Here is a 71,349-nt window from a genome sequence, read left to right on the forward strand (position 1 = left end):
GGGTCCAGACAGGAGCAGGTAGGGAAGGCGGCGGCCTGGGGTCCCAGGTCAGGAGCTCACGCACCTCGCAGTTTGGCCCCGAGGGGGAAGGAGAGGCTTGTAAGAAAAGGCAGTTTTGCAGTCGTTGTACTTTTGTTTTTCTTATGTGAGACTCTGTCTCTTAAATGCATGATACTGAGGGAAAGTCAGGTGGGGAGGGAAAGGCTGAAGTCGTCGAGGGTCTCAGAGGGTCAGTTCCCTCCTTTGCACAGTCGGGGCAACAGGATCTACCCCTCATCTCACAGGCCGGCGGGGAGTTCCAGGAGACCAGGGTTGAGACGGTTCTTTAACTGCCATTAGGAAGAAACTGAGCTCAAAAGACTTCGAGTGACTTGTTCCTTCAGCCATTTCGTGATCGACCAGCTCTATGGGGAAAGTCCTGTAAGAACTCTGTGAAGGACGTTTTTGTGAAAGTTCCTAAAAACAGCCCTGAACATCAGGATTTGCGTATATCAATATACCTGTTCCCCCCCCCCACACACACACAAATACCATTAGTAAAACCAATGGTAGCATGTATATTTATATTTATATGTGTAAATATCTTCAATGTGTTTTGAGAGACTTGGGCAACGCGCCACATTGGCTAGAACATGCAATATTTAGTCAGACAGACTTGCATTTCATTCTAGACTGATGATTATTTGCTGTGAGACAAATAGATTAACCTCACTGAGCTTCAGTGTTTTGTTTTTTTCCAAGTATAAAAATGGAACAAATTATAGCTGACTTACAGATGTTTTGTGAGGATTAGGTACTGTGTCATATTCAAGTGTTTGGCAGAGATTTGACTATATCTGCATTTACTTTTAAACTATGAAATGTCAACTGGGGGCGGGGAAAGAAAAGTAATAACCTATTATAAAATTAAGAGAGTAATTTAAGTCTCTTTAGGAAGTCCTAGTTCAAGCCTGGGTCTAAGGCAGCATCCCTCAGAGTGGGGTCCTTGGTGTGTGGGGGTGGGGGTTTCATGACACCCTTTTATCAGGGAGGTCTGCAAGGCCAGAGCGAGTATCCTGTTAATTCTGAGATGGTCACTTGCCTTTCTCACGGTGTTGACATTTGCGCTGCTAGTACAAAGGGAATAGTGGGTAAAATGCTGGCACCTTAGCACAAATCACGACAGTGGCCCCAGCTCTCCCGGTCACTATGGAACCTCCACAGCCACAGATGTCAGGGTCACTTAGGATTATCTTTGATGGAGCAGTAAAACCTATTCATTTTATTAAATTCCAACCCTCAATTCTGTCCTTTTGATATTCTGTGTGGCAGAATGGGCGGCACACATATAACTTTTCTGCTGTGTCCCCAAGTACAGCGTTTGTCCTGAACTCAAGCCCCGGTGGAACTGAGCTGTGGGCTGAACTGGCCACTTTTTTCATGAAACATAGTTTTATTGAAAGAGCCACTGACAGACAAGCTGGTTATTCACACTTGGTCACTGGACAGATGCTGTTTTCCAAAACAAATGAAGGGAGCCCATCACTTCAAGGTCAACAACTGGAAGGATTTATCGTCAATAAAACATTTCATTGAGAGCTTTCGGGTATAAGATATATTGTTTAGAAAACTTGTATCTGCACCGTGAGCTTGACAGCTTCCCCATAAAAAAGTCTTTTCTATTAAGATGGCAGCCTTTTTAATTAAGGTGGTTTTCTGATATTGTGGGATGAAAAGTATTGGAATTTGGAGGCTCTGTGTAACTCGATGAACCTTTATTTTCCAAATGACCAACAATGTAGGATGTGAAAAAAATCATGCCAGGGTTAAAAGATCCCTTCCAAGTACAAGTTAGACCAATGGATTGTAATGCAACAAAGCATGAAAGTTAACGTGTGATTTCCCAGTTCACATTGCAGCAAGGTTTAAGAAAGTCACATTGGGTGAGTTTTGGTGTAGCATAAAAGGGGACTATCCAGAAGTATTTGAAAGGGTTGTTAGAATGCTGCTTCGTTCTCCAGCTACAAATCTGTGTGAAATCAGACATTCCTCATTGACTTCAAACAAAACAACATGCGGCAGATTGAAAACAGGTACGAGAATCCAGCTGTCATCTACCCAGCAGACGTCGGAGACTTGCAAAAAGGTGAAACAAGGCCACTCTGCTCACTAAATTGTTTTCTTTTGAAAATATCATCAAGTGGTGTTTCAGGAAAATGCTGTTAGTTATGGTAATATGTAGTAGACAGACTCTAGTTCTTGGGCTTTTTTTTAATCTTCACCTGAGGATAGTTTTTCCATTGCTTTCCAGAGAGAGTGGAAGGGTGAGGGAGAGAGAGAGAAACATCGATGTGAGAGAGACACACCAGGGCCGGGGATCAAGCCTGCAGCCAAGGTATGTGCCCTTGGCTGGAATCGAACCCGGGACCCTTCAGTCTGTGGACCAACACTCTAACCACTGAGCCAAACGGTCTAGGGCTACTCTAGTTTTTAACTGAATGAATAATTTTTAAATTTCTGTTTTAATCCCTAGTAGAATGAATACTGATAGAAGTAACCCACATAAACAAAAGCTTCTCGGGGCCCTCGAGGATTTTAAGATCGTCGTGTGGAATAGGCCCAAACATGAAAACAGGCTGAGAGATCCGCAGAGGCCTAGCGAGGATTCGGCCCCTCAGACTGGCCGCCACCTCAATTGCATTGTACAATCCGGTTCTCATTTTGAACCAATGTAAACAGACACTTCTCCACAGGTACCAAACCCAGATGTGTTCTTACCACATCTCTGCTCTGGGGACCAGACAAAGGAGCTGGTGGGAGCCAGCACACAAATCCTGAAGCTTGTGTTCTGCGGAGCCAGGAGCACCGGGCCTTCTTTTGTTTGTTAGCTCAGTTTCAGTCCCTCCCCTACCCCACCCCTCCCCAGCAGAGGCTGTCACATAATTCCTGAAGTAGCTCTCTCAAGTCCCTTAGAAATTAATGATTACCTCTAATGCGATGACTCCTGCCTACTGAACCTGCGTTAGCCGTGGGCCTTTGTCAACTTTCATCCTTCTGAGGGTGTGGATTCACTTCGTAAACATTTGTTGAGCACCTGCTATATGCCAGGCACTACGCTAGCTGCTGGGATAAAAGGTCAACAGGGCCCTTGCTCTCGGGAATCTGTATTCTGGTGGCAAATTAGGTAACTGCCACTTGACTTAACAAGGAAACAATGGGGTACTGCCCAAGCCCGTGAGAAGGGTGGGAGTGGGGCACCAAGGAGGATTCGTGGGGAAAGGAACATCTAAACGGAGACCCAGAGGCTGGTCCGTCGTCTTGGATTGAAGGCTGGGGCTGTGGAGTCAACAAGCATCTGAAGGAACACGAACAGCATGGACTATGAAATATTCAGGGTATGTTACCAAAAAGCACATTACTATAGGAATTTGCCTTCATTTAAAAGGTGTAGATAAGACCAACATAATTTTCTGTAGTTTTAGTTTGTTTAAGAAGTAGAATGGGATATTTTAAAATCACTACCATACATTGAAATATATTTAATGTAAATCAGAACTACCATGACCTTACAAAAGTATTGTCGGATTTTTAAAAATATTTAACATTTTACTTGAAACCTCAAACAATTCTGCATGGCTTCCCAAAGGTTAATTTAGTGCACTGGAAAAAAAACAAGTTTTATTCTTTCTTTGTCCAAGGCACTGAGCTCAGTGCTAAAGACATAAAAACAGTCGACAGCTTAGTGTCTGCAGGAAACGCCTGAGAGGTGAGTTCACACGTGGATTCTTCCCTGCGCTTAGACGCTCGGTGCATAGTTGCTAAGTGCTGTCACCTGCCCGAGCCTTAGGATGTGGTACTAAAAAGACAAGATGTTCCCCCTGCCCTCGGAGCGTGTAGCACAACAGTGACAAGCTAGCTGGCTTGCAAAGAGCCACCCCAACATCACACACCACCGGACGATCGCCCAGGGAGAGTGAAAGTGAGGGGACAGGACTTCCCCACACGGGGGAAGTTTGGGTGGGTGAGAGCAAGAGCACCCAGCCCGCAGGAGCGTCCCTGGGAAAGGCTGAGAGGACACCGCCGGGCACTGAGGGGCAGAGACGAGACTAGTTTGGCTGGGATGGGCTCCCCGAGTGTAACCAACGCGGAAAGAGAAATCGGGTGCGTAGGCTGGGCAGATTGGGGTGACCGTGTTAGAAGAGGGCTTGGGCTTCGCCCTGCTGGCAACGGAAGAAACCGAAGTGGGTAAGACACGAAGCAGGCGCCGAGGGAGGGCTTGTGAAAGAGGCATTCTTTTGATTATAATCAATGGTTCCCCTTACACGAAATCCCCTATTTGTTTCCCTGCAAAGTACATGTCTGCTCACTCACTGCATTTCCTGTGAACGTTTTTACTGATCGATATATTACACTTTGTCAGTTATGATGGGGAAACTAACGTATTTTTTTAACACGTCCATGCGACGTTTTCTGTGAGCCTCCCGCGTCCCGTGGGGGCCTCAGCCTGTGCTGGCGCCCCCCGGTCCTCTGGCCGCAGCGTGGGCTGCGGGGGTCAGCACCCGGGCGCGAGGCCCTGTGCGCACGAAACCCCAGACGCGGGGAGCTCGGGCCAGCCTGGAGCGAGAATAAAGGGCCCAAAGGAACAGGACAGAATGTGCCCCTAGAGAAAGCAGGGAGTCTGCGATGAGGTGATTAATATGTTCCTATGACTTGGGATCATTTAAGAGTCGCGCCCTTTTCCACATCCCGTGGCTGGTTTGGGCACGACTGAGAAGAAAACCCTTTCATGCGGGCATTTGGCCGGAGGGCCTGGTGGTAGAGCCTGTGATATCATCCGCCTCGGGCAGCACACACACAGAGCCTGGTTCTTTTCAATGTTGTGCAGCTGATGGGTCGGATGGAGTGGAAGGAACCCAGCTTCTGAGTCAGAGGCCCGGGCACAGTCTCCTTCGTTGCCTAATAACGCTGGGGCTGTGTGAACTTGGAAAGTGACCTATTGCCCCGAGGTTCTGTTTTCTCATCTGTAAAATGGGGATAATAAATTTTCCCCCTATAGGGTCATTGTCAGAATTAAACTGTTCTGAGTATGTAAAGTGCCCAATTCATAAAACGTGTGTCCCTGCCAACCAGAAAACCATCGGCAAGTGAAAAAAATAAAATGAATGGAGCCATTGGGAACCTGCTCGTGAGGATGACCAAAACGAGTGAGTTCGTGTTTGATAAAATGTACTATATCTTATACTCTTCCTTTTACAAATTTTGTCTAGTTTATTCCTTAAATATCCAGAGAAAAAGACGTAATTTTTCACGTTTCACAGATGAGGAAACTGAGGCCTGAGACCCGAGAGGCCGGGCCGGGGGCTGAGCCTCCCGAGGCCTGTGCTCTTAGCCAGCTCCGCAGGCGGCCCTGAGCCTTACTCAGAACATCTCCGCGAAGCATCTGCATGGATCCCCTTTCCCCCTTTTCAGTGATGTCATATTCATGGGCACTTTTAAAAGGAGGGTGTCACCACAGGATTTAATTTGGTGGCTCTTTGTTGGCACTTTACAAGAGCAAATGTAACCATACATACTGTTTTCTCAAAAGTGTGCGAATTCATCCACTGGAGCCAGGACCGCTCAGGTCCCACGTCTGGAAGACTGAACTGGAGGGAGGGAGGGTGGTCCAAACGGATTTAGCTGCCCCAGGCCTTTACCTGAAAGCATTTAACTCCATCCTGTTGACGTAGTGTGTGTCCTTTCCCGAAGATACTGAATTAGCTTATCTATAAAAAAAATAGTGTGGAGAGGAGGGCTAGCATAATTTTAAAAATCTTCCCGAGTGCAGCTCAGAAAAAGTAGACAGGATTACGTGTATCTTAGCTTCAGCCAGTTTCCATTACAAGGAACTTGTTCGCCCTAGAGCTCAATTACTTAAAAAAAAAGATCCCCTATTAACCTTTTGACTGTTTAATCCCTGTTACCAACTGAGCGATTTCTACGCATCTGCCACTGTTACTGCTCACAAGTCCCCCCCAAGAGCCATCTTCAGTAGCTGTTGTCATGAATCCCATTTTAGAGATGAGGCCACTGAGGTGTTGGCACTGGTCGCATTTCTTGCCCAGAAGAAGTCTGAACCCAGGCGATGGTTTTGCCCTGACGCTGTCTCCTCCCCTTTGGAATGGATTCGTAGGAGTCCCTCACAGATGTGCAGAACGAACTGAAGAATTCAGGAGTGAGCCAAACCCAGCCATATCAACATCTATTTTTAACTATTCCCTACTACTTTGGCGTATAAAAAATTTCCCTCTGAGAAAATAAACTTTTCCTGAGTAGAAGAACAACATTATTTTAAAATTCTGTTGAGCTCAGTGTGTGTTATCAGACTCAGATCTATTAAGTTCCTTATGGGATTGGACCAGTTAACACTGGGTTTTGTCACATTTCTGCCTTTAAGCACTACGTCTACAGGAGAAATGGACCAATACTTACTTCATTGTGCCACATCAGATTCTATTATAAAACGAGATCAAATATGAGTCACTACCCTATAAAATGCAACATCTGTACGTGTAAGGTAATGGGAAACAGAGGCTGTTCTCATTTCCGAGCCTAGCATCTCAAACCTCATTATGCTCTGTTGTAGAAAAAATTGCTTTAGTTCGGGTCATTTAAAAGGAGTAAAGCCACTTTTTCTGGGTAATAGATCTTAATTGAATCATTGAAACTATTTTAGGAAAACAGCTTCCATTCCAAAGGAGTCTGGTGCGACCGAATACTCTTGGTGTCATAAAGGGAAAATTTGATTTTCGCTGATATCAGATTAATCCTTATGACATTTGCTCTCCGTAAAATATAACCAATATGGAGCCTTGAAATTTTCTCTTTGGTCTTCTTAACATTTTCTTAGGAGCTCTGTCTCTAGTTAAGTCATAAAGTTCTATTAATGTGATCGCCACAGCGGTGCTCTGTCACCCCCCCCACACACCTTGCGCCCCTCCGTCGAGGCGGAGGCAATGCCTGCGGTGAACAAGCTGCGGGTCTTCGGGCTGGAAGTTTTCTGCAGAGAGAGGAGAAGACCATCGTGATGACTCAGAGAGGTGGGTGCGCCGAGGTCACTGAAAACACCAGCCCCCCGAAAACTCATTCCTGTGCCTGTCAAAACAGGAAGATGGTTTTGATCTTGAAGTTCTTCAGAGGCCTCTCTGTGTGGGGAACCGCACGCTGACCTATGTGGAACATGTCACTTGTGTTAATCACAGAGTCTCCGTCAAGAACTCGAAGTACAGACCAAAATACAGTTAATTCCAGACCAGAATTTTTATAATTTATTTTGAGTGAGAATGTTTCTAAGGGAGTAAGTGCTACAAACCAAGCAGGATCCAGGGGCAGGAAGCCTCCAAGGCGCTGAGATGGACCCTCCATCTTCACAGGAGCAAAACACTCCAAGCCCCCGGGCTCCCCTCTCGTGCATGGGGGCCAGGCCAGGCCAGGCCAGCAGGACACAGGCCGGGAAGGAGGCAGCGGCCGTGGGGTGTCAGGAGGGAAAGGGGGAGAGAGAGGCTGGGGAAGGACTTGCAGTGGAGGGTGGCGGGGAAGTCGAGGCAGTGAGACAGAGTTAAGGATGGATGGTCAGCCCGGGCTGGGAGCCTGAGGGATGGAGAAGCGACGAGGTAGGGAAATGAAGAGATGCGAGCACAGCAGAGTCGAGGGTCCCAGCCTCGGCACCAGCTCTAGAGGTGTCAGCCCAGAGCCAGTGTTTACGTGGCCAGGAAACAAAACGCAGTAGGGGCGGTGACATTTACCGGGGGCAGGGTGGCCCATGTCAAGGGGTTCCACGTCACTACCAGTTAGGAAAGCGCCAAAGTTGCTTGATTTCCATGGCAGTTTGAGTGAAAGGAAAGGTGATAGAAAACTGAACGGGAAGGATGCCGAGTTAGGGGGTCCTCTCGGGGGAAGGAGGGGGAGTTCGTTGGGTTGGGTATTGGCACCGCGTGGGATTTGAGCCAAAGCCTTAAAGCAGAATTTCCCCAGTTTTCCAAATTTAAACACAGCCTCTACGATTGCTTACTTGATTTGTTTAAACTGTAGACCTTCTGTTTTAAAATAGCTTATTTTAAAAGGAAATTAACAACCTAAACAGTAATATCTGTTTCATGTGCTGGTTATGTTTTTTCTTCCTCCTACACATTAAAATAAATAAAATATTTGCTGTGGGCCCGCCTCCTGCCATTGGGGCTGAGGAAGGCGGGATCCTCCTGATCTCTCTGATCCAGGTGGGGGAAGCTCCCCCCGGACCCTAAGGGGGCAGGAAGCACAGGACCCAGTGGGCAGTGAACCCGAGGCCTGGAAGGAAGGGGGCCGGGAGGAGGCGGTGGGGCCTGGAGGTCTTCAGGGAGGCTGCACTCTCGCTTCTGCCTCCCCTGGGGATGAACTCCCCAAAAGAGCCCAGATTCAAGGGGTGCGGAGTGGGCTCCCCTTCTGGATGGATGAACTGTAAAGAACTTGTGGCCATTTCTTTTCCATCTCAGCTCATATACTCACAGACTGAAAAATTCAACCGAGAGTCACCAACGCAGCCCAGGAGAGGGGATGTTAATTTGGAATGTCATTTCCATGTTCTTCGGACGACGCAGTAAGCGTGGGGTTGACTTTTACAGAATGAGGTCGGGTGGAAGGGCAGTGCCGGGAGGGTCTTCTTGGAGCTCCCAGCTGCCTCGGGAGCCGAGTCGTCAGGCACACACGTGCATGCGCACCTCCAGGCCTGTTACAGGAAAGTCATTTTATACGAGGCATGGGAAACACCAAATTCAAGGCCCACCGATTTACTTTAACCTAAAGCAAACCCAGAATGCCTTGGTTTCATACGGGATCTCTGCACCCCAGGTAAGCCTGCAGAGCCAGCCCCAGGGGGACAGCGGCCTCCTGTCCTCAGGGGTGTGGGCTGCCAGAGGGCAGCGGGGCCCCTCGCAGCTCGGACACAGCCGCGTGAGCCCCGTCCCGTCCTCGGAGGCGGAGGCCCGGCTGCCCCGAGCTCCTCGCGCTTCCGAGCCTGGGATCCTCAGCTGGACACTGTCACCTCCCCGCTGTGCCCAGGGGAGCCCGCTGCCTTCTCAGTGCTGCTCCGAGGCCTCGCTCCTCCCCCTCGCCCTTAGTGTGCCTTTTACCCCCTCCGTGCCTGGTTATATTCAATTCTTGTTTAAAGAACAGATAAGGTTTCTGTCTCCTGGTTGGACCCTGACCGATGCATGCTGCTTCCTGTTTGAAAAGAAATTCAAAATTTTACATGGGCTCCATTCTTCCTGAAGAAATTCTGTTAATAAAGCGACTAAAGAGAAACCTAGATGATGAAGTAACGTGATCATTTAAGTGTGACCCTTGCGGTTCAGGATGCACCTACCAGAGGACTTTAGAGAAATTCCGTCCTGAAGAAGTTCTGAGGCTCACACACCCATTTGATGTGGTTGAAGGTTAGAGAGACTCTAACATTAAAACCACACACTTCCTGTAGTCAGACTGTCACCTACAGGTGAAAGAAGCTTGGCGACGTTGACACTTTTAGTCACTGCGCCCAGTACTCTCGGGACTATGATATGACGTAGTATCACGCCTGTAAGTTTGCCAAAGGAGGGCTGTCCGAGTGCACTTGCTCCAGGCAAATACGGGGGAAAGCCCACATCATTTGTATGCATCTAAATTGAGCAAAGGCACGTCGGAAATAAAAGGAAACCCGCCGATTTCCAATGGATAGAGCTTTGGTTGGGATGTGTGAGAACAGGGACCATCTATTTCTACGGTTCTGAGCAGAAGATGGGACAGCTTGGGCCTTCCCCGGGCCCTGTGCTCCCTGAGGACTCGGGTGCCGAGAACGAGGACTTGTCGGACTCGTGACAGAGTCTTTCGCAGTGACTGGGGTGTCTCAGTAGTAAATGCGGTTAACAGGGCAGGTGGGCCAACTGTAGCATCCTGTTGGCCTGGGACGCTGCTGGCCTTCAAGGGGTTAAGTGGGACCTTAAGCAGGAGGAAGGTGTGGGGACCGGTGGAGAGTTTTATAAAAAGCTACATAATAGATTGTGTTTAAATATCTAAATACCCATGAAGGACATAAACAAGAGATGATGACATTTGCTGCCCCTCGTGGGGATCTGAATGACCGGGGTCAGGAGCGGAGAGAGCCTGCCTTTCGATGCCTACCAATCTGTGTTTTCTGAATTCTGTACAAAGTTAATATAGCTCCTGCTCAAAATAAAAATGAAACAACTGCACGCTTAGTTCATATTTGTGTTTCCCTCACAGCTTCCAGTGGCTCTCACTTCCTTCACTCGCTCCGTGAGGCCCAGGAGGCCGGCTCTGCCGTTTGTCCATGAGTAGCTGAGGCTGCGAATGTCCGCCTCCCTCAGTGTCTGATCCGCTGGAGCGCAGGCTGAAAACAAGGCTTTCCTCCCCTAAATTATCCCGTCCGTCCCACCGCACCGCCTGACGTGTGCTCAGACTGCAGACGGACTACGGGGACGAAAAGTCTGCCTGTATAAGATGGAGCTGACGGGCAGAGCTCTGAGCTGTAGGTCCACCTGCAGGCTCTGCCCCCGGTGGGCGGACTTTCGACGGTCCCGTGCAGAGCAAGGCTCCGAGCCGTCCGCATTGAGCACCGCGCACTAAACAGCGCCGTCCCTCCTGCGCCAGGCCGGGGCTCAGAGACGGTAAAGCAGCGGGAAGGCGTGGCCGGTGGGTCCCACTGGGATCCCACCAACGATGGGCGAGCTGCTCTGTACGGGGGTGACCTGGGCCATGAAGCCAGCCTCTCAGGGTGCTGGCTCCTCATCTTGGTGATGAAGGAAGGGAAAAAGGGGACCCCTACAGAGCGCTTTCTAGGATTGAGGCCCACAGCTATTTATTTATTTTATGTAGTTAGCCATACGGACAGGTAAACACGGTACCTTCTATGTGAATCTGTGAACTTAGCTGAAGGATTCACCTCGATCTGTCAATGACCAGGACTGTCCGGCACGAAGTAAAGCGGTTCCCCAGGAGCTCGGTGTGGTCGACGGGAATGACGCTCCGATATCAGTGTCAGCTGAGCTTGAACTCAGTGTTGCCTGGCCATGCGGAGTAAGAGATTGGGGCAGTCCGGGGAGGAAACTCCGGTTTCTGACTTGGGAAACCTGATCAACAGGCAGCAGTCGGAGTGAAGGGAGAGAAAGTGACGCCGGTCTTGGGACATCCTGTAGTTTGAGCGCCTGTGCACTGTCCAAACCGAGAAGAACAGCGCGTGGCATTATGTGGGCGTAAAGCCAGGAGGGAAATCGAGGCTGCAGATAAGACAGGTAGATAGAAGGGTCCCACTCTAAGGGCACTGTGGCTGTGGGTTAGGTGACATTCAGGGAAGGGGTGCAGACTTACAGTGGAAGGAAGCCAAGGACAGGATGCCGACCAGAGCCCGCATTTTAGGAGATGGGCAGAAATCCAGGAACAGAGTCACAGAAGGTCAAGGGAAGAGCCCTTGAAAGGGGAAAGAGTGGTCAACAGTGTGAGGTGGGGCCTAGTGGCCAATAGGCAAGGCTCAGGAAGTCTGCTTGGACTCAGCTACCAGGAGGCCGTTGGTGCCCCTTGTGGGAACAGTTCCACCCGAGTGACGGAGATGGAAGCCAGGCCACAGGGTCCAGGAGGGAGCGGGAGCAGTGGATGTGGCAACCGCGTGTGTGGGAAACGCCCCCAAGAAGTTCGGCTGTTAGGGAGAGAGAGTGAGAGTGGAAAGGGTCTACCAGGTTGAAAGAAGGCTTTAGGGGAGACGTCGGCATGTCGATATGCTGATGGGGAAAGCCAATGAAAAAGGAGAGGCGAGGAGCCGGAGGCAGGAGACCCACAGGAGGTGGGAGGAGGAGAGTGTGGGATACGGGGGCTCAGGCTTCGCCAGGGACAGGCACTCCCTCCGGGTCACAGGCGGCCAGGTGGACACGGTTGGGCACCGGGACACAGTGTAATAAGAGCTTCCAAGATGCCAAGATGAAGATGCAGGGTCCCAGTCCCCTCTCCGTGGAAGAGGGGATAAAACGAATGCAGGTGATTCTCTTTTTAAGTAGAAAGTGATCCATGATGTCAGCCACTTAGGAGTAAAAGGCACTGGATGGTCCCTCAGAGAACGGTGGTTTCCGGTCCCCTGGAGGACAGTCTCCTACGGAGGTAAGAGCTGAGGTGTGGTTTGAGTGTGTGAGGAGCTCAGGGGTAGGGCCGCTGTGTAGCAGGAGAACGGTGGAAGCAAAGGGAGAGCGCCCATGAAGCGAGGGGGTGTTAGGGGATGGTGAGTAGAGAAGATTTGGATGAAATCTGAGATACGTGGAATAACAGCGATAAATCTCGAAATGTAAGCGGGAGGAAAGCCACGCGTGTCTGACCTCGGAGCTTGCAGTTGGACCTGTTTTCCATAGGCAGTCCGAAGGGGTAGATTTTTATTTTTAATGTTTAAAAAGTAGAACATCTGGGAATCAAATTAGAAAGGTATGATAGCATGCTAAAAAAGACGTGGAAAACACTGAATGCTGCTGTGGCTGTGTTTAGAGATCCAGCCCCCACACTGAAGGGCCTTGGGTTCCAATCCGGGTCAAGAGCACGTACCTGGGTGGCAGGTTTGACACCTGGCCCGGGTCGGGGCTCATACGGGAGGCCGACACCATGTGTCTCTCTCTCACATGGATGTTTCTCTCTCTCCCCCCTTCCCTTCCACTCTCTCTACAAAGCAATGGAAAAAATATCCTCCAGTAAGGATTAACAACACCAAAAAACTGAATGCTAAAAAAGGAATATTAGGAGTTTGATAAATATCGACGAATGGTTCCCCGGGTAGTTGGATGGATGGGCAAACAAAGGAAGACACATTCGTTCCAATGCTGGGGTCGTTTACTCCTGAAGTCACGAGAGGGGCCTGACTTCGCTCCCACCGCCATCCTTTGGGCCAAACGCCAGCAGCGCGCGGTCATTTCCGTAGCGAACTGGCCGGCAACCCTGCGGTAGGCTAATTCAGCCGTCCAGCTTCGGGACTGGAAAATAAGCCTCAAGATGTTTCAGGGTACAAAGGTTTACAGGCTGTGGGCTGCTTTTGTGTTTGTACCTACAATATGATATTAAATCAAAACCCAAGGTTTGAGAATCCATTTTGACAAGTGATTTAAAGGAAGAATATGAAATCACTAGTTCAAGTTCTTGAGAAACTAAATTTGTTTGCTAAATTTTACTACGTAAGGAAGACTATTTACTCTCAAAGCTTTAAAAGTATTTTTCAATTGTGAAGGCTTTGAAATAATATAAATTTAATTATTAAAAAAATTCCCCTCTGCTTTTATAGAGGGGGAAAAAAAAGACCACAATATTTTTTATGACATCTTGGTGACTCAGACTCGCTTTATGACATACATACCTATGATGTTTCCAATATATATTCATTACCTCAAAGGGTTTGCCAAGGGCTGGTTGATTTCTCTTTATCAGCTGCTGAAAGTACACACTTGTGGGGAAGACTCCTGGAGCAAGCTTGTCAGTACGTTGGAGGTTTGAAGCCTCCAGTCCGTATTGTGTCTTAGCTTTGCCTTTTCAGAATTGTACTTGTAAACATAAGTTAACAATTACTTCCAAAGCCTGTTTAGCTATAACATGTAATATGCTATAAGGCATTAAGTTAATACTTTAAAAGTATTAGTAATAAACATAGTGACAACAACGAAATTGCTTTAGACGCTGCCTTAGGTATACTAAGGGCAAATCTGACGAATTTTACTTAATAAGGAGAATTTTTTTACCCATGTCAGCAACTCAACAGGCCTGGAATGGAATTTGCAGCTTTACTGTGCTATTTGCATGAGCGAATAGGTAAAATATTCACTCTAGACACAGTTGTGTGCACTGGGCGAGGGTGTGAACACACACAGTCACGGTTTCTTTGAGACCGAGACCGACACGACTAACAGGCGTTCACATCGAATCTTTGTGTGTGTTTCCACACTCGAGGTTTTATCTTTTTGTGAAGCGCTGTAGCTTTAGGGACTTTTATTTAACCCCTGTGAATTGTGGATTTTCAGGCACATTTTATAATTAAGGTGTTTTCATTTGTTGCCATTAAGCCTGTCAAGTGCATAGAGGGGGAAAAGTTTTAAAGAGAGAACTCAGCTTGAGCAGCTTAACTAAATAAAGTCTTAGAGATGCAAAGGTTTTCAGAAGATAAGCTGTCCGGTGACATGCATTTTAAATGCTAATGTCATTTATATAAAAAGGAAAGACTTAGCTTTAAAAAAGGAAAGGAAAGGCGTGATCGATCAGCTTTTAATGATGTAAATTAAAGTTTTAGAAACGGGACCTTTGGAAGGTCTCACCTCTTTTGAAACAATAGCTCCATCTAGTGGACATTTTACCAAGACACAAATCTTTGATTCCAAAGATTAACTTTTTTTTTTTTTTCTTTTAAAGAATCAGCATGGAAGGAAAATAACGATAACAGCTTGTTTCCATGTGGACCTAGAAGTGGAAACAAAGGCTGCCCTTGGCCAATCACAAGTGACCTAAATTTTAATAAACAAACATGGTTATTAACCTCTGAGCAAGAGAAACAACCCACCGAGAGGAATGGCCCTGCCAGGTGGCCCCTCTGGTTGGACTGGCGTCCTGTGCACCAAAAGGTTGCAGGTTCCACTCCCGGTCAGGGCACGTACCTAGGGGGAGGGTTTGATCCCCAGTCAGGAGCTTGGGCTTTTAAATTGATCGGAATTTTACACAAAGAAAACTTGTAACCTGGGCACTTCCTGGCGGCAGCAGCTCCCAGCCTGGTGACTGTCCGCTAGTTTGCACACCCCTCCTTTGTTTCCTTCCCTGTGAGCTGAGTCCCTGCTGCGGACCTGGCACTGTGCCGAGGAGGCGAAAATGAAGCCCAGTAAGCTCAGGTCCTGCCCTCGAGGCCCCCAGTGCCAGTCACGAGGGCGCCGAGGGGGTCCTTACCCTCGGGGCACTGAAGGCCGGCTCAAGGTGGTGCAGCCTTGTGAGGACTCCGGGGCACAGCCAGGTCTGATGCAGGCTGGGGAGGCCGCTCTCCAGGGCAAACATTGACCAAGTACCTATTCTGGATCCTGCACCCTCGGGTTTGCAAACTGTAGAGTGCATGCGAACCGTCAGAGGGCTTGTTTAAACGCAGCTTGTCGCTTGCAGAGGCGAGTCTGCAGTGGGCTTCGAGATTGCGTTTCTCCTGTGTTCCTAGGAGCTGCTGCGACTGGTCCAAGAACTGTATTTAGCGTTAGAAAGAGCAGTAAGGAACCGGGAAAGACAGGCGGGCCGCAGGCTGGGTCGTGCAGTTTTCTCGAGAAATGGAGGCACCAGCAGGCGCTGTGGTGTGGACGTGGGCGAGGGCCTTGAGGTCCAGCCCCTACTGCTCTTGGGGAGCCCTGAGGGCCACCACAGCCTACGAGAAGGCCATCTGTCTGTGTTTTGTTCTCCCAGAGGGACCCTTTGTAAGATATATGCTCTGTGGGTGTGACTTTTTGTCATTGGTCTGCTACAGGGACCACTTTTTTGAAAGTTGCACACACCTGGGGTATGCCAGAGGCTGGAGATTTGCAAAGCAGGGCGGGTGCGAGGGATTGGAGATGGCTCAGAGAGCCCAGAGCACCCGGTGATGGGGACCTGGCTGCACCCAGCCACCTCGGCCCTCTCTGTGCTCTGAAGCTCAGCAGCTCTGATCTCCCTGCACAGGCGGATTCTGTGTTAAACGGTCCGCCCACCGGGCACTGTCCTCTCCTCATCCTGTCCTGGGTCCATCCTGTCACTGGACAGCTCCTCAGCTTACCTACCAGGTGACGCTGTCAGATATTTAAAAGAAGTGCCAGGAAAAGGCAGAGATAAGGGACCGAAGGACCGGTTGATAAAACAAGGATTGAGTGGAAGACACTGAATGATTAGGGAGAGCACACAGGAGCAGGAAGCCTGGCGAAGACGACCCGAGGGCAGAGCGCTCAGGACCCGGCCTCGCGGGCTGACGTGGGAAGGGCCCGCGTGGCTGACGGGGGTCACCGGCCCGTGGGCTGTGGAAGCCGCGGAGACGATGCTGGGAGCGGCTGTATTAGAGGGAGCTGAGGGGATCAGTCACCTGCTTGAGGAGAAGGCCTACTAGGGGAAGGCTGGAGACCTTGCGCAAAATAACTTTCTGATGGAGAGATTGAGCTCCAATAATGAAGAAATGGAGAATTTGCAGAGGAAGAGCCTCATTTTAAAAAACTTAAAAGACGCAGCAACCTGTGGGTTATTTCACGGGGACCGCGCGCTCTGCACGCCCGTGGTGGTTCCGCTGCCTGGATTTGCCCGCCCCGTCCCTTCCAGAGGCCTCTGTATGTCAGGGAATATGATCAGTGTATTAAAGTGGATTTGGCAGAACAAGAAAATATCGAAATTTCAGTATTTCAGGAGCAAAGGCAGAAGGCTCAAGAAAAGGCGATGGAAGGTGTTCTGTGCAGGGCTGTGCTGAGACCTCAGCAGCGGGAGGGAGTCTGCTCTGTGGTACAGTTAATGGGAAGGCAAAGCCACTGCCTGTGGCTCCAGGGAAAGCTCAGCAGGGGTCCAGGCTGCGGGAGGGGTCCCTGGGCTGCTCCTCCTGGCTTCTCTGGGGCAGCTTACTGGATGTGCCCTGAGAATCTGCGTTTCCAGCACACACCCAGCTGGTGCTGATGCAGCGGGGCGGGACTCACTCTGAGGACCACCATTTGTAAACAATAATGTCATTTCTTACAATGAAGACATCATTGTGCAAATGGCAGAAGTCACAGCTTTGGGACAGTTCACAGAGTGTTGGGTAAAGAGTCGCCGAGCTCAGGCAACACCTGAGTAAACATGTGCACCTCACGTTTGCACCTCTGCTGCTGAGCAATGATGCCTAATGTGACATGCCGCTTTCCAGAGATTATACACAAACCCACAGGGGCAATACACAAACCCACAGGGGCAATACACAAACCCACAGGGGCAATACACAAACCCACAGGGGCAATACACAAACCCACAGGGGCAGTACACAAACCCACAGGCACAGAACACAAATCCCAGGTGCAGTGCACCGCACTTCACAGTTTTCCTTTGGGGCAGAGACTTGATCATGACCTCAGGCAGGGCAGATTGGTGAGGCCAAGTGAAGGGAAGAATGTGAAAAAGAAAGACAAGTTTGGTTTGAATTTTCTCTTAAATGATGAAAAGATTCCCTAAAGGTACATTTGAGGGCATACATTTGCCCCGGTCATGAATCCGAGCAAAGTGTGTGCTGCGGCCTCTTTGAACACGCCGCTCGGTATGTAAAGAGCACTGTCCGCTGGAGCCCAGCACAGGGAATAGCATAGGACAGACCTCCTGGGGATGTCCACAGACAGGCCTGGGCCCGTACGGATCTTAAATCAAAAGAACCACCGCCGAGATCCAGCGAGCGAGCGCTCACCATGCGCCATTTAGGCCCTCCTAGATTAAGTGGCTTATTTGGCCACAGATAAATCACTGAAATAATTGGAAACAGAAATAGCTTCCGCACACTGTCCTCCTTTCTCCGACTGCTGAGCACGTCCCTTCGGTAAACGGTTCCACCCAGTGGTTCAGAGCTCCTGTGGAAGAAGCTCAGGTCCGTGAAGAGGTTTCCAGTATTTATCCGAGAGGGACCGAGCTTTGCATGAATATGTATCACTGATATAAATTGGCCTGTTAATATGTAACCATCAATCCACAGGCTAATTTGGGGAAACAGCAGGTGATGGGGTCCCCTTTCAAATGGGATGAGCTGAATATACCCTGTTGCTCTGAGAACCAGCACTGTCGGTCCTGAAAGTGAGAACGTGCGGGCGCTCAATAAGCATCGCAGGAAGCGCTGCTGTGGGATTAGGGATGCTGCCGGGAGCGGCGGTGGGAGGTGGGGCCCAGCGCCTGTAAGGGGCGGGTTGGGACTATTGAGTCGAGCCGGCTCCTCTCATTAAAAGGGACTTAAAGTAGAGTCCTGACTGTGAAGGAGAGGCCAGGCTGCCTGGGCCAAGGAGGGGGCTCCTGCTAACAAGCTGGTGTGGGGCCTCGCACAGAAAATCCACACAATTGACCCCCTTTGTTGCTTTTACATGGACTGCTGTCTGGGAGAGAAGGCCCTGGTGGGTTAGTCGGGGATACCCCATTCCAGGGAGCCCTAGAATGGGGGCCAGATGGTGAAATAAAGACTGGCTGAGGTCAGTGTGACACAGCTCTGCAGCACCCCATGGTGGTGGCTCTGTCACATGGGAAAGAAACATGCTGTTCCCTCTAGTTAAGTGCTATGCTTGCGGGTGTGGCTGCCTTGAATGTGCCCATGTAAATGCAAAATGCCAAGACCAGCACGGAGTGTTGAACAGGGCTCTCAATTAGCCCTCTCCCCATGACGTAAGCATTTTGTGGTCGGCATTCTGCACACTGCACACGGGGTAGAGTCAGGTGACCATAAATCCCAGATGGACTGACCACGAAAGACTCACTGAGCCCACTTCGGTCAAGCAGCTCAGTTTCATTTCCACATTTACGATGTTCTCAGCACCCTTCTGTTTTCTCAGGAGCAGGGAGCTTCACCTGCCTGGGGGTGACCTGGCCTCTGCACTTTACTCCCAGCTGCTTGGCCGTCAGAAAGAGTGCTCGTCGTGAGTGTCCAAGGAAAAGGTCAGATTCAACTGGATAGTTGTTATTGCAGGACTGTCTTCACGAGGAACATCTGAGGAAAATCATGCATAAATCGGTTTCTCCCCTTGAGACCAAACACTGTTTTGAAAAGTGTGGTAGAACCAGTGAGACAGAACCTGGAGAAGAAGCTGCAGGTCGAGGGTTCTCGAGGCCAGAAATGACACAACAGCGATGGAGGTTCTCAGAGTCCACACGTGCAGCGTCACAATTTTTGTTTTTTTTGAAGATCCCTGAAAGAGATTTGTTTATTGCATCAAAGAAAGACAGCTGACTTTTCAGAGTATCTATTATCAACACTAACACTGGCTCTTCCAGTCTCTGAACAATAATTCCTGCATCTGTTTTGCATGTGCGGAGTAGCTGTTCCCCTTCTTCAGTGATCTGATGCCAAGTCCTGAAAAGGGCCTGTGGTTCTGGTCTTGTTAGGTCGTATTGTGCCCAGGCATCCAATGTTTCCCTCTGCTTTCATTTCAGTGAAAAACTTATTGTCTGCATTGCTTATTCAAATTGTTCAACAATTCTAAACTTTTGGAAGGTCAGTCTTAGAAATTTTATGTACGATTCTGTTTTATGACAGGAACATACTGAGTAACGGCAGTCACAACATTGTTTATTGCCCAGATAGAAGGCTTCTCAAGACCTGGCATGACTATTAATCTTGCTCTGGGCAAACTTATGCATCCAAAAACTACCACCACCACCAGCAACAACACCACCACTACTACCACCACTACCACCAGCATCATCACCACCAACAACAATAATACTACCAACACCACTACCACCAACACCAATACCACCACTACCACCAGCAACACCAACACCACCAATGCTAATACCACTACTACCAACACCACTAACACCACCAACACCAACACCACCAACACCACTTCTGCCAACACTACCATCCCTACAACCAACAATACCATCACTAACAACAACATCACCCCCCACCACCCCCACTTACCACCACCAATACGACCACCACCATCACCACCACCACTATCACTACCACCACCACCATCACCAACACTACTAACACCAACATCACCATCACCACCAACACCACCATCACCACCACCAACAATAACAACAGAATACTAGCTAGGAGATTTGGAGTTTGCAAGATCATGAGCTAAAAATAAGCAAGGTATTCCAATAAGAAGATTTTGTAATGATTGAAAACAAGGGATTGAAAAAAATTCTCATTTTACTAAGCCCGCTGTAACCGAAACTGTAGAGGCATACATATGGCTTTTATTTTCGAACTTCAAAATCTCACTGTAAGCATGGAGATCTTAACTCTTTGTTGTTAAGGCCATTCCGGAGGACATCTGAAAAGACTTTTGGGAGGAACCTTTACAAATGGAGCTTACAAAACTCAGAATGTCAGGATCAAATTGTCTTGCCAGGTGGTCCTCCATAGATTTTCTCAACATGGTTTTTCGTCAACTGTCCAATATGGGCCGGACTAGTGAACCCTTAAACCATCACCTTATAAGCACACTCTGCCCCTAACCTTCTCCAGCCACTGTTTGGTTGACCTTTCCCACTGGTGGGACATCTGATGAAGGGAAACAGTCCCAGCTGGGGGCCTGTTCCAAAACCCTGTTCCCTGTGGCGTTCACCAGGTGTTGCAGTCTGTTCGGGCTGCTGTAATAAAGTACCACAGACTGGTTAGCTTATAAACAACAGAATTTTAGTTCCCACAGTTCTGGAGGCTGGACATCTAAGATCAGGGTCCAGAACAGTTGGGTTCTGGTGACGGCCCTCTTATGACTGATAGAACTTCTGCCTGCTTCTCCGTGTCCTCACGTGGGGCAAGGGCAGGCTAGCTCTCCGGGCCTCTTTTATAGGGGCACTTAGCCCATTTGTAAGGTCTCCACCCCGGTGTGTACGTGAGGTATTGACCCACGATGATGCTGGTGGCCTAGCGTGGAGGTTCTGGGTGTAGGAACGTGTGCACAGAGCGGTGGAGGCCCCTTGCTGGAGTACCATTGCTTCGGGCACTTTGAACGGGTCATTTTCCTCCCCTCAAGTTCTGGCCCCAGATTGGCTCATCTAAGTACGGTTTCATTTTCCAACTAGAGAATAGAAAAGTTATGTGGGATTTGATTTGGTATGGAAATATATTTACCTCCTAAACACTAGATTCATAGTGCATTAGGGATAAATTAAAATTAACTTTATTACAGCTACTGCTATATACTATCATATTTATGCCATGGTGACAGTGTAGTTTCTAAGGCTTTTCTGAAATGTGACTTTGGCTAACAACTACTGTTTGTGGAATCCCTACTGTGTGCCAGGTAATTTACATAATTTATTAATCTCCCCACACCTGTCAGAAATATAAGCCTTGGAATTAAGATATATGGACCCTGTGGCTCCAAAACCAGACAAACAATAAAAGGCCAAGTAAATTGCTTAAGGTAGTCTAGGAAGTAGGGGCTGTGACTCCAGGGCCCGTGTGTTTTCCACTACAATGCGTTGCCATTAATATTATTATTTTCTTTAAGAAGAGAGAATTATTTTATTATATTTGGGAACTGTCCTATCTCTTTACTTTAAAATCTTGCAAGGCCAAATAGGGCATCAGTTATCATAATAGCAAGTTTGGTATCTCGGACTCCAGGAAAAAAATGGATGTCTCTCCAAGGAAAGCATCCGCGGCCCTCCACTGACGGCACTGAATGCTATATTCATCTACAGAATCCAGCTTCTTCTAACCTCCTGGCGGAACATATCCCGAACCTAAATAAATCTACTTTTTAATGCATTTTCTACATTTATGACCCTAACTTGTGCTAATTAGATTATGGATGTCGAACTAAAGAATTTTCACATTCCAGTAAATTATGTTAAGTGGCGGCACCTACTGGCGATGGATGATATTGCAGCCTAATATCAGAAACAAATTCTTTTTTTTTTTAATTTGTTTTTACTTTTGAAAGTATTACAGAGGCCCCCCTTTTTTTATCTCACAGGAAGAAACTGTTCCATCAAGGCTTCAAACCACAGAAGGCATATTCCTGAAGAAGTGTGGCATGTCTGGAGAACAAGTAGTCACAGAGTACGCATTGGCACATCTTTCTGACATCTCAATTTTATTTAATACTTATATATGAAAACAAACATACATCTGCAAAATTGGCCTGATATTTTTAATCTATAATGGAAACCTCTCCAAAGCGTCTATGTTCCAAATACATTCATTTTATGTCTTGCCTTTAGAGGTTTATCAGTAGGAAGCTTTTGGGAACCCAGGGTCCAGCTCATCTCCTCGAGTGAAAAGAGACATGATGCCCCAGCTCTGGGTCTGGGCTCAGAGACAAGGGCAGGGAACACAGGGGTCCAGATGCTAGTTCTCCCTTCTTTCCCTCTGAATTCGCACGGGGCCCTCGTTTGTGTAATACATACCCCCGACCAAAAGTAGAAGGAATATTAATTTGGGGAATCACAACCATGTGGTCAGAGAAGGGAAATAAGTCAGACAGAGAAAGACAAATACCCTATGATTTCACTTATATGTGGAATCTAAAGAACAAAGTAAATGAACAAACAAAGTAGAAACAGGCTCATAGACGCAGAGAATAGGCTGGTGGTTGCCAGAGGGGAGGGGCTGGAGGCTGTGTGGGAAAGGCGCAGGGCCTGAGACGGACAGATGGGTGGTCACAGGACAGGCCCGGGGAGGTAAAGTGCAGCACAGGGAACACAGTCGGTGACGCTGTGATAAGTATGTGGGGCCAGTGCCACTGGAAACATCAGGGGGACACTGCGCAAAGTCCATGATTGTCCGACCACTATACTGCACACCTGAAACTAAAACAAAATATTGAATGTCAACCGTATTTGAAAGAAATTAAAAGCGAAACAAAAACAGAAAAGGGATTTGGGGAATGCGAGACGTTCCGTAGCCTTGGGCCCATAGAAAACTGGCCCATAGAAAGCTGGAAGGAGTCTCCCGTGTGGGAAACCCTGCGGGCTCTCAGCCGCCTGCGAGCGCGTCCAGCAGCAAACTCACTCGAGAGCCTGACCGCTGGAAGCTTTCAAATTCCATTCCGCTTGGGGGGTGCTTGGTCGGGACTGTGCCTCTACATGGATCATGTCAGACAACAACCCGATCACTGGTATCAGCTCTTATAACACAGTCCACATTCTGAAATGCGTCCGGTTCACATGACGGGCGTACTCAGGCGGAGGCCCCGGTTTTCAGCTGAGCTTTGGCAGAAGGCCGCAGACAGGTCTGTCGGTTGCTGCACTTCTAGCTGGTGAGCTCTCTGCATCTTTTCCGATATGTGCCTTTGCTTTTTCAGAAAGCAAGGGGGCTTGGGTGTAGCCCGACAATAGACAGACCACCTCAAAATCCCAAATGATGACTCACAGTGAAACCATGGCCTGAGGTTGGCAAACGTGAGAGCTGAAAACACGGCAGGATGCGTCAGCACAGCAAAGGAGCGAACCTGGCTAAAAACGGGCCAACGAGCTGCCATTCCCGTTTGCAGAACAACTCTGCGCTCCCCTAGCCGCGTGCAGAGCAAAGCAGACCAGAGCCAAGCGCTGGGGAAACAGCAAGCGCCAATGTGATGGGGCAAACCCAGTTTAAGTGAGACCCGTGAAATCTGAACCCTCCACGCCCTTATATTAAAAAAAAGCCATTTTAACTTGGTAAAAATGTTAAAATAATTAATTTATGTGCTAAGATTAACCTCTAATGTTTGATGGGAAAGATGGGTTTCTGTCATATTGTTAGAACTGTATCAAACTAGGAATAATATAAAAATAAAGGGTAGTTGTCCTTTGGGGGTAAATGGTTCCAGATTTTGCTGATTACCGAAATAATACATTTTTGTAAAAAAATAAATAAATAAATAAACTTACAAAATTTTGCTAGAACACTTGAGCATTGTAATATTTTGCTCAATTTAAATTGCCCAATTTTGACTGATTGATTCCTGTGATTTATATAAGAGGCTGATCCTTCTGGAGACAATGAAGGACCAAGGAAAATGTTGGAAGCCGAAGGCGAGTCCATCTCCCTGGCTTCAGTGCCTCCCCACGGCTGCTAATAATTTCCCTTGGACAATAGAAAGAACAGAAAGTGCCTCAGTGCCTTGTGCATCGCCCATCCCTGCACAACAGCACGTTTCCAGCAAGCAAAAGTGACTTCCAGTAAATGACACTGACAAAGCGGATCAAGGTGAGAGTTAGGATGCGTGCAGAATCGACCAGTTGTCCGGAAACGGACCGCTTCACAGAAATGGGCAGCCGCCAGAACTGTGCCTCAGTTTCTCACGGAGGCCGTGCTCCGTACCTGAGCCAGCATCTTGCTCCAGTGACCTGGAGTTTCCAGGGCTGGAGCTGAAGGGGCTGGGAAGTGACCACCCCGCTGACTTTTACAGACCCCACTGGCCGGCTCTGGCGCAAAGGAACCCTAGTCCCGGAGCTTTCTTTATTAACCCTTTCTTTATTAATCGAAATGCAAGTTGCCAGCTACAGCCAAGCAGCCCCTCAGAGGAAGGGAGGAAACCGCACGGGCCTTCCGTGGTTTAATTCCACCCAAACTTTCCTGGGGTCACTTCATTAAAATCTCTCCTGAAGGGGCTTTGTCAGACTTAGCAGAACACTCAAGTGAAGAATTGTATTTTTATTACACTGTTTTCCACGGTAAAGTCTATGAAAATGTGCTGCACGATAACCCGAGGTCCAGTTCTGCAGGACAGGCCGGCATAGCCTCCGACTTGGAGGCATCTCATTGTGTGGGGTCTGATTACACAGGTGCTTCTTAGAACCTCCTAGAAGGGCAGCGCCTCTCGCGGCTCTTTCGAGAGGCGGGGCAGGTATTTCCAGGACAGACAGTGTGAGTGGAGGGAGGGGAACGCAGGTGAAGGGAGATGCGGGCCTCGGCCAGGTGGCAGGTAAGCCCCGTTTTTGTTCTGGGCGCACCTCAGTTGGAAACTTAACCCACTGCTGGAAACTTAACCCATATTAATATTACAATGACCTTTTCACTAACCTGAGAGAATGGGGATTTAAATAAAAAAGCCAAAATGTTTCAGTGCATCTGACTTGTTAACTCTGTTATTTTCCTGATTCACTTACACTGAAGTGTTGCCCAAGGATGATTCGTCTCTTGAATACGTAGTAGCAAAACCAAAGCTTTAGGGAATTCATATAAGAGGACAATTCTTTCTCAAGACTTGTGTTCGAGTAGCTGAAGACTGAGGCCGAAAGTACTTCCGAAGGCTCTTCACCTTCCTTTACCCAAGTATGTCCAGGCAGCGAGAAAAAAAAAAAGTTTGCATTGAATTAAGCAGTATGATCTCTGGGTGTTGACACTAGTCTCAGCACCGGGTCTGGACTGTTCCCTGTGACTGCGGCTTCGGCTGGTGGCCCCAGATCTTTAGGTGCTCCTAGTAGCCCCACTACCCGTGGGTCTCACACGGCTCGGGAAGAGGGCCTCGGGGTGGTCCCAGCGGGATCCTTATTAGTGGATGAACTCAAGACTCTAAAATCTATTTAGTCTGCAGACATCTGCTTTGCCACTGTATCATTTAATGGCAATAAAACTTGGATACATTTGTTTTTCATTTTAATTGGTTTGAGAAGTCAGGGTTATGCTTTTCATTAATAACCACTTGGATCCATAGGAGAGAAAAACACAGATTTAACTGCAAATCCCAAGGTCTCTGAGCCACTTCTGGGAGTACACGTGAGCAGAGCCAAGTCGTCACCATCACGCTCGGACCTCACTTCCATAACGGGGTCCATCTGGACACGAAGTGGCTCCCAGGGTCTCACCATCTCAAGGAACGATCCGTGTAAGGAATAGTTTCGAGCTGATGTTTCACTCCGGTTGAAGCACTCACGTCGTTTAAGGAACACACACGCCTCCTCAGCCATGCCTGCAGCGTCTCTGAGGCCAAGGGCGAGGCCCAGCGCGTCTAGTTAAACCAGCTAAAGCCCCTATAAAAATCATTTGTAATCAAGATTACAAATTTACAACTGCAGACGCTTTCCCCCAGGGAATCTACATTAAGTCACTATACAATATCACGGCATCCGGCGGGGAGTGGCTGAATCGGGGCGTCACCCCGCAAGTCCCAGGGAGCTGAGGGGGCTCACGGTGCCAGTGCCTGCGGAGGACACCGGCAGCGTGTTGGCCGCATAGCCCGGGCCCCGCAGGCTCCATCAGGACCTCAGCTGTCACAGCCTTTTCCTCTGTCCGTGCCGGAGGGAGCATCCCACTGAGGTGGGGCAGGTGACCCGCAGCCGGGGCAGACGCAGGCCCCGGGGAGCGGAGAGGCGAGGGCGCCGCCCGGCTCTCCCTGCGCCCACGTGGCCCTCGGCTCCTGCCCACGGCCGCCGGTCGGCTCTCTTTTTGGAGGGGAAACCTATGAAAAACAGCAAGAAAATGTTTCAGGTTTAAAATAAACACTTCGCCTCTTTTCTTCCGGCTTAGGGTTAACGTTAACCTCCGGGCTGGTAGAATACAAATAGTTTGTTCATGAGCTGCCCACAGGCGCGCAGGGCGAGGCCGGCTGGCAGGGGCTGGCAGCCGCTGTCTTCAGCACGGACAGGCGCTCTCGGCGCCGCGGGGCAGGCGGGGCCCAGCCTCGATGGCGCTACAGGGCCGGCGTTGGGCGGCTCCCGCACCTGCTATGACGCCAACCCGCGGGTGTTGCCGTCAGGGTCCGCTCTAACCCGCAGGAAGATAGCTTCCCAGGCAGGTAAGCTACTTTTAGAATCTCGCCCTGGGCACGTGGTCACTGAAGCCACAGAAGAGACCTCAGTGTGACCATCGCCTGCACTGAAGGACTGGGCATCGCGAAGCCCGGATGAAAAGCCTGGTCTATTCTAGCAGGACCAAGATAAGCAGCACCAAGGGGACCACGGGAAGGCACACTCAAAGCGGTCCACTCGATGATGCAGGCCTGCGTCTGGTGTTTCAGAAACGTGCTAAACAGACATCTCAGTGACAGGAACATAGTGAAGTTACTTCTCCTGGCTTAAAATACCTGCTTCCGAGAACTGTGGCCATCGCACTGGTGAGACGGCTCTTACGCTGAGAACGTAAACTCGGACCCAGGAGCATAATCCGCTGACCCAAGCACCTGGCGTTTAGGTTGAATCCACCAAGGACACCTGCTCCTGGGTATCTTAAAACGCTCAGAAAAATGAGTGCTCTTGTGGAACAGGTACAGAGGCAGGGTCACTGTCCCCATGCTTTACAGAGAGAGACTGTGCCTAGGGGTCATCCCTGCAGGATGGACATCTGGACACAGGCAAAGGCAGGGCCTTGGTTCCTCGAAGGGGAGGCAGAGCCTCCCCTTGCAGGAGGGGGGACGCTTCTGCCGTGAGATGGGCTCCGGTTGCCACCACAGGCAAGAGAAAGGCCCGGGGAACTGCGGGGCCGGGCGGTGCGAGGAGGAGCGGGGTTCGTCTTACTGGTGGGTGGAAACCCACTCGCTCCCTGTGTGCCGACTGTTCATTCCCGGCATCGGCTCCACACTGCGCTGTGCGTCTGCAAGAGCGCGGGGTGAGGCGCGTGATGCTGGCGAGACCTACACAGGGCCTAGAGATCTTGGGGCAGAGGTGACGTCTTGACGCGGCTGAGGAGCAGCTGAATCTGAGCTCAGCTGGAACTAAGGGGCAGGAGGACAGTCGGCAGGGCAGGGGCAAAGGACGGAGGTCCCCCTGCCGCCCTCCACATGCCACAGGCCCCCTGGAGTTGAACGCTCAGGCAGGAACAGAAGGGAAACCTGGGCGAGAAGACTCCCAGCTGGGATGCCGCAGGTAACCCACGCCCCTTCCCTCCCAACAAGGCTTTCATTCTGCAAAGAGGCCGACCACAAGTTTATTTACCTGTGGAACCGGGGCTCGTCTAGACTTTTGTGGGCATTTTTCTCATGAAACTAGTCTGGACAAGCCACATGTAGGATGCATGTGTGTATCTACATATATATATATATATATATGTAGTTGTTAATTAGGATGTTTAGCATTTGCTTTAGTATTTAAGTAGAATGCATACTCTTTGCTTATAAAATCCATCTTTGAGTAGGAACATATGCACCACCTATATTTTCATATATTCGTGTACATTTAAAATAAACGTTTACACTTATTTAACGTTCCCTTAGCAAAGTCACTGAGTTTACTGATAATGTTACTGGTAAGTTTACTGATAATGTTATGACATTATAACATTATAAGGTGAAGAGGCTTTTTCCCTGCATTTTTTTTTTTCTCTAAAAGTCTAGAAATAGGCATAAAATTATCTGTCGCTAAACTTTCGCTCAATCTCTTATAATAGCTACTGGTAAGACTATTATCTAAATTTTTGTTCAATCTTCTATAATAACTACTGGTAAGATGATTAGGAAAGTAATCATGTATTTTTAAAAAGAAAAATATTCTTAATATTTTATCCAGCTTGTACCGAAAATCATAGTAATTATGGTCTCTAAGCTTTTTGTTTCTTACATCTTTTAAGTAGCTTTTCCTATTTATAGTGGTTCCTTGTCTGGCTTCCTATTGCCGGGAACTAAAAAAAAAATCAACGAATGCAACTATTTTAACAACATAAAAGTATGTGCAATGTTTCGATATGGATTCAGTCATAAACAGACACAAGCTGCATAATAAAGACCTGACTTTCAGGACTATTAGAATTTATTTGGAAAAAATGCATATAAACTAGGACACTGTATAGCACGGACTGAAGAGAGTCCATACAGCTCGGTGGTCGCAATGTGGGCTCAGAGCCAGACGGCCGGGCTTGTCTGTGTCCCAGCCGGTGACTAGCTGTGTGGACTAGTTACCTTATCTCTGTTTCCACATTTATCAAACAGAGCCGTAGCGACACTCATTTCCTAGGGTTACTACAAGTCTTTGATGAGCTAATAAGTATAAAGTCGTTTCTGGCGTGTAGTTAGTATTACGGGTTGAACTGTGGCTCCCTACAAGATATGCTTACGTCCCAACCCCTGGTAACCGTGACTGTGACCTTATTTGGAAATAGGGACGTTTTCGACATGATCGGGGAAATAAGAGGTTATTCCGGGTTAGCCTCCTTCGATAGAACTGGTGTCCTGAGAGGACGAGTGAATGTGGACACAGACGGAGGGCAGCCGGCCCTGGGAGAGGCCGGCTGGGGTGGGAGTTCTGGGGCCACAAGCCGGGACACCTGCGGCTGCTGGAGGCTGGAGGGAGCCTCCCTCAGGCTCCGGAGAGGGCAGGGCCCCCCGCACCTTCACTTTGGACTTCTGGCCTCTAGAGCTGCTATTTGAGCAAACCCCCCGTTTGTGGCCCTTTGCGTAGCGGTCCAGGGAAATGAATTCAGCCAGTGTTTAGTGAACTAGTTATTATCCATCAGCAAAGGCCAATTAGAATATGCGCTTTGATCTCTTATAATGTGGAGAAATAACTGCGCCGGCTCGCGGCACAACCCCACATGCCTCGGTATCTAAGAGCAGAGCGAGGGCTCGTTGGACAAAGCCCGGCTCTGCCCCTGTGAGAAAGCGGGGAGCGCGGGGGGGGGGGGGGGGGGCCTGGCGAGGGCGCCGGAGCCGCGCCTTCCTGCCGTCGCAAAGGAGGGAGCGCTCGGCGGGCTCCCGAGGCTACGGTGACGCGGCCGCAGCTGTTCGAGAAGCCTGGAAGCCATTCACATTCCATCCTGATAGCACCTGAAACAAGACTAAAATGTTCTTTGTAAATCACGTGTTTCTAAACAGAAACTGTAACCTGCTAACAGCTGTGGGCTTCCATGTATAAAAATGCCGTTATTTAACGCTATGCCGAGACAAAGCCAAGTCAGTCCTATGAAAGCCTGTGTTTGAAACTTTAATTTCTGAAAGAAGAGTTGATTGTCAGCGTGCCCCCAACACACTCTAAAATAGCCTCAGACAGCGCCTGAGAGTAAAGGGGAAATGACCCAGTCCCTGCCCCGCTTCCAGAGGACCCGCCTTCAGCCACCCTCCCCTCGCGGTGCCAGGCCCCCGTCCTCCAGAGTAAGATCCTGGTGCTCACAGCAGCCCCCCAAACCCTCTGCCCAGGTGACCTCGGGCCTGCCTCCAGGCCCCCTGCCGTCCTCTCCCGCAGGCCGGGCCACGCGGTGCGGTTTGTGGGGCGGTGAGGGGTGCATGGATCGAGTTGGGGTATAGCAGCGGGGCTGCCCTCAAACCCCCGGTCAGATGCCTCCCGGAGCGAGGGGGGCACGGCCCAGTCAGCTGGCACCGCCGCGTGGGGCCCAGAGCGGGCAGGACCGCGTTCTAGACCCCCGCCGGCCTCCCTGCTCTGTTTCTCAGCTGGAGACGAGACTCCACCGTGACACTTTCCAAGCTGATTCGTAACCTTTAACTGTCCGCACACGTGGCAAGCAGCCCCCTGCTCCCGGAGCGTTGGAGGAGGGTCTTGCGATGTCTTAGAAATTGAATCACCTTTTCCCCCTCTGCACCTTTTAAAATCCCAAGGCTGCTTACTGCTTTACAAACGCTTACTGTAGAGATGCCAGGGACAGCGTTTCAGGTTAAATTGTCATAAAGAGGGGTGATTACAAGGGGGAGACACTAGGATTAAAACGGAACGTGTTTCACGTATCGGGGTCAGAAGGCAAATTTGTCAGCCGTCAAAGGAAATTAATAAAACCTGAGAACCAGGACAACCTACAAAGCACACACACTAATTAATGTTACTTTAAATATTCACATTCTGATCGGATCATTTTCATTTAAATATAAGTAAAGTATTTTAAGTTCTTATATTAATAAAACTTAGAGTTTTAAAAAATAATTTTTTCTTATAGATTATCAGAGACAGAGTCTAATTATTCCCACTAATTTTTCCTTCTGTTGCTTGAATTTTGTTCTTTGTACCCCAAAATACAGGGTATCTTGACTAGTAGTATATTCTCCAATAATGGGGTATAAATATATTAGTCATATAATAAAAAAATGAGTACTGTTTGAACAACAATATCTGTATAATGAAAGACTTCTATACGCATATTTGCTTAACAGTCAACACCACAGAATTATTTCTAAGAATCTGAGCCTTTGGGTCGGACCTACACACCAAAAGGAGCTTCCCAATTAAATGAACCATAGAAAAACAAAAATCACGAATCACTACTGAAGTTAAATAATGGTACGTGAGACATACGTGACGAGGGTGGTATCCGGGCGTCTGACAGCTCTTAGGACCTGGCCTGAGCTTGGAAATGGCATCAGCGTTGGAAGCTAGAGGGGGAGCCATGGGAGCCCCAAACTGGTAGGTTTTTGAGTAAGGAGTTTCAGTGGTGTCCCCGAGCCAGCCAGCCTTGTCCCTGCTGCAGTCGGCTCACAGTCAGGGACAGAGCCGTGTTGGGACGAAAAGGACAGGTTTCCCAAAGTGACAAAGCCCCCCCCCCCCCCCGGGCGGCTTCCAGCGGCCACCCTGGCCCAGGTTAGTTATGACGCATTTATCATGCACTTGAGTGTACTCAGCGCTGGGCCTGTCGCTGGGATGTCTCCGTGTTGGAGGAGCAGCGGGGATCACATGTGGTACATGCTCATAGGAAGGAGAGCGTTGAGGGCTGGGCACTAGTCACATAACTATCCAAGTATAAGCCCCTGCCCTCATTTTTATGTCTATCCTTTTAGAAAAACGTAATACAGTAACAGGGGTAAGTTTCCAAGGGCTCTAGAGGGGTGATCTGAGGCACAGGCTTTGGAGTCCCCGACATCTGGAATTAATCCCAGGGCTAAATCTTACTAATGGGATTTAGGCACGCCGCTTAAACTCCCCAAGCCTCAATCCCTGCCTTTTTAAATGGTATAATTTTTAAAAACCTACTTTACAGCATTGCTGTGAAGATTAAGAAAATGTTTTAAAAATGCTTAGGTTAGGACATAATAGAGGTTTATTTTTCATTTTCATTTTACATCCGCAGCCACTCATACAGTATGTTTATACTTCTCAAAACATTATATTTCTTCCCAAGTAGACAAAAATCAGTAGGTCTCCTGTGCTAACTATAAAATCCTATTTTCCCCTATTTTATTTAGTTTCTGATGATCGTCTCCATTCATTTCTATTTTATATAATTATTAGCTTCTGTAACACCAGCCCGGGAAGAGTCTAATAGTGATATAGAGAGAGCCTTACGATAGCACTGCATTCTCTTCTGAGTAATTGCAGCTAGTGATTAAACTTTAATTCAGGAAGAAAATATCTTTACTATTCACTCCAGATCAACATAAAATAAAATTTATAGTTTTGGGGGTGACAACTCAGCTATTAAACTGCACTGGATTTCAAAAGCCCAGACAATATGCAGCGGTCATTATGGTTAACAGGTTACCTTTCTAATAAAAGCTCTGTTATGGCTGCCACCTAAGAACATCATTAAAGCCAACGGCTATATGTGTAGAAAAAGCAAAAGACAAAGGACACCTGACACTTAATTACAGAGTTTTCCCTTTTCCTTTCTTCTCTGTGATGCCACTATCAGCCGAGGCCTTGCCACACCCAGCGCTGCTGTGCCCAGCTGCCCAGCTGTGTCCTGCACAGGCCCAGGAGGCCCCATTCCCACAGGCCACCCTGCACAGCCAGCCAGCCCTTGGGCGTGAGGTTCACAACTTGCCCGACTGCACGGGGCGTCCCTGGCTCCCTGCGTCCGCTCCGCAGTGGACCCCTTGTCCCGAAAACTAGAGTCCTGTGATCTCAGGCCTGAACTAAATGAGGCAAGGTTTCAAGTGTGGCCTGAAGCTGGAGTACACTTCAGCCTTTCTAGATAGATTCACATCTCTAGAAATTAACGGCTCAGGGTCCCCGGGTGTGTCCTAGGAGACTTTAACTGTGGACATTGCTGACTTTTGACCGTGTGTGAGGAGAGAAGTGGGATCGCGATTCTAGCTCAGTCTCTACAGGCCGGGGGATGCGGCCCACTGCTGGGTGGCCTCAGGAGACCCGAGAAACACGCAGCAGAGGGAGAGTAGGTTCCGGAAGGGGGAAGAATGCGGAACCATAGAAAAATAAGATGAAAGGGTCCTTTTAGGTGTGAGCACTTGCTGGGAACTTTTTAGTTTTTCCAGCAGGCTTGGAGGTGGGCGTTGTGGGCACGCCTGGCCTGGCCTGGGGCCCGACACCCAGTCATTAGGGAACGAGTTCTGAGCCTCGGTTTCCTCTGTCTGTGTGCCAGTGACGTTGGAAACAGCTGTGGAGCGAGGTCAGCCTGGAGGGGTGGGTGTGCATCTGGCCTCTGGAGTGGATCACAGAGCCTGTTGCTGCGGTGATCCAGCTCTGCTTCCAGCTTCAGCCCAGATGGGACGCTGACTCCGCCCCTGGGATAGGAAGGGCAGCCAGAGCCGAGACCCGAGCGTTTCCACGTCAGAACCTTTGCCTTTTCTCTGGGAGATGGACGTACGCCCAGGTATGTCGAAGCAGAGGTATGTACACCAGGTCGTATGAATGAACGTACGCCGAGTTAACATCCCCAAAGATCCTGTTAAGATGTAAACATGAAAGGACGCTCAATCCAGCTGTGGTCTTACCACGCGCCTTGCGCTGCACATCTGGCGGAAGCTGGTCGGGAGCACGCCCCTGGCAGCCTGGCTGCGAGGAGCAACAAGCATGATTATAGCAGCGAGGACTTCAAACACACGGCGGGGCACAGGCACAGCGTGACGAGGCCGGGCGGCCGTCACTGCGCGGGCTACGCCGCGTCGCGTCTGGCCCAGCCGGCCCGCAGTCCCGCTCGTCTCCGCTGCCCCCCAGCACCGCGACCATCTCCCGGCCCCCTCCGCGGTCCGCTCTGTGGCAGGCCAGGACTCGTTGCTTTGGGGCTGTGGCATACTTTCTTTTTTGAACCAGATGTGTTTGGGATATCTGCAGAAGTATAAACACTTCTGTAAAACTTGCTAGAGCCCGTAAATAAAACAAAGCCGGTTACTATCAACAAACACTCTTTTAAACCCTCACACAGGAGCCAAGGGAAGACCAGGGGGGAAAGTGACAAGTTCGGTGTTTTCTGGTGGATCCAGGCAGAAATCTGAGCGTGACGTGGGGACCCGGCGCACAGAGGCTCAGGTGGGGAAGCGGGACAAGCCCGCCCCCTGCCCTGCTCCCGCGGAGCCCGGCAGCTAGGCTCCGGGGGCCGGAGAGGAGAGGCTGGCCTGGAGTTTTCTCCAGGGGTCTCGCCAGGTTCCCGCCGGCTCGGGACAGCTAGACACTGAGCATCGGCACACGCCAAACAACCCGCACGGCACGAAGCAGAGGCGGTCAGCCCGGACGGCAAGGTTCAGCCCCAAGGCCGTTACCTTTGCACTCAGACACTCGGAACAGAGCAGCCTCGCTCTCCCTGCCCGCGAGGCTGCCATCTCTCCCGCCCGCGAGGCTGCCATCTCTCCCGCCCGCGAGGCTGCCATCTCTCTGCGCCTCTCCCTGCCCATGAGCTGCCATCTCTCTGCGCCTCTCCCTGCCCGCGAGGCTGCCATCTCTCTGCCCCTCTCCCTGCCCATGAGCTGCCATCTCTCTGCCCCTCTCCCTGCCCATGAGCTGCCATCTCTCTGCCCCTCTCCCTGCCCATGAGCTGCCATCTCTCTGCGCCTCTCCCTACCCGCGAGGCTGCCATCTCTCTGCCCCTCTCCCTGCCCATGAGCTGCCATCTCTCTGCGCCTCTCCCTGCCCGCGAGGCTGCCATCTCTCTGCGCCTCTCCCTGCCCATGAGCTGCCATCTCTCTGCGCCTCTCCCTGCCCATGAGCTGCCATCTCTCTGCGCCTCTCCCTGCCCATGAGCTGCCATCTCTCTGCCCCTCTCCCTGCCCATGAGCTGCCATCTCTCTGCCCCTCTCCCTGCCCATGAGCTGCCATCTCTCTGCCCCTCTCCCTGCCCATGAGCTGCCATCTCTCTGCGCCCCTCCCTGCCCATGAGCTGCCATCTCTGCCCCTCTCCCTGCCCATGAGCTGCCATCTCTGCCCCTCTCCCTGCCCATGAGCTGCCATCTCTCTGCGCCTCTCCCTGCCCATGAGCTGCCATCTCTCTGCCCCTCTCCCTGCCCATGAGCTGCCATCTCTCTGCGCCTCTCCCTGCCCATGAGCTGCCATCTCTCTGCGCCCCTCCCTGCCCATGAGCTGCCATCTCTCTGCCCCTCTCCCTGCCCGTGAGCTGCCATCTCTCTGCGCCCCTCCCTGCCCATGAGCTGCCATCTCTCTGCGCCTCTCCCTGCCCATGAGCTGCCATCTCTCTGCGCCACACGCTCACCCCGCCTCCGCCTGCTCCCCACGGCACAGAGCACGCACACCTTCCCCTCCCTATTCGGTCGCCTCTCGGGTATAACTCGGGGAGACTTGCTCTAACAGTGAGCCACTGGGGAGCACTGGCAGGGCCGCCCGACCCCTGGAGTAGCCTGGAGGCTGGATTCCCCGAGGAGACGCCAGGAATCTGCGTTTGGTGCAGCCTGACCCGCTCCTCCCCCCAGACACCTCGGCTCCTGGCTCCCTTGGTGCACAGAAACTGAAAGAGGAAATGAGATCACCTCTGGTTTTTATCTCCTAGTTTATTTTCAGATGTCTCAAGTAACACATCGGGTGAGTGACTCGAGCCTCAGCTCCAAATTCCAGCAGTTTCAAAAAAAAAAGGCGAATATACTGCAATTTTACAAACACGGTTGCATGTGCTTCAGTTCAGTCTTAGAATAAGTGTGAAGTATTATTTTAAAATTAATTCTGGGAGTCTTTGTCTATTCTACAGTTACATTGAGATTTGTTTACTTAAATACCACTTGAGAAGGTAGCCATTGTACACGGCTTGGAATGTTTTTCAAGCACGGCCCTTAACTGTGAGGTAATTTTACACGCTCTGGCTGCCTTACCTCTTCTAATTCGTAGGCAAAGACTGATCAGCTACTACGGCAGGCGAATCGCTGCCTTCTTTCCATGAATGAAAACGGGAAGGAAGCCGTCACATTACTTCTAGATAAACCTGGATGACTCGCTGGTTTGATAGTTAGCCTATCCCAAGACTATGTTTCCAATTCCCCAACCTGGCGGCGCTAACTTCTAAGTAAACGTCGACCTCTTTATAGTTTCCACAACATTAATTTACTTCTACATTCCGTAAAAACATATTTAAGGGATCACAGCTGCATTTGGAGATTCTCAGGAATGTTTCTGTAAAGACCAAGAAGTAAGCAAACACATAAAGAAAAGGAAAGAGCCGGGGGAGGCGAGCAGCCGGGAGCAGCAGCTCTGCAGCAACAAGACCAGCTTCGGGGCAGGGCGCCGCTCCAGGCTCATTAAGCCCCAGCGTCCCGGTGCCACCCACAGCCACCGGCCCTCCCTCGGGAAAAGGGCTTGTGTCACTTTCAAATACGGAAGGATGGGCCCAGGAGGGCCGTGCTCTCTGTGGGTGCTCTGCTGGGAAATCCACTTAAAATCTCTGATTCTTTGCAAAATTAGAAGCGCAGTTAAGAAAAGCAAAGGGCCAGGGGAGTAGTCCGACAGAATGCAAAACACAGGAAAATGCATATTTTTCCTTCCTGTGTGAAGACTGTGCAGGCAGAATGGAGGGCCGCGGGCAGGGCGGGCGGGGCGCTGCTGCTGAGAAGGGGAAGGGGGCTTGGGGCTGACTGGCTCAGGCGGACTGTCCGAGTCAGTTCCACTCAGAATAACTGCCCCGCTGTCCATCCCATCCGCCTGGGCGGACACAGTGGGCCACTGTTTCTTGGATCCTTTAGGGATATCCTTTCAGTTGGAAAATGTCAAAAACTGTTTAGCCCAGATGCAGTTCAACATGAGTTTACAACGGAAAAAGGCATCCCTCAGACTGACTTTTTGTCTTCTTGGTAGAGTGAGGTACGTCATTAAAAGTGACCCATATGAAAGGTTGTGAGTTTGTTCAGGGGATTATAGCTCCTTTTGATGCCTTGCAGTTAACATTCATATCTCTGCGTCCGGTGAACACAACACCACAAACTTAAGGACAGTGTATGTGGACCTCGTCACTGCGGATTAGGGGCTGCCACAGTGTAGGGAGGCTCTTTCTGAGCCACCTTCCGGACAGACATGATTTTACCAGAATAGGATATTAAGGAAGCACTTGCTGGTTGGAGTGAGGTTCTTACTTACCGGGGGCTTCTGCAGATCCTGCGCGGCCCTGGGGCCTGCAAGCACGCAGGCTTCCCGCGGGTGGAAGCCCAAGCCACAGCAGCAGGCTGGCAGACACACCTGAGGAGACAAGGCGACAAGGCTGTCGGTCACTAGGAGTGGGTGCCGCTGGGGATCGCACTCGCATTTGCCTTATACAACTGCATGGTTTGGTTTCAGTCGTTTATTTTTTAAATTGATTTTAGAGAGGGAGGAAAGGAGAGAGAGAGAGGAAAGGAGAGAGAGGAAAGGAGAGGGAGAGAGAGAGAGAGAGGAAAGGAGAGAGAGAGAGGAAAGGAGAGAGAGAGAGGAAAGGAGAGAGAGAGAGGAAAGGAGAGAGAGAGAGAGAGAGGAAAGGAGAGAGAGAGAGAGGAAAGGAGAGAGAGAGAGAGGAAAGGAGAGAGAGAGAGAGAGAGAGGAAAGGAGAGAGAGAGAGAGGAAAGGAGAGAGAGAGAGAGGAAAGGAGAGAGAGAGAGAGGAGGAAGGAGAGAGAGAGAGGAAAGGAGAGAGAGAGAGGAAAGGAGAGAGAGAGAGAGAGGAAAGGAGAGAGAGAGAGAGGAAAGGAGAGAGAGAGAGAGGAAAGGAGAGAGAGAGAGAGGAAAGGAGAGAGAGAGAGGAAAGGAGAGAGAGAGAGAGGAAAGGAGAGAGAGAGAGAGAGGAAAGGAGAGAGAGAGAGAGAGAGGAAAGGAGAGAGAGAGAGAGGAAAGAGAGAGAGAGAGAGAGAGAGAGAGAGAGGAAAGGAGAGAGAGAGAGAGGAAAGGAGAGAGAGAGAGAGAGAGGAAAGGAGAGAGAGAGAGAGGAAAGGAGAGAGAGAGAGAGAGAGAGGAAAGGAGAGAGAGAGAGAGAGAGGAAAGGAGAGAGAGAGAGAGGAAAGGAGAGAGAGAGAGAGAGGAAAGGAGAGAGAGAGAGAGAGAGGAAAGGAGAGAGAGAGAGAGGAAAGGAGAGAGAGAGAGAGAGAAGCATCTCTGTGAGAGAGGAACATCCATCTGTTGCCTCGGCTGCCTCCCGTATGTGCCCCAGCCGGGGATCAAGCCCGCAGCCTGGGAGTGTGCCCTGACCAGGGATCGAACCGTCGCCCCTCCGGTGCACAGGATGATGCTCCACCCACCTGAGCCACGCTGGCCAGGGCTGGTTTCAGCCTTAAGCCTTAGCCTAACTCTGGCACAATCCTATCTCAAAATAGTAGTCATGTCAATGTGGACCCTGGACAGATACGGATGAGCTCACTGGCCAAATTTACCGAAGGTGAAACTATAGTTGTTTTTCTCATTTTACAAAAATCAGAAAGACTCGAAAGGTATATAAGAGTTAACTCCGCTGAGTTGTCTTCACAGAAGGCCCTCGCCGTTGAACTAGTGTTTTCTTACCTTGCAAGCTGACACCCTTACAGCGTAACTGACGTCAGAGAGGAGATAGCACGTGCCTACCAGGGCTCCTACAGAACCCGGGGGTGGGGACAGAGTGTGTCAGTGCCCAGGAAGACACTGTTTCTCAGAAGGGGCAAACGTCCTTGTGGAGTTTTCCACTGTGAACTGCGTGAGCAGCTGCAGGGAAAACCAAGGAGAGGGACTCCCCAGGGGCCTGCGGGTCTGCACAGACCCCCCCGTGCGCACACCGAGGCTTGCCTGCCCGCCGTGGGTCTGCAAAGTGTTTTCCGTGAGTGCTGGGGTGGGAGCCCCTGAGCGCTATCTCTCCACGGCCGTTTCAGCCGACAGTGAAAAGCATGGTCGTTCCGGGCCGCCTGTAGCTGAGCTTGGCTATGTCTTTCACTGGGGCTTTGAGGACCTGCTGTCCTTGGGAATAAATGTGCGAGTGAAACGCGGACAAGAGGCTTGGGGAACTTAGGTAAGGGTCCACGTACCTGCTTCAATTGCTTTTCTAGTCTTTCTTTCTCCATCTGACAAGCTTTTATCTGTGGACCAAACAAAGGCATTTGTTTAGCAAGAAGAGTCCAGGTGGTTTCTTCTAAAGCTACTCTTGACCAGTTCTCAGAACTGCTCAGAAACTGGGGGCTGAACACTGACAGAAGTAACGCCAAGGGAACAGGCGAGTTTGGAATTTTCCAGACATGCATTGGCTCTGTCTTGAAAACCCCAAATGAAGTTTGGAGAGATGGGTAGTTTTAAACTGTTACTCCAGTTTGTTTGGGGCCATTATAATTCTCAGCTTTAGGCTGATATATTTAGATATAGGTATGGATATCGAAACAGCCTCTATTACTTATTGAATGAAACTGAAATTAGCTATCATTCGGAGGCCGCCACAGTGTCACATTCCACAAACGTCCCACAACAGTTTACTATTGATTGAAAAGCACTGCATGATTTTAAAAATCAAATATTTTATAGCTTGTTTTCTTTCCTTAAGCAGAAATTGTGTTAGCTACATTTTCCTCATTGCCATCAATATTTACGCATCACAGTGACTTCTGGAGTCTACTTTAATATAGTCTATTACACTTACTTTCAGTGTGGGGACATTCAGTGCATTTGTTCCAATAAGCTGGCTGATGCTATCTGGCTTCCTCGAGAGGCTCCAGTTACATTTAACCTGGGAACCCACTGAAGAAAATTCTGTTTCACTAGATACATACATACATTTAGCGATATGTATGTTTTTGGAAGATGGGAATATTCTAACACAGGCCTTCAAAGAAAGTGACAAGAATTTAGAAACAACTTCACTGTGCTGAGAGTTTCAGATGTGAGTTGAAGTGCTAGGTAGGGCAGCCCCCGTTCTACCAAAATAAATACTATGAGAAAAGATCAAAAGAATCTAACTTCATAAAAGACTTTAGAGTCCAGTAGCTTGGGTAACTCCTTACTATACTTAAGTTAAAAGAAATCTCCGGGTGTTTTCAATTCTTTACAAGAGTGTCTGAGAATAGTTCCATCCCCGGTGCTAACCTCTCAAAAAAAAATTAAATTAAAAAAAAATCCAGTGGCAACTAACAAAAGCCAAAGAGTCTTGATTTTTTTTTCTTAAGTGGGGGAATAAAAGTGCAATACACACAAAATACAATACAATACACACGTGCTGGCTGAGGTGGTTTTGCCTTGACTGGTACCTTAGACTTCAGCTTGTTCAGCTGGGATTGAGACAGCTGATGAATTTGCCACAGTTCTTCTTTCTCTTGATTCAGCCTTTCTCGGTCTGATCGCTCCCTTTTAAAGTCTTCTTCGTATATTTGCACCTAGGAAACAGTAATTGCTGTTACTGTTGGCTTCCCCTCCTCACAGGGCACTTGCATGACTTCAGAGCAGGTGTCCCCGGGCCCGTGCGGTCCTACCCTTTCCTGACCGTTTCTCCATGGTGGGCTGGGTGGATCCCGCCACATGGGGCTATAATTGTATTTTTCGCTCTGTTTAGAATGCCAGGCCTCAGCTTTTTCCTTCTTGAGCATGACTCATGAACTCAGGAGGAAAGTAATAACTTGGATATTTTGAAAGAGAGTGTCCTCATACATTATTTTGGTGCATTTTTATTACTGTGAGGGTTTTTACTGCTCTTCCAGTGGTGTCGCTGTTTCGGAGAAAGCCACCCATCCCCAGCACACGGTTCAGAGGTGTGAAGACAGAGGGAGCCCTAAACGGTTTGCTGACAACACGTGTTAAGTGAAGCCACTAAATGGCAACATGCTGTTTGCAAACATAAATGATAAATTGGACACAAAATGGAAAAGAAAGGCTCATGTGCGTGGAAAAGCAAAGCAGGACCGTTTGAAGGTTTCACAGCCTTTGGTTGCCCCAGGAATTTTGGAGGAAAATTCTAAAAACAGAAACATGGTAATATTTCAGTGGACTACCTCTCCTGAAATGCTCCAAATATTACAGAAAGGTAAGCAAATCAAAAGAAAAACATTTAATTATTGTTGTTTTTAATTGGCACGGCCTTGACTGATGGCTGGACAACTAGTATGTGGAGCTGTGGAAATAATAAACGAAGCTTCGGGAATGAAGTAAAGGAATTCCTCCAGGACCATGATCTAAATTACAACTTAGATTGGAGCCTACTAGTTAGAATTTTGTCTGTTAACGCTAATGAATGTGGTACCTTCATCACCAACAGTGCAACAAGTTTTAAGTAGGGGTCATCAATTTTAAGTCAGCGATAATATAACACAATGTAATAGATAAGAGGGAAGAAACTATACCTTTTATATAGATTTAGATGCAGATATACATATTTAAGTTCTAAGGCTTGGCAGCAGTGAGTGAGATTGGGTGAGTGGGGAGGAGTCCACGTGCCTCAGTAAATCTCTAGGGGGGCCTGTGGGGCCAGAGGAGCGGGCTGGGCTCTGCAGTGATTATGATCAGTGGGGGGTATCCCTTAAAAACTGCCCTCGCTGTTCAAAGGCCCAGAAGCCAGAAGCTGCAAAATAACAGCCCAGCTGCTACCATTTTCTGAGAAGGTCCAGAGATTGGGTCAATAGTGTTTGCAAAATAAAGCACGTCTCCCTCAAACTAACGGAATCTCGCCAGGAGGGTCGTTAGTGTGATCTTGGGGAGGCCTCTGAGCCCACCTAACACCCAGATCCCTCTTTTTACTTTTTTAAAAATCTTCACCTGAGGATATTTTTTCCATTGCTTTTCGGGGGGGGGGGGAGACAGAGAAACATTCATGTGAGAAAGACATTGATAGGTTGCCTCCTGCATGCCCCCGACTGGGGGCTGGAGTGAACCCACAACCCAGGTACGTGCCCTTGACCGGGAATCAAACCCGAGACCCTTCAGTGTGTGTGCCGATGCTCCAGCCACTGAGCAACACCAGCCAGGGCTCAGTCCCCTCTTTTTAAAAGTGTGAGCTGGACTAGTCGATCTATATTCTCCCAAGAAGCTATAAAATTAGATGATTCTTGTGAAAGTAAATGCAAAAACCTTCTACACATCGTGAAGAGCAGACTCCCAGGAATGCCCAAGGCGCACGGCCCACGGGCCCGATGCCCTCCCGTGCTCGCCCCTCCAACCTCTCACCTGCTGTCGGAGAACTTCCATCTCCGCCTTCATCTCCTCGCGGCTGCTCTCCTCCGCCTCCCCCAGGCAGCCCTCGGGAACTGAAGAGCACCCGACCTTCAAGGCGTCCTGGAGAACCTGTGTGGTAAGACAAGCGCCTTGCTGACCTGGGAGTTACATGGTATGAATTCCTCTGTAATGGCCACAGTCATCTCAAAGGCACCACAAGGCAGAATTTTCTGTTTAATGCTACTTTCATGACCGAATGACTTTCTTCTTACTGATTTTCTAGCATATGTGTGTGTTTTCCCCAGAACCTGTATTTCCTTCATGACGATGCTTATGTTCTTCAATTCTCATTGTCATTCAGAAGGGCCTTGCGGGTGGAGCCCCCTCTACCTAGCCAACCACGAAAGGACAACGTATCTATATTCCTTCTCTATGTTCTTTCTCTAGATTCTCTGCTTCAGTCAAATATTTACTCTATCAGTAATGATCACAATTTAGGGATGTCAGAGTCACCTGGAGAGGTGGCAGACACGCCCATCCCTGGGCACTGCTTCCAGAGATCCTGAATCAGCAGGTCTGGGGGTAGGGCCTGAGAACCTGCTTTCCTCCAAAGCTGATGCTGCTGGCCCCAGGTGACATTTCGAGTAATGTTCTGCTGTATAACTATGTCCCCAGTAGGAGAGACGGAAACGCACAGAAGTGTGAGCCCGCACAGATTCACCACCCACCACTCTCAGCGGGCCCTGGCCTAGCCGCACATTAGTGTCGAGAAGACACCATGAACTCATGTCATGCAGGGCGGAGTAATGCTCTGCTTTCTTACATTCAGTGAAACTTGGTGTCTTCACCCTGGGTGAGGGGGTGAAGGAAGTAAGAGGCATTTAGGTTTGCCAACAAGATTATCATCTTTACTCACTAGCCCCAGATGCTCTTACATACACTGTACTTTGTCAGATCATGTCAATGACATCACCTCTGTTGTGACAGGACATACCTGTGGACGAAAAGGGGCCACATGCTAAGCCTGACAAGCTCAGGGCAGGCCTGCGTGGTGGCCTTGCAAACTCAGACACCTAAAATAACCACAAAGGATGGTCTGAAATTAAAACTTTTTAACTAAAAGCAGCCTATGGTGGTAATCACGCTCTAAGGCAGTATTTTTCCTTCGCAAAGGTTAATTTTCGCCTTAACTAAGCCTGTTGGTTGTCTTCTGCATCTGAGATAACATACCTGATTAACATGCCTTTGCAAAATAAAGTAATTTCCCCTTTTTCTGGGCCCTCCATGCACCAGGGCAGAGACCAGGAATCGTCTCCTTGTTATTGTTAACTTGTTACCTGTTGACTGTTAACTATCCTGTGCCCACCTGTGTAAAAGAAGTCTGTGTATCGTTTTACTTTCTATCCAATCCCAGAGGTTTCCCCTCTTTGCTCCCTCCCGTCTCCCTAGTCCATCACCCATGGGTTTCGTGTGACCCACGGAGGTCTCCCCCTTTGCTGTACCCTGTAAAGCGAGGTGCGGAACGGCCCCTCTCCGGAGCGTTCTCTCAGTCCCTTGAGGTTTTGGCTTCCAGGCAGTTGTCCGATAGTTTGGCTCAAATAAACTCACAGGAATTCTTCACAGGTTTGAGTGAGTCCTTACGTTAACATACCTCATCCTGGTGTGGTCTCAGGGCACACACACTGTGTGACTAGTTGCTTATGGTTATGAGTCCACTATACAAACAGGGAGGTTCAAGTTCAGAGCCGCAAAAATTCACTTCCTTTGTATTTCTTTAGCAGCTTCAGTGACGCCGTTTTAATGATACTATTAGGAACTTATTTCCCTGCCTTACTGTACAATGCGATCATAAAGGTAGGAACTGAAAAACAAATGTATGGTCTTGAATATGTGTGGCCAGGCTAGGAATTTCGTCATGGGATGTCTTAGAGTCTGAAAATACCATCCAGGCTGGTGTAAATGTAATTTTTCAGGAAATTGTAAGAGAAATAGAACTTTTTTTACTCCAAGAAGAATTTAAAAGAAACAACAAAAATTATTTACTAATTTATGTTTTTGCTAAAATTTGTTGCTTAGCTACATAGTTCTAGGAAATGTCATAATAGTTACAATTTTAAAAAAATGTGTAAGCAAGTAGTAGAGAACCTAGGATGGGGCGAGCCCAATGAGTCCAGACAATCAGATAGGCTGGGCCCGTGTCCTGCCCCTCTGAATAGACTGTTTTTGTGGGTCTTGTTATATTTGAATTTCCTGGTTTACCTTTCATGTTACTCAGAATTCTAGAAATTTTGCAAATGAGTCACAGATGAAAGGTGAGTCTAACAGACATTCCTCCCCTCTTGGGGTTTTCCAGCTTCCTTGAGCAGGGCCGGCAGCCTGTCCGAGAATCGCAGCACAGTTGCTGACTGTCAGCACAGGGACACTGAGCAGGCCTGCCCGCCTCGCAGCCCTGAGACTTCACACAAACCGAGTTTGCCCACAGGTGGCACTGGCTGTCTGGCCTCAGGTAGTTCCTTTCCCTTCAGTTAAACATCTGGCTTTTCTTCAAGAACAGGACCGAAAACAGAGCCCTCGGGTATTTCCTTCAAAGCAAATGAGTGGACCTGAGTACACACAGTGGTGTGAGATCTGAAAACCATACGTTAATTACCACTCTGCCACCCTGCACACTTCTGCTGAGTCAGGGGTCAGCGGGCATCTGGCTCGTGCAAGTGGGGTGGCCCCGAATTCCCTGCTGTGATGGGCAGGGTGCCCAATCGGCCACCCAGAGCAACATTTTGAGTAACATCTATTTATTACAGTGGTAAAAAAAGAAAAAAATCTACTGTGTAAATTAGAATAATACCTTATATTCCATTAGACTGTAATACATGTGCCAAATGAGGAAAGATCTGTTTTATAGCTCACCATTTTATATCTCTGTTTTCTTAAGTGATAGTTAAAGGCACAGATAGACATGTGGGGTGAGATAATTTCTGGCTGGAAGCACTCTTTTATTTTCCTCTCTACTTCAGTGATGTGTGACGCCTGTTGACGTGTGAATCTCATGCCTTCACAGGTCCAGAATGAGCTATTGAACATCTTCTGTGCTGGCTAATTAGGCTCATCCATCCATCCATCCATTCAATCACTCTTTCAAGGAACGTTTAAGAACATACCCTGGGCAGGGCCATGTTCTAGGCACCCAGGATTCAGCAGCGAACAAAACAGAAAAGACTTTGTGAGTCTGTTCCTCTCTCTAAGTATATATTAAAATTATCTTTTATAACTGCATTCTTAGGAGAGGAGTATATGAATATTAATATGAAAACATGTTTCCAACCTGAAAGTTCACTTTTCTTTTCTTCTGATTTTAAGAGGAATTAACATATTCACGAGCCCCTACGAGTATTGTGGGCCCTGGACGCTGTGCCCATTCTGTCTAACAGAGTTGGCCCTGCAAAAATCTACCCTCACTCTTGAGCTTCCAGTCAGGATTGAGAGTCCGGAAAGAAGTAAGATTGTAAACATGAGACATTAAACATAGATTAGGTATCAATAAATTCCAAGGAAAAATTAAAGCACAAATACTAGGGGTGGAGCATGTCATTTCAGTTGGGATAGCCAGAGAAATTCTCTTTGAGAAGGGGACATTTCTATAAAGACTTGAATTTTACTCAAATCAATTTTTCTCACTGAGATTTTGTGATTGTAATCACGAGACTTATAAAATTAGTGTTCATCTAACTTTTTAAAAATTTCTGATGACTTTAAATAAAGACACACAAAAATAAATGGGGCGCCCATGGACGTGAGAGGAAACCAGAGCTCCTGGCTGCTCTGATTTCTATCAGTTTCACATCCTGTGCCCACACCGAGAGATGAATTAGAGAACAGAAGGACACTTATCAGAAGTGGGAGGATTTAAAATATAATCTCAATGCGAGTTCCTCCCATTCCCTTGTGGAGAAATTCCAGTAGAAGATAAAAGGGAAGAAACACACATTTGCCCTGAATTTGCATCTCTGACCATTTTTCTCTCTCGGGTAGAGAAGTGCATGGTTTATGAGGTCTGTCTTCACTTCCCCATTTCCCCTTGAAGCCTGGGCCTGCAAACAGGTCGGATACGCATTGCATCTGTGAAGCACCCTGTCGGCCCTGCAGCCACATCCTCAACACTTTGCAGACCTTTAAATGACCACGCTGGACACCAGTTGACCACAGCGTAGCACGAGGTCTACACACAGGCATTTTCAAGGCCAGTCACCCTCCTGGCCTTGTTTTGGAAGACAATTTCTATTATGTTTGTCAAGAAACATCTAGTTCGAGAGATGCCTGCCTCGACCCACCCATGCACTGCAAGCGTTCCCGTGGGCCACGTAGGACATGGCCCTGGGAAAAGTGAACAGCGAAGGGTTTAATTTTTATCTCGATCTTTCCTCCAGAAAATGAAGCTCTTACCCCGTAAAACACACACACTCACACACACAAATGCACAGCCCCCGCCTTGTCAGCATCACCCAGAGCCCTGGGCGATGGTGTTAAAGAGCAGCCGGTTTCCTCAGGAAACTCCTGCGGTCCGCCGAGAAACGCGCGGCTGTGCACACACCTGCCTGCTCTATGCGGTTCTTCCCGCAACTAAGCGCCCGGACTTACTCTCTTCTAGAATCCCTCACTTCTGTTTCCTGACGATCCCTGGCAGGGACATGAACTGCCGAGCCCTCTGAGCCGTGCCGGGGGAGAGGTTCATAGAGGGCAGGGCCCGGAGCCCGCGCCCCCTTGGTCAGCAGCGGCTCCTGCCCGCGCCAGGCCCGGCCCGGCCCCCCGCCTCCCGCTGTACCTGATTGAGGCGCTTTATTTCGCATTCATAGTGCTCCTTCTTCCTGTTCTCCAGAGCATATTTTTCCTTCAAAAGCTTGTTTTCTTTCTGCAACTCTTGCAGCTCTTCCTTGAGGCTCTCGTTTTCCTTCTGAGGCAAAGAGCAAGGAAACAAGACTGTTACCGTCGGCAGGAGCCGCCGCTGCAGGCGGACACCTGGGTCACGACGGAGCGGACGCGTGCGTGCCACCGGGCACCCCGTCTGAGCCCTGTCCTCGGGAGGGGACGGGGGAGCTTGGAGGAAATCGTCCTTGTATCCTTAAGGCTGTGAGGTTTGGTGGCCTCAGGAAAAGCTATCCAAATCCCCAGCCTCACTTTCAGACGGGCCTGCAGAACAAGAGAGCTCCCGTGTCCCACGCACCAAGTGGCCAACGTTGGCATGTGGCCAACCTCTTCACAGCTCAGCTTTCCGGTCTTGAAAGTGGCAGAAATAACATTTTCTTCACAGGTGGGCTGAGAGTGTTAAATGAAATAAGGAGGTTGAGGGGCTTTTTAACCTTTACATCTTTCTAACTACAAAAATAACGCCTGTTTGTAAAGCTCTCTGTAAGCTGAAAGCAGCTGTACCAATACAAGGCACTGTCATACTATTGTTAAATATGAGTAAAAAACCCTGACTTTTCTCTGAGGCTGAAACGCCCTACAAAGACGTCACCAGCTCCATGACCCAGGGTCCAGCTGGCAAATCGCAACCTGCCTGTTTGTGTGACAGAGGAGGACAGGTAGGCATGCCCTTCCTTCTGAGTCTTGAGAAGTGGCCCCTGTCGGTGGCCCCGGGGACTTGCATAACTGTCCACCCTCACACATGTCACCACCCCCATGTCCTCAGCCAGGCCGCACCCACCTCCTCTCTCTGCTGCTGCTCCCGGGCCAGGTCCCTGGGCTCGTCACCATCCCTCTGGCTCAGTGGCTGTCCCTTCTCCAGGGCGCTGAGGCATCTCTCTGTGGCCTCCAGCTTCGTCTTCAGCTCTGCAAACTGAGGAGTCGGCACAGACATTTGCAGACTGGAGCTCACACCCCCCAGGTCTTCTCCCAGCCTGCGAACAGGGGACAGCCAGGCCCTGCTCCTGGGCATCCCCCAGCAGGGTCCCCTGCCCACCATCCTGACAAAGACCAGGATATTTATATGATGTAAAAAGGAGTGTCCCCTAAGGGAAAAATGAACACCCCGCAGCCTCCAGCCCTTCCCTCCTGTCCCCAAACCACACCACCTCCCGGGAAGCGGAGTTAGAGCCTAGTCAGGGACTCCTAGGCCTGGCATCAGCTCTCAGCTCTCCGGTGCGGCCGCAGGGGGTAGAGGGCCTGCCCACACCCGAGAAGAGCGGGCTCATCCAGCCCGCGGCTTGCCCTCAGCGTGCGCACCGCGCGGGGCACAGGCCTCACCCCGAGGCGGGGATCGCGCCGTTCCCCCCCCCCCCCCCCCCCCCCCCCGGGCACCACGCTCCCGCTCTCCCAGGAGCGCGTTCGTTACAAATGGGGGCTCTAGAGCTGCCCCAGGCTCGGTGTGACCAGGTGGCCTGACCACGGCCCGGGGGGTGGGAACGTGTCCTGCTCTTTCTAAACCTAGGACCTCCGGGCGCCAAAGCGCGATCCGGCCGCATTGCTCGCTGGAGGTCAGGTCTCTTCATTCCGAATATCTGGGGATTTCACTTTCTCTTTTCTCTCTTACAATGTGGAATGATTTTAAATTCTAAACTGACTTAGAACTATTCAGAAATATTTTCTCCAAAATAGTCTTTCTCAGCCAAGCTGCAGCTGCCTGAGAGAGAACAAGCTTTTGAGAGAAGAGGGGACGCCCCGCTGCCGCCGCCTGTTTGTGCCTGTGGAGAGTCGCGTGCGGCCCAGGCGAGGAATCGGAGCCAGCGTGTGCGAAGCGGGAGGAACTTGAAACTGCCCCTCACCTCGCAGGTAACCTGATGTGCCTGTGTCGCTAGGCGCCCCGAGGCCGGTGCCCTGTGTGCCCTGTGCGCCCTGCTACGCGGGCGTGAGGACTCCAGCCACTGCTCTAGGGGCGATGCCCAGGGTCGCCGTTTCTGCCACACTCAAGACCACTCACCGGCACTGGGCATCCGTCTGCGGTGCCGAGAGGCCAGTGGTGCACTCGGCACCCCTCACTCAGCAGCTGGCTCTGCACCGGGAAGCCCCAGAACCTTCGCGCTCGGCTCCCCCGGTGACTGACCTAAATCCCGAACGGCGACAGCGCCTACCTTCCTCTCATAGAGATCTTTCATGCTTCGAAATTGCTGATCCCATTGCTGGTTCACCTCCAGGAGCTGAAATCATTAACGTTTGGTAAATCAAAAGGGATTCTGCCCATTTGGAAATGTGGCCCAGATGAAATCACGTTTAGATGTTACTAAGATTTTGGAAGCCCTGGGTGAACAGTATTTCCGACAAACCATCGTCTTTGGTAAACCTTGACTAGTCCATGGAACAGGTTATTAGCACTTTTAGCTTTGCTTAGTTATGTGAATTTTTATCTTCTTTGGTTAATCCAACCAGAATCTGGTAAAAATTTGTAAGTATTGATGGTTTTCTGTAAGATCCATTAAAATATAAAAGGTCTTTTTTCAAACCTTTTTGTATTTTTCTATGTGCTTATGTTGATTATAATAATGAAATCTTTCTCCCAGCTTTTTAAAAGCAGAATTTATACTAACAAATTCCAAACCCCATTAACTGAGCATCATTCGCTTGCAATAATGGGCTTTTTAAAATTCACGCATGATTTGCAATACGGACCAACAAATGGATAATATCAAGTTTTTGAAAGAATAGATTTTCAAGGAATACTAGTTTTGTCATAAGACAATACTTAGAAATAATTTAGGTCGCAAGCAATTTGAAAGTTTTAAAACTATGTGATAAATAGAAGGAAGAGAGAAAAAAACACACACACTATGACCTGTGTTTTAGTTTTCCTGTAAGGGGAGTCTGCGACTTTCTACATTAAGAGAAATTCTGACGCTGGCAACAGACATCGGAAGATAGCGCAATGACAAAAAAGTAGAAAGACTTTCTCCTAATTACAAAACAAACTATCTAATCCGGAGTGGCAGGTCATTCTTATGCTGGAAATAGATGCAGGTATTTATTATAAGACTGTAACAGTATGTACCTGCTCTGTTGGCATTGCAGGGGTTACCTTTTCTGTGCTGTGATAACATGGCTCTGGTATAGTTCAGGAATTTCCCAGAAGGGCGCAGACTTTTACACAGTATCAAAGGGGAGTAGAAGGCACCAGAGGAGACGATAGGAAGGGTGCAATATATAGAACAGTTGAGAGGAGCAGTTACAAAACTGACAACACACACAGCGCTAAACTCGCTACGCCTCTCATTCATCCACTGTCGAGAGGGATAGAGAAGCTCTAACATTCATTAAACTCAGAGAGGCAGAGCTTGAAAAAATAGTATCGGTCACATTCCCGTTGACATCTTAGAAACAAACATTTTTTACGGTGACGCTCCTTAACCCCCAGCGGCCGTTGCCCAACTCGTGAAGTCACAGCGCCTACGTCAACTATGCTTAAAGCCTCTGACAGCCTGAGTTTCAAGGTGTGTCAAGTCCCAAGGCACACGGGGCACAGGTGATAAGCTCACCTGGCCCATGGGGAGGAAACGCCTAAGTGTTGAGGAAATTAAGATCATCGTTCTGGGATTTATGACTGTCATTCATCTGCACAAACACAGAGAGACAACATAGGAGATAAGTAGTGACTAAGAAATAGCATTTGCTCTCAGGTTAATGAAGTCCGGACCCCAGAGATAGTGCCTGTGACCCAAAAACAAAAATTAAAGGTGTCTCTGGGTGATTACACTCTCTGCCTTATTCTCAGCCTCAATCCATGGCACATGTTGATTTAACTCATGTTTCAAAATTACCTCTTTCCTCTGTTTTTCCAAGCACCTTATCTTTTGTTCAAGAGAATTTGTTGAGTTCTTTCCTCTTGAGGCGTTGGCACACTTGAAAGAAAAAGGAAAAAAAAGAGTAAAACAAGATAAACTATAAAATAAACAGGAGAAATACCGTCCCTCACAAACTCCATGCATCTGGCAAACTCTCACGCTGGAACTTACAAAACGCTGTCTTATTCCAGCAGTAGCGATCCTCACACCACTGCCCTTCACAGAGGCCTGCTCATGAGTAAGCTTTATATTTCACTCCAGACTCCTTTATATAAATTAATTACCAAATAATTATCTAATAAATTATAAAGTATCTATGTAATAGGCAAACAAGAAATTAGGATTTTAGGAGCTTGGATGTCAATTCTTCTTTAAAAAAGGAAAATTCAGAGCATAATGCCCATAGAAATCTGGTAAATCCCATGGGAACATGTTAGGCAATTACATAGTAAACGTTCCTAAAGAGTCATTTTTGTAGGTGTGACCAGGATCTGAAGAGCGGCCCTGGTGAAAGTCAGAGGAGTGACAGAACCAGCAAGAAAAAAAGACCAACACGTACAGTTAAGAGGCAGAAAATTGATTCTAGAATTATAACAAGTCAGCTATCTGGTATAGAGGTGGGATGGGCACAGAATGCCGGGTATTGTGTCGTTGTAACCAGCCCTTTTTCTCTAACTCAGCAGTTTTGCTACTGTCTCATCTGAGCCACACGGCGATACAATGAATTGGGTGATAGTCCCTAAATCTGCGGTTGGGTTTCAGGCTCAGTGGTTACTGTGGACCATAAAATTGCTTAAAGATACCCACGGACAATGAAGAAACACGTTCGGAACACGCTGGCCCTCAGCAGAGCCGCCCACAGGAAGCGGTCTTTTGCAATCGCCCTGGGGTTTCAAGGACTTTCATTAGAAACGACTTACAAGACCGCCTTCCTTTCCTTTCTCTATTTCCCCGAGTTTCACTCAGCGTTTTAGGGCTTGATGCTACTTTGCATCTCCAGGGATGCTGGTCTTCATTTTCTTAGCTTCCGCCTCTTCGGATCCATGTACAATTCAAACCGCCTTTTCAAAGCGACGTCCTCCCGTGGTCAAGTTGGGAACGAGCGTCCTTGCTTCTGACCTCGCGCTGCCTGGCTGAGTGCCGGAGGTGACATCACACCCAGGTGGCGGGTATGCTGGGTCCTGCACCTGGCCTTTCCCTTTCTGGGAAGCTTCCAAGAGACTGGCCTCACTCCAGAGGAGAGCAGACTAAATATTGGGCATCTTTGATCTGGAAGAAGCCGTGAGTCAGCCCCGCTCAGTGCGTCGAGCCCGCAGCGAGGGGACGCCTGACCGGTGGGTCTCACACAAGGGCGCACCCACCACGCGGGAGCCGGCGAACCACAGGGCATCCCGGGCACTGCCCGGCGTTTCTGAAACGGAGCCAGAGCGCCTCTATTTTCTTTCCACGCCTCTGTCGCTATGGTATCACACAGAGCAGCTTCGCTGCCCTAAAATCCCTCTGTGCCACCTACCCTCCTACCTCACTTGTTAATAAATTCCCCAGGTCATCATGATTCATGCTAAAGTTCAAGGGTCCCCCATGTTTACACCGTGCCCGGGGGCATGGATTTGGGGTATTTAAAGAATCTCTTCTCTATTTGTGATATAGAACCAAAAATAATCTGGGATCAGCAAGCATTTGTATGACCCTGCCTTCTGGGAATCCGCATTAGGAGTAATCAGAGGGGGGGCATTCTTTTTTTTTGCCATATTATAATTCCCTCTGAAAAAAAATACAAACTATGTTGAGCCTTAATTTTTATTTTATAAGTAAGAGTTATTGAAAATCGAGATACAATTGTGGGAGGGAGAGGAAGAAGAGAGGGGCGGAGAGAGACAGAGAGAGAGAGAAACAGTAACAGGAATGGCTTGTGAGCCTTAAACATGTCACCAGAAGTGTCTCTGGAGATTAATATTTTACCAGGGTTCCTACGTCTCAGGTGTGTGTTAAAATGAAGCAAATTCTGTTATACAACATTTGGGAGGATCTTTTCATTTATGTTCGCTTTGCTTTCCAGTTGCTATTGAAGGCAACTGATATTGCAAGAAGCACACAGATTTTTAGTCATTGGTCCTACTAAGGGCCCAGTTATGTAATAATCATTCCCTATAAAATGTAACCTGTCTTCAGAGCATCTGGGCACTTCCCTCTCATTTACCATGACACCAAGACCACCTTCGAAGATAGGCGAGTCCTGACACTGCTAAATTAGATACCCAGATGAGCAAGTGAGTCTCACCGAGTTTCCTATTGTGTCTTGGTTATCTCTTCAAAAAACTTCAAGAAAGCACATTCATTCATTCATTCATTATCTGTTGTAGTAACCAGCAACCAAACAAAGACTATGGTACTAATTCCAAATATATAGTTTTAGTACCATAGTCTTTGTTTGGTTACTGGTTTCTACAACAGACACTGAAAACACATATATATATAAATATATATATACTTATATATATATATTTATATATATATAAATATATATATTTTACTATGGTTACTTTATTGCTATAATACATTTTATTTCCAACCACATTAATATAATATCCTTTTTAAATTTTACATTGACTCAAATTCTTCTAAATCAAGAGCAAAATATGAAACCCACAGAATTGGGAAGCTGAGAGAACTGGGTTTAATCTCTCGCTTTGTGAAAGAAGACACGTAGCTCCGAGGTGTCAGGGGAAACGCAACGGTCTCCCAGATACTGTTTCCTTATTGAATAGCATTGTTGAAAAACGCAGAGCAGGTGTCAGCTAAAGAACGCGCACTGGCCGCTTCCACTCTCCTCGCCGCTTGGCCAGCGGGCACCGCCGGGCGCTCGCCGCCCGGGAGCGGGCTCTTACCTCCGCGGGCTCCGAGGCCCCGTCTGCAGCTCTCATTCTACTCGCGCCCTGCGCAGGATGTGCCGTGGGAGCTGCTTCTCCTGGTGGCTTGGACAGCAGAAAGAAAAAAAAAACAAAGAGGGAAGAAGATGTCTCTTAGGGTGTCTTTTCCAGGGAGACCGAGTATACAGAATTTCAACAAGCTCACAGACGCAGCGAGCGCGAGGTGGGAAGTAATGGCAATCGCTTCTCCAACAGAAGTGAACGGAAGCGCCCCTGGACTTGAATTTCGCAGAATGAGGTTATAAGCACAGCAACCGTGACTTCTCTCCTAAGCAGGGGTTTCCCGGGATGTCTCAAGCCTGCAGGCTGTGACTCAGAGCGAGGCGGGTGGATGTATGTAAATCCCGCTCTTCCTTTACTGGCAGTGTCTTCCGGGGGAGAGGAAGTCCCTGCAGAAAGCCCAGGCAAACGAGGTCGAGGCTCCGTGGCCCCACTGCCACAACTGCATTGTTTCCCAGAGAATTAGGTAACTGTTGACTTTTCACGGCTCACTCACTGGCTTCCCTGAAGGCAGGGTTTTCTGGCGGGGCCTCACAAATGTGAGCTGAGCTGTGTGGAACCGGGTGAGTCATCTCTCATTCTGTAAGTGCTACGAATTTTATGGAACTAAGAGAACAATTCATTACAGAGGACACTGACATTGTTTGAGGGGGAAACATCAGAATGTAGTATTTTATACCGTGGTCCCAGAACACTTGTGTCAACTTACTGTAGTTTGCAGGAGGTTTTCCCTCATGATCTCCGAGTGCGTCCTAAGTTCACGTGACTGTCCGGACCCCCAGAGCATTTTCCCGAGGCTCTGTCCCTGAAAAGAACATCCAGACCTAGAATCCGTCCCCAGTTAGTGAGACGTCCTCCCGCAACTTGCACCAAAGTTATTTTTTACTGATTGAGTTGAGAGAGAGAGAGAGGAAGGGAGAGAGGGAGAGACACATCCATTGGTTGTTCACTTATCCATGGAGTCACTGGTTGCTTCTTGCACGTGCCCTGACCCAGGATCGAACCCGAAACCTTGGCGTGTCTGGATGACGCTCGAACCAGCTGAGCTACCCAGCCAGGGCTGTACTAAAGTTATTAAAAGCCAATTACTTTTGGTGCTGTTTCTTAGTTAAAATCAGAAAAGCAAAATAGAATCCGAAGGGAAGACAAGGTCCTTAAGCAGTTCAACTCTGGGGATCTTCTTCAGGTTTGGACACTTGTCCCCCTGCCCCCAGGCTGCGCCCTCGCTTCCAAGCTGCCTGGGCACGGGCTTGTCTGTCAGTGACATGCATCCCGAGCCTCCCGTCACTTCCTTTTGTATTTGAAGGCATAAGTTACGGGGTCACAAATTCACCTCATGCGTTAAGGTCTGGGCGCAGTCAGTCCCTGCCGCTCAGGTTGAGCCCGTTTGTTACCCTCAGGCGTCACCTGCCCTCTGCCTCCACGCCCTTCTGGCCCGCCCGCCGGCCCGGCCGGGGAGGGAGAGGGAAGCGCGCTCATCAGTAACGGTTTTCCCTTTCCTCAAAGCGATGGGTCGGCCTCTCCTTTTCTCCTGGAGCCTCTCCCCCTTTCCGTATCCTTGGCAAAGGTAGTTGAGCAAAAAGGGAACGTTGTCTCAGGCCCATCCATCGCCTCGCGCCTCTTTTATTCAACCCTGTTCTTTCCATCTCAGAAAGTCCTAGAGAAAGTCGCTCCCTGCTCCTGGAAAGGGCGTCACCCGACTGTTCCTCCGCTTGCTTCATTCCGTGGGGAACGAGAGGCGCCCCCACAGTCCCTCTGTCTCCGGCTCACCCCTGTCTTACCGGGGAGACATTTCCCTTCCGAGTTTTGGGTGCTGTCAGCACCCCAGGGAGGCGAGAAGTGCGGCTTAGTTTCGGGCGCGGATTTCCCTCCGCGGCGCAAGCGGCAGAGGTTCCCGCTGGGCGCTCGCTTAAGGAGTCAGTCACTGATCAGAAGGTACCTTCCCATGGCAGTGAGGCGGTGCCAGGAGCCTGGTGGGGTGAAGAGAGACCGCCAGGGCGCCTCCTGGGGACTTTATTCTCAGGAGAAGCGAAGGCTCAGGGGCTTGAGCCGAGGCCGGTGCCCTGAGCCCGGGAAGGAGGGCCTGCTCCCCGCAGTGTCCTTCCTGATTCCAGCTGGGGTTCTGGCCCAGACCCTCGGTGACCCGAGTGAGGCGAGTGTTGCCATCGGGAACACACAGCACGTGACAGGCACAGCGCACAGAACTGCCCCGTCTGTAGGATGGCAGGGCGGCCGGGACATAGGTGCATTTGGGGCAGGGGCTGAATATGTAGGAGACAGGGTGACTCGGTGAGAAAAATACGCTCAGAGCGTGGCTTCCTATCCTGAGACTAGAACTTTACAACCCTGCGAGTGTAGGCACCACTTTCAGATTTCTATGAACCTTGGTTTCCTCAGCTGGAAAATGAAGATAAATGTGGCCATGTTTGTGTTGTCATTGATATCAAACAAAATATAAATGTTTACAGTCATTCCTGTTATGGTCGGTTCCCAACAAATATTAGACCCGCTCTCTAATGTTTTGTTTTAAACACAGGCAGGGGCTGGATCATGGAGGATTTCATAGATCAAGCCAAGGCATTTGGACTCTATGATGTAGGTAAAGGAAACTACTTGGAAGTTCTAGGCACTTTTCTATTAGCAGGATCTATGTTGGTAAATATGCATCAGTGTGAAGTAAAACTGAGGGAGGACACCCAGGTAGGCATCTCCCGGGGGTAGTCTAGACAAGAGATCCTGAATATCTGAGCTTTGGCACAGTAGTGAGAATTCAGGAAAAGTAGCAAAGTTCAAAGATAATATGAAGGTGGAATAGGCGAGACCCTAAACGTCCAGGGTGAGGAGAGATGGCGCTCTTCTATGAATGGCGCCCCCTGGAGTTGTGCGGCAGGAGGCCCTGAAGGAGCCCAGGATTATGCCCAAATTTGGATGACTCAGTGGGTAATGATCTATTAACCAGCGTAGGACAGGTAGGGGGGTAAACACTCTGTTTTAGCAGGGACGAGACTGAATTCACTTTAGAAAATGCTGAGTGAAATTGATGTGCTTGTAGAAAGAACTCCATGTTCAGCAAGTATGTGTCTGGAGTCACCAGTGTGTATCCTGTAGTCTAATGAACCAAGGACTAGGTACAGACCCGTGGGTGCCTCCGACACAGCACAGGCAGGCCGTGGGAGAGCAGCCAGCGCAGGTGAGCGAGAGGGAGAGGTCAGAGAAAAAGGGGGCACTGAGGGATTCATGTTACAGATGTCAGTGGAGTAAGACATTCGAATAAGTGAGTTGAGTCCAGTGCAAATGAAAGGACAAGTGAGAAGTCAGGTGTGAAGGACCGTGGGGTCCCTCAAGGTAGAGCTTGGTCGTGGTGGAATAAGAAAGTCTTGGGCGCAGTGGTCAATAAGCTTGGCTGTGAAGCGTAACACAGCTGCAACACCACCATACAACAGTGGGCCCCACATATGTTTAAAAGTGGAGGAGAGCTGAGCACATTTTAGGCTGGTGAGAGTGATGGAGATGCTTAGCGATTGGTCTTGTAAACTCAGCAGCCTCCTGCCACTCAGCGAGCGACTCCTTTACGTTCGCTCTCCTGCCTCTGTGTCTGAGTGGCCCGTTCATAGCTTCCCCTACTGCCGGCATCGCTGGGCGCCCCTCTCACCGCTCACTCTCTGCAGATGTCTCTACCTTACGCTTCACAAGGAAAATAGGAACATCAGCGAGGAATCCGCTCTCCCTTCCTGATGTGTGGAGTGCAGGAAAACGAGTGAGTTCCATCAGGAAAGAGACGGGGGAAAGGATGTCCTAAGAGAAACAAGTCACCGTTAAGTCCAAAAACAGAGGGAACTAATTCCCCAGAGGACGACAGTGAGGATGTAGAAGGTGAGGCCTACGCCACGCGAGAAGGAATCCAGGGACAAAACGGACAGAATGGGAGGGGAGTCGTATGCACAGAGGAGTCCTAGGGGCCGACACCAGGGCATGTGAGGATCAGGGTGCAGGAGGGACTCAAACTCTCACCTCTAAGTGCCCTTCCAGGATTAGGCAAGCAGCTCTGGAGAAAAGCAGACATGGCCCTGACGGAAGGAAGTCCTAATGGGGTGTCAGAGGGGGTGAGAGGGTGGGAAGGAAAGGGAGAGAAGTCTTCCTCTTCCAACCTTTAGCAGAGTCATTTCTGACTTTGAGAAGAAAGATGACTTTTTCAGAAAACAGTGTGTTTCTAACAAGAGGATGTGCTCAGGTACAAAACACACATGGTCTTGTTTGTTCATTAAGTGAATGAAAAGAAGAGGCACAGGGTTAGCACAACATGTTATCAAATGAGAGGTAATGTTATCAAACAGGGTGTGTGTATGTGTGTGCACACACCTGAGCACATACATGTGTTTGTATGTGCGCTTGTGTGCACACACATGCACACACGTTTGTGTGCACACACACATGCATGCACTTATGCACTGGTGTGCTTGTGTGCGCGCACTTGCATGCATTTGTGTGTGCACGTGTCTGTGTGTCTGTGTGTGTGCGTGCATTTGTGTGTGCACATGTGCGCGTGTGCGCTTGCGCACGTGAATGCACACTTGTGCATATGTACCTGTGCACACATTTGTGTGTGCATGTATGTGCACAGGTGCTTGTGCATTTCTCTGTGTGCGCACGTGTGCCATACATGCATGCATTTGTGTGCATGTGTGCATGTATGCATGCTTGTGTGTGCATGTGTGCGCATGCATATATTTGTGTGTATGCATGTGCGCGCACTTCTATGTGCATGCATGTGTGCATGTGTGTGTGTGAACGTGTGTGTGCATGTGTGTGCGTGTGTGTGTGCATTTCTCTGTGCATGCATGTGTGTTTAAGACAAACACAGAGGCCTCACATGCCCAGCGATGGTGCTCGGAGTGGTCACCTGGAGGAAGTTTCAGAGGCACGTCTATGTTTTGTGAGGCCTGAGGCTTGTACAACCCCAGGGCCTCCTTTTAAAGAGAAAAAGACACCAATATGTGAATGCAAATTAGGTATAAAAGTAAGTCCCCATTTAGGGGAACCCAAGCTTCGTTAGCTCCTCTGTAAATCTGTCTCTCTGTGATTTTTGCAGTTTTCTCTGTGCTTAGTGTAACTTTTCCACAATGACCACGAATTACTTTAGAAGCAGAAACTAAAACAGAAGTTAGGCAACATTTTTTAATGTCAGCCATGCTCTTAAATTTACTTACTCTAGATGTTTTTGGAAATGATCATTAGAGACAGACAGCTTCTAATTGAGAGGGCGACAGAGCCTAAGAATCTATGGGGTTGTTTACCACGCATGTCTAGAAAGCCACCCACAGAATTCCTGGCTCGCGCTTACCCCTGAGTTTTATTTGCTCCCATAAAGCACCAGAGACAAATGTCCTGAAACAAGAGGAAGTTGACAAACCACGCTTTCAACCAGGAAACTTCGTTTCTTCTTAAGAACTGGCCTGTGTTCTGCGGATGTTAGTAGCCCAGTGTAAATGGTTTACACGGGCTGGGTTCCTTCCTCCCCAGACAGGAGTCGTTGCTGCATTAAACATCCTTCTAACCGCAGGAGCTCCTCCGAGCGTTCCTGTCGCCGCAGGTGCCTGGTGTCACCTTTAACCTGGACAGTACTTCTGCTAAAGGGATTCTTCTGTAACAGGGAGTGACTGTAAGACAGCTTCATCCCCTTGGCCATAAGGAAGCACGTGACCCGTAAGTGATTGGGGATTGTCGCCATCCATTCTCCTCGGTGAACTCAGGGCTGACAGGTGTGTTGAGACAAAGTAGGCAGAAGGTGTTTTCTTACCTTGAGAGAGCGCGAGCTTCCGTGACTCGGGCTGGCCCCTGCAGTGGCCCCTCTGGGGCCAGGAGAGGCGCTCCTCCCAATCAGGTCCCGGATTTTATTGTCCAGCTCCACGCTTTCACACCTGCCGGGGGACACACAAGATCACACTTCACAATGGTGATTAGTGCGCTCGCGAATGGCGTGGAGGTGTGCGTGCAACCCAAGAATCCCCCGGTCTCTGACCTCATTTGCATTCGTTGGTCCAGGTCTTAAGAGCAGTTTAAAGAATATCCGTTTAATTTTCACTCATTTGCACATTTATACAAAGTGATAAAGTAAGATGCAGGCAAATTTAGGGATTTTTCTGTCTGATAACAACGATAAGAGCTGAGCGTGCAGCATGAGCCAGCGTTTCAGAGAATTTTCTTGCCCAGTGGGCCCAGCAGCCGGCGGCCCAGCGTTCCCGCCTCTCACCGCTGAGCAGACTCTGGCTCAGGAAGTCCACCAGCTCGCTACCGTCGGTGAAGCTTTCAAGTGGACACAATGGTGGGACCCAGGGTGAGTCCCTCAACTTCTATGCACCCCGCTGGACTGCTTTAAAGAAAGTGGGAAATAGGGTCACATTGTGGGGCTGTGAGGAGGGTTGGTGGCAACATGTACATTGCTTAGCACGGGGCCAGGGAGCTGTGGTCAGCGTTGACCCCATGTAATTACTCTGAGGGTCTGCCATGGGTCCAAACATTCTAACAAATGAGTTTAGAAAATAGGAACCCTTCATTTAGTATATTGCTGGAAATAGAAATAACTCAAAAAACACAAAAACATTTCAGTTTTGTTCAAAAGATAATAAAAGAGTGCAGCCACACCTTGGCTGGAAGACAGCCATTCCAGCTACTTGGGTTTGGTCACATTCTCAGCAAACCTTTTAGATTATTCTTCGGTATAAGAACTTAGTGGATAAAAATATTTTACTTTCTCTTTTTAATAGTGAAGTTTACCACATTTCACAAAAGTCAATTGGTCTTAGACTTATTTTGCTAAAGAAAATGTTTATCGAGGTTTATGTCTTTCCTATAAAGCTCAGAATTCTGACAGTTGAGAGGCAGGATTCAAGTTGGTAAGCTCAGCTCGGCTGGCGTGGCTCAGTGGTTGAGCAGGAACCTAGGATCCAGGAGATCGAAGTTCGATTCCCTGTCAGGGCACATGCCTGGGTTACAGGCTCCATCTCCAGCAAGGAGCGTGCAGGGGGCAGCCGATCAATGACTCTCTCATCATTGATGTTTCTATGTCTCTCTTTCCCGCTCCCTTCCTCTCTCTGAAATCAATAAAGATACATATTTTTTAAAAAGTTGGTAAGCTCTAAAAAAAATAAAAATTAAATTAAATTAAATTTTTTTAAAAAGTTGGTAAGCTCTGCTTTTTTCTTTAGATTACTAAATAATGGTCTGCAATACAGTTATAGTCTTAATATAACATTATGACCCAAGTTTTGGAGTAGAGGTAGAAAAGAAAAGCACTCTCTAAAACTTGTAAACACAAGCAGGACAAATTCTGCATAACCTTGCCTGGGTTTTCCTGGGTACGTGTTATCCTCGCCTTGCGATCTGCCCCGAGTCTACTCAGCTGACTCGGTGGGGCTCTGGCTGCAGTGGGCTGTGCTCAGGGTGCTCCTCCTTGGTCACCCTTATTTTGCAGATAGCACCCTGGGCCTCAGTGAGGTCAACTACCTTTCCTTAAGGTCACTTGACCTGTCGGGGCAGGGTAAGGATGTACTTCGAGCCCATGACTTTGTGCTCTGCCACTGGGCCGGTAGCAATTTTAGGAACTGTCAATACAGCGGGTCCATAGGGGGCTGTGTCATCCAAATAACTGGGTGTACGTTTCCCATTTTGATGGACATTTCTGCTGGTTCCCAAAACTGAAATGTAGCCAACTTATAAAGTCAGAGGACAGGCTTTGGAGACAGGCTGTGAGGACCAGGTTCTCACCCAGGCCTGGCTTACGTGGTCCTTCTTGCTCTAAGTTCTGAGTTTTTGGCTGGGCTCTGTGGATGGGATCAAGGTCCACGAATCGCCCCAAATAAAATTAAATACAAGATAATATGTGTGGCATATGCTCCTTGACTCTTTCTAGAGAGAGAGTCTCTATTTTTATCTCATTCTTGACCTCTCCAAAAAGCTAAAACTCACCACCCTAATTTCAGTTATGGTCACAAGTGACCACTTTAAAATCACATCTCATCGTGGCTTTCTTTGTCTCAGAGTTCACTTTATTATTTTTTTTACCATGGACTGTGAAAATTTAGAAATGACCCTTTGACTCAAACACTAATACTAGAATCTCAAGTTTTGGTGGCCTCCTTATGAAATTGGAAGTGATCATAGAGGAGATATTGTTAGGCCGAGAACTCTCCGAGATGCGAGGGACAGAATTCAGCGACGTCCCATGAATCCCTGGTGGACCCTTGGTGGATCCATTGCTCACTCTAACTTATGTGGGTAGAAATCTCCTCCGTTACCACCCCTCCTTCCTACCCCTCACTCACGAGAGCCAATCAACCCAGAAAGTAAGTAGAAATGAAGTTCATAGGAGCAGATTTTACAAATAGGAGAGTAGGTTAGGCCAACGTGACAAACTTTAAAAAATAGTTCCCTTGAGTTACATATGGTGTGTGAGCTGTTCCTCCCATATACTACCACTGGGATTCCCGGGGTGCTCAGACTCTTACCACATGTTCGGGAGTCTCCAGCATAGCAGCCTCCAAATGTGATCCAGTAAAGCAAAGGATACCCACGTCCTCGAATGGCATGGTTTAATAGGCTCATCCGGGGACTATCTAAATTTCAGTATTTGATTAGAGCCTAGACATTGTTCATTTGTAGATGCCTCTCTGGTTAAAAAACGAAAACAAAAAAACAACACAAAAACCTCCAAGGCTATTGCGTGCTGCCTTGCAGGGCATTAGCAAGCTTCGTGCCCCCTCCGTCTTATTCTAACCTCCCTTCATTAAATTGCCTGCAGGCGCTCAGCTCTTCCAGGCTCTTCAGACGAGCCTCCTTAACATTCTGGGTGCCTCCCCACATAACGACCTGAATTAACACCGCGGGCGTGTGCTCACTTTGTATTTGTGTGGATGTCCTGTTTCTCGCTCCTGTGCACGGCACGTCAGCCCCCTGGGTGTCTACACCTTAAGACCGTTGAGTTTGCAGTTGCTGGGAATGACTCGTGGTGAGAGAGCAGCCCAGGCCCTCCAGGCTCGGTTTTCATGGGTACGTGCTACGGTTGCCCCATTAGTGCTGGCATGTAGCACACATTCCTGAAGAAATAATTACACTCAAAACCAAAACAGTATAACCACAGTCTTGGAAATAACTGAAGATGATCTAATTCTTTTCCTGCACTTAGAAGACAGAGAAATGAGGCTCAGGGGTTTCCACGAGAGCACAGCCAGGGCAAGAATTTAGGGCTCTGTGTCCTTCCTTCCTCCACACCCTCGCCCACCCCAGTGTCCATGTTTCCTCCCCGCCTGCTGCCAAGGTCACAGTTCAGTCTTTGATCCCACGTCATAGCCAAGGCTTTTTCGGGAAGGGCCTGGAGAACAAAGCCCATTTTCAAATATAAGACAAGGAAAAATCCACAGCAGGTCCCCCTAGACTGGAAATGTTTCCAGATGTCAGGGACCAGGGATTGTGACCCTTGGTGACTCCGAATGGGAGTGTTGTCTAAGAGACAAGGAGTGGTGATTCTTAGGCTTGGCTTTGTGTTATTATGATCAGTACTCTGAGTACCCTGCTGGCTATTCTGGGTAGAAATAAATTGCTCAATAGAGATACAGCCCCATGAATGTGCATTTTAGATGAACAAGCCATGGTGTCTTAATTATTTTAGTAAAATGGGAACTTTAACAATTGAGGTGTTAGAACGAAGTCGGAGAGAAAAGAATGGTTCAGAGAACTGGTGGGCCTTGGGCAAGAAAGCATATTATAGAGTTTAACCCAAGGCTATGTGGTTTAATAATTTAAATAAGTGTCTACATTGGTCTTTGCATGTCTGAAATCAAAGCCCAGAGGAAGGGGGACGTTTCCTATCAACATGGATCCGTCCTTGCTCTCAATCCGCATTCTGGGCTGGATCCCTATGTGTTTACCCTCTGCCTTTGTGACGTGCTGGGTCACTGAGCGGGTGCCACATGCTGTGGCTGCACCGGGAGGAATGTGGGACAGAGGAGCCCTGTGGAGCAGAGACAGGGAGCAGCCGCAGGTGCTGTGCAGGCTGCGAAGGTGAGAAAGTCCTGTGGAAAGCAGTCCTCCTGCAGCGGTCCTGCTGAGACGGGCGGCCTCCTCCTGGACGCTGCTCAGCACCGGTGCAGCCCTCATCCCCACGGGCAGGTGGAGACAGGCGGCCGCGTCTAGGGACACACTGTTTGGCCCAGCTATGTGTTAGCCACCCGATAGTCTCCCCTTAGCTCTGGGAGGGAGCCTGGCCCTGGGCTGCACGGACGGCCCCGCTGTACGTTTCCATAGCAGCCCGCATTCCCCATCTCGCAGCCTGTCACACTTTACTGTGACTGCGTGTTCCTTCCTGGAGGCAGGGGCAGGTTTGGCTTGCTCATCCGGGCACCCCGGAGCCTCACGGGGACTATGAAATATTGGACAAGAGGACAAATAGTGAAGAACTGAGATCAGCAGGACAGAAGGTAGAGCGGGAGCAGAAGCTGATGCGAAGTCACGGGGAGGCTGGTCCTGTCCCCTTCGGAGGCGTCTCTCCGCGGGACCCGTGCTCTCTCTTCCCTGCTCGTCCCCACGCACCCGCCTCTGGGCAGAGGAGCTGCAGAGGCCGAGAGCCACGAGCACGCACTGGGAACACGCTTTCCTGCTACAAGCCCTCGAGCTGCAGGCGGCAGCAGACAGGGCCCTGGGGGTATTTCAGAGCTGAGTCCTGCCCAGTGCCCCGGAATCACACCCGCAGTCAGGGCAACACCGGAGAAGAAGGGATAGGGCGACAGCCTCACCCCGAGGCAAGCACCCAGCACCGTCCTCTCCTAACCGGCCTTGTGCGCTAAAAGAAAAATGACACCCGTCAGGGCTCATGCATGGGCTGAGCCTGCAGATCACGGGGAGGGCCTCTCTCCCCGGGCGCAGGAACGCGGGTAAAGACAGATGAGGACGCCGAGCCAGCACTGCTGCTGCTCCCGCCCTTCGTCCGCGGCACCCCGGGGGGGGGCACAGGAGGAAGGCAGCGGGACAGCTGTCGGGCCAACGGGGTGCTTTCTTAATGTTGTTTTCATAGGCGGTCTGTCCTCAAGGTTGCTTTTAATTTATTTAAATCACATTCTCTCGAAAAGACTATAAAAAGGGAGTACTCTTCTATACCGAGGCGACGGGAAACCTGGTGCCTAACCAGCGTTATCAACAAGTGAAGCCTCTATTTTTAAGTCAAGGAAAACCTCGGCACTTACTCTAACGTTCGTATCACCCGTTAATACCTTGGCACCATTGCTCTGCAGTGTAAATATACTCACATTGATTTATTGATGGATGTCCGGCAGAGAACGAAATTAAACTAGCTATGCAAGCACAGAAAATTACGTATTTGACTGTTACTGTTGAAGGGTGGCGGGTGCTTCCGCATAAGGGTGATTTTGAGCTGAAGGCGCTTGAAAAACAGCAGACACAAGAAAAGTGTGCCGATCACCTTCTTCTCCCTGAAAGCAGGAGGTAAGACCCCCGTGAAGGAGGCCCTCCCTGCACCAGGAGGGGCGGAGCATTCTCCGCCAGGTGGGCAGTTAAGGCCCAGAGAATTCTGCAGGGACCGACCCTGCTGCAGCAATCCTGCCTCCCTTCAGCCTCACCACAGATCTCATCTTTCCACAGAAGCTTCCCTCGTTCAAGTTAATATAAGAGCATCTAGGCTCCGGGAGGTCTTCATTTCCATAGGAAGGTTCCCGTGCCGCAGAAAACTGACATCTGTTGGCTTTTCTCTTGGGAGCCCCAGACAAGACAGACAGAGAAAAGGAATTTTTTCCTGTCACTACAAAGGATTTATTCCTCAAAAAGAGAGACTTGCAATTTGGGGTGTGCAGACACAGCGAGTCACGAGCATACTGCTGGAGAAAAGGGTTTTTCTCGCCTGTAATGTTCTTGGAAATAAGCATTTCAGCAGGCACATCAATTAATATATGTTACAGTTGTGTGGACATCGAAGGGAGGAGAGAAGCTGGGTCTGAGATTCTCACATGACAGAGCCACGTTCTTGGCCCTCTACATCTTCCTTTCATTTACCGAGTTCAAGTGAGTAATCCTATGTGTTTGACCGGAACTGTTTCTGAAAACCTCCAGGGGTAGAATTTAATCAGGCTCCTTCCCAGGTGGAAGGGCTACAATATTGAGCGCCGCCTCTAGAGGGCACTGTGCATCCAGTTCAGGCAGAAACCAGTTTCCGACGCTCACATTCTGGGCTCATGTTCTCATTTGGACTTTTGAGTTCAGCAGAGAGACATATGTGTGGTGTATACACATGTATTAATTGTAGCTCATTTTTTGTTTTATTTACCTTAAAAATTTTAATAAAAATTATCAATTATTAATGCTGGTTAGGAACCATGCTCCTTTTTAATAGATTTTTTTTTTTTTTTTTTTTACGTTGTAGTTATTAACATTTAGGTAATAGACTTACACCACATAGCTTTCCTTCTCTGGTGGTGAGTTGATTTTGTTAAACATTGCAATAATCCATATTTATTCTTTGTGTGTGTGGTGTCCATATGGATATGAAATTGATGAGCCTTGAAAATCTTTTTATGCCAGAAATTAGGACGTACTCAAAGAACTCGTTAAATTGGGGAGGTTTCAGCATCAAAATAAATAATGATAAGCATGTATTATGACTCGTTAAATAAAATAAGAATTCGTTGATTTATACTTATAAAACATTTTTAAATACATATAAATGGGGACAGGAGACGCCTTTTCTTTACATTGGAATGCCAAGTAATAAGTAAAGAATAGATTGTGGGATTAGACATCACTGCTCTGCAGTCGTCATTGTAATAATTTCAGTAAGAAATATCAACGGATGGTAAAACTAGTGGCTGAAATTTTGATGAGGAATGCGATATGTACGGCATTTCAAAGATCTCCCTGCCCCAGTTCTTACTGAATACTGAAGGAAACACTAAAGAATAATTTTACACTGGGGGGTCTTGGCAGACAGCGCCTTGACCAAATAATAAAACTGAAATCACTCTTGATGAGAAAAATTCAAACTGAGCTTCTTAGGATGCATTAAAGAAAACATAGCTTCCATCTGTAGAGTTCCTGCCCAAAAAGGAATCTAATGATGAGACAACATTAGACAAAAGCAAACTGAGAGACATGCGCCCGAATATCAGGCCTATAATTTCCTCAGGTGGCAGTTCGCGGGAGTCAAGCCGAGACTAGAGAGCTGAGACTGAAAGAGGCTGGAAACCATGAAAACTGAAGGCTCCTGCGCTGGATCTTCTTTTTCTGTGAAGGTCACAGACAGGCTCGTGTGATAGCGTGTCGGTGTTCATTCTCTGACTTTGATGTGAAGGGAATCAGGATATGCCACCCCCAAATATTTGAGCTGAGGACAATTAAAAACTGACAAGCACAGGAAGAGATCTCTGCCCGCCCTGGCCTCCCTAGAAGCACAAAATAAGCTTCCCTCAAAGCCACTTTGAGGAAGTGGCATAAACGATGCCCCTCTCCGCTCTCCCCACCGATACCAGTCGGCATACGCAAATCTTCCTAACGGGCTCTTCCCTCCCCCTGCCCCCCCATGGCTTCCTCCTCCCTCCCCCGCAGTGTATCATCTCCTGAAGCCCGCACCCCCTTTCTCTTGTTGGGAAGGGCGTAGAAGCTCCCAAGTCTAACTGCTCCTTTGAGTTTCATTTCTTTTCTGGGAACTCCCATGCAAATAAAAATATTAATAAATGTGTATTCCCTTTCTCCTGTTAATCAGTCTTTGCCAGTTAAATTACCAAGCTCCCTGGCATGGAACCTAAGAACATAAAGGAAAGGCTTTCCTCCCCAGTACACGGTTATCTTGTGGTTACACAGAAGGTTCTCGGTTGTAGGACATGCTCACTAATTCAGCCAATAGCAACTGATTTCTGAATGGCTCGGAAAAAAAAAAAAAAAAAATCCTTGTATACATCTTAGAAATTTGGGGTAAATCTGAAATTATTTTAAAAGTTAAAAAGTACTTAAAAATTAAAACTCCAGAATAAAATTGGATTTGACACTTAAATTATGTTATGTTCAATGTAGCAATCATTTTATAAAAATGAAATTAGCATTTCATTGTGTAGCAGAAACTCAGACGCGAGCCAAGCAATCTTTGAGATTTGTGAAATCAGTGTGAGTCGAAGCAAAGAATGTTTTGCTTTTCCAAAAGAATGTGGGAGATGAGCATCGTGCGAATCAAATTACCCTGGTGGTCTGTCCTAGCCCAAGGACTCCAAGAAATAAAATGAGCTATTTCCGGCCCAAGATTTAAAACCCAAACAGGAAAAAAACACAGAATCAATGGAACCCCTAACCCCTGGATGTCTTCACTTGGGCTCTGTGGTGGTTGACATGCACCTCCCTGTGGACTTACAGTAAACACGTGTGTTGAAGTAGTGAGGTTATGGAAGCCAGCCTTTGGCAATTCGGGTTAGTGCCGGAAGTCAGGCACCATAGGAGAAAAACAAAAACCCAGAAAGACTTGTTTCTCATTTAATTCAATAAATATTTCTTTAAACATCTTTATGAAAAGCCCACTAAACTTCAAAATCAGCCAAGCCTGTGTCCTCATGATTTTGGATGAGATGCCAAAAGCAGGAAATGTGCATAAAAGGGGAATGTTTTCTTTCATTCACTACTTTTTTTTTTTACACAACAATAAGACCTTTGATATCAGAAAACATCAAAGGGATCTAAAATGGATTTCTATCACAGTATTACTTTTATTTACCAAAGTTATGAAATAAAACTATTATGGAACTTGTCTATTTCTGACTATAGAGGATGGGTCATTTATTCCTAGGTGGAATGGAAAATAACACTGGCTGCTTTTGTTTGTTTTAAATACCAAACCATTAAATGCAGCTGGGAGTTATCGATGGTCATTATTATGTGAGAAGCCAAAAGAGCGGAAGTTATTTGCTATAAAATTGTTTTTGTTCTGCACCCATCTGCACAGCCTTGACGTAAAAGCAACTCTGGAACTTGTATAAATGCAACTCTACAGAGACTAGACAAGGACTCCCTAGAGTGGGTGAGATACGGGCACCAGCAGCAGATTCCCCTAGGACTGGCATTTCAGAGATCAAGTGGAGAAAGGATGATCTCCGGTGGGGGCGGGGGGGGGGGGGGAGCAGTCTGTGGTGAAGATAAGGATGAGCAGGTGGGCTCAGTGACATTGTCTTAGGAGTGCTAACAGGACGAAGGGACATAGTAGAATTCTCCTGGGGAAATGACATTCACTGCATTCAGCTGGTGCTGGTCAGAGCGTGTGCAAACACTCCTCCTCTGGTCGCAGCGATGGCTGCATCGGCTGAGCCTGGCAGTGCACAGAGCCCCTCTTGGGGCAGGAGCTGCTTCCCTGGCCTGAGCAAGGAAACGGGGGCACAGAGATGAAGTTACCTGCCCGAGGTGACCTCTCGGCCATTGCCTTTCAGGGAGCAGGGATATGAGTCAATGCCAAAGGCGAAGAATTAGAACAGATCAACTATGATGCTGGCAGAGGTCGATGCGGTTAACAGAGAGTTCTTTATTCCGTCACAAGTATGGTTCAAAAGAGACAGGAAGGAAAGCAAGGGCCATATACGCAATTGGGTCCTGAGGAGCTAAAAATTAGGTATCGGTCCAGGAAGTAACCGAGTGTGGTCAGGCGTGAGGGGGATCACAATGCGATTAAATTTGGCACTCCAGTGAGACTGGGAAAGCCAAGGGATCGCTCAGACTCGTTTTTAGAAAAACAGTTATAAAATACCCAGGGGAAAGTACTGAATTTTGAAGATGAAAAAAGTTAGTGATTGCTTTATATATGTGTGTGTGTATATATGTTCATATCAAATCTAAGTCACATCTCAAAAAATGCTGAATGAATGGGGATAACAAGTGTTTTAATCTTTTGTAATAAAGATGTTTACAGTCACTTCTATAATAATACAACTTCCATGTAGAAAATTCAGAACAGAATCATAGTAGATGGACCCTGTTTTCTTTCTATGCACACATCTGTATTTTTGTAAATTGGGACGAGGGGTATGCTTATAAAGTTTTATATTTTGCTTTTTCTCATTAATGAATTGTCAGAGTATCAAAGGCCTTTCCTTTGGTACAGGAAGGAATTTAATGGAAAGCATTCAAGAGCAAACATGACCAGACTTGGCTCAAAGTATGAGGCTTCATGAACTTTAATAGAAGGCTATTTCAGTACCCAGAGAGAGGCCAAACCAGCCAGAAAGCAGAAACCAGCCTGTCTTGCAGTGCAGAAGATGGACTCACAAAGGACAAGCAGTGGCTGTTCACAGGGCGGACACTTGACTTTTGGCTTGCCTGTTAAGGGTTTTGGGCGTGTTCCTCACCCCCTAAGTCCAAGCTCAAGTACACACAGGATTGATTCTAAGCCTAGCTGTGAACATACGCAAACAAAATGCTGGATTCACCCAAGAATTCTGAAGGAACTGGAGAGAAAATTTAGGAATCATCCTCGAAGTAAGTTAGCTACCATGAAAGAGAAAGGAGGATTGTTAACATTATTTTAATGAGTAGGAAGAGCCATATAAGAAAGTCAATGACCACCCTGGCCAGGTTAGATACACCAAGGTTGCAGGCTCGATCCCCGGTCAGGGCCCATACGAGGGTCAACTAATTAATGCATAAATAAGTGGAAAAGCAAATCAGTGTTTCTCTTTCTCTCTCAAAAAAAAGTCAAAGATCTTATCAGTGAACAGTGGAATTTCCTGGTATAGCTTCACTACTATGAAAGTAATTTTAGCTGTGGAAGGAAGTTTCTTTGAGGACAAATCTACCTCGACCCAATAAAGGCACATGTGAGAACTTCACTAAGATTACAAGCAAAGGCAAATAGGAAAAATGTTTCATTACGTTTTATAAAATAGATTACAGAAAAGACCTAAAAGGTATGGCTAATAGACCCACTTCTAGGTGAGTGTAAATATTTGGTTTGTCTTGGAGATCTGGTCTAGAAAAGATTTCTTTTCTTTCTTTTTTTTTAAATGAATTGCAGGAAAGAAAGAAAATAAACAGTGACAATAACATTTTTAAAGCCTTTCCAAATCAAAATGCTCCATCAAAAGAGATGAGCTAGACCGGCCGGGCATGGCTCATCGGTTGAGCGTCGACCTAGGATCCAGGCGATCGGGGTTCAATTCCCAGTCAGGGCACATGCCCGGGCTGTGGGCTAGCCGATCAGTGACTCTCTCATCATTGATGTTTCTATCTCTGTCTCTCCCTCTCCTTTCCTCTCTCTGAAATCAATAAAGATATATTAAAAAAAAAAAAAAAAAAAAGAGATGAGTTATAGGGAAGATACAGCAGCTTTTAGGACCAGGCTGGAAAGTAGCACACGACCTGCACTGTAGAGATCTGTGTCCATAGAAAACACCCCGCACATAGGCGCCTGTACTGTGGCCTAAACTCTGAGTTACAGAGGCTCCCCAAGCACTGCAGTGTCTGAATTCATCCTCCCGGAGCTGCAGAGATGAAAAAGCAAAACCAGAAAAAAAACGAGATTTTACCATTCAGCAAGTGCTCAGTGAGCGCCTAGCCCGTGTCAGATGCTCCTGGTGGCGGGGGCCTCCTGTCAAGGGGCAAAAGGAAAGGGAGGTCCCCGCTCCGGTGGAGCATACATTCCAGGGTTTCTCGAAACCAGCAGCTGGAGCATGGTCTTGCCTCTGAGCAAACGCAGCGTTATCTGCAGTCAAGCTCAGGAATGAGCGTGGCTAGAAGACCTAGTGAGGCCACTACCCTGAGCAACAAGGTTAACTGCCTGGAGGTCATTACAAATTTAGTGTGTCTGTTTGGAAAATCGAAGCGGGTTCAAAGACAGTGTTAACAAAATCACAGAATATGTTACGAGAACAACCCCTCCTCTCAAAA

General features: G+C 48.6%; 1 protein-coding gene across 1 annotated transcript; it reads right to left on the minus strand.

Annotated features, from left to right (window-relative positions):
- Positions 1-18,106: 18,106 nt before the first annotated feature.
- TNIP3 (TNFAIP3 interacting protein 3) lies at positions 18,107-53,433 on the minus strand. The gene is made up of 12 exons (XM_087815873.1): positions 53,398-53,433; positions 50,486-50,566; positions 48,809-48,874; positions 47,446-47,577; positions 46,564-46,692; positions 41,757-41,873; positions 39,851-39,976; positions 38,645-38,695; positions 36,766-36,864; positions 33,192-33,252; positions 19,350-19,567; positions 18,107-18,136 (listed from the first exon to the last, which is right to left on the minus strand). Exons 1-12 carry the CDS (start codon positions 53,431-53,433, stop codon positions 18,107-18,109), a joined length of 1,146 nt encoding a protein of 381 aa, XP_087671999.1.
- Between the last annotated feature and the right edge of the window lie 17,916 nt (positions 53,434-71,349).

Source organism: Miniopterus natalensis, chromosome 4, assembly GCF_054644295.1.
Source record: "Miniopterus natalensis isolate mMinNat1 chromosome 4, mMinNat1.hap1, whole genome shotgun sequence".
Classification (NCBI taxonomy): Eukaryota; Metazoa; Chordata; class Mammalia; order Chiroptera; family Miniopteridae; genus Miniopterus; species Miniopterus natalensis.

Bases quoted from the DNA above. Each gene is read 5' to 3' on its own strand.
- TNIP3 (XM_087815873.1), bottom strand. From the start codon at position 53,433: ATGAGAGCTGCAGACGGGGCCTCGGAGCCCGCGGAG. The intron at 36,865-38,644 runs GTACGTGGACCC...TTGTCTCCTCAG, and splicing joins TAGAAAAGCAATTGAAGCAG to GTGTGTCTGCCAGCCTGCTG. The intron at 18,137-19,349 runs GTAGTTTTTGGA...CCCCCATTCTAG, and splicing joins TGTTGTTGCTGGTGGTGGTG to GGCTCCCTGGAATGGGGTAT.